We start from the raw sequence: 72,089 nt of genomic DNA, 5'->3' as shown, positions 1-72,089 counted from the left end.
ACTCAAGGATCAAGCAAAGCACGCCAAACAAAGGTCGTGGGAAAGCTCATTGTATCCCTAATATCAATCATCCATTTTGGTGGATTTAGGTTTTCACCTTATCGACACCCAAGTTCCATTGATATTAACGGTACGTGAACCGGTTCAAACATTCCTAATATCAACCAGCCGCTTTGGTGGATTTAGGTTTTACACCTGATCCGGGATCCATTGATATTAACAATGTTTGAACGACTCAACCACGAATCACGGGTTTGTTGAGAGTCACGAGCATGGAGTCTCGGTTAAGAACCACCCAAAGGGAGTGTACTAGGGTTTAAACCTGCCAGACATGTTCTATCAGAGGTTCCCATAATCATCGTTCCATCTTTCGAATATTTTCGGAGGAACGAATACTCGTATTCCAAGAATATTCTCAAGAGAAATTCTTATGAGTGTAGTATCGCGTAACAATCGTATCAGAACTGACATCTGAACGACCTCCGCACTACGGTCCTAAAAATAGGCCAAGATGGGTTTGGTAAACTAAGGTCCTTGGCTTCTACGGCACATGATTGAAAGAATAATGCCTAACCACAAATAACTTGTGTGACATTATTAGTTCAACATGACCTCCACCAAGTGAATGGTCTCGCAAGTCAACTGGCTAAGGACTACTCCACACCAGTCAACAAGACTATGCCATTCTCCTATCCAGTCAACAAGACTATTCAAAAAATACAAAAATATTTTCCTAACCTATTTGAATGATGATGGATCTATGAAAAATATTCTCATCAATTTTTGAATTGATTTGAGATTTATTTGAGATTTTAGTTCAATTAGGTTGTTTTTATTCATTTTTAATTGATTAAAATTAGTTTCTGACTTTTAAAAATGCTGAAATTTTTTGTCAAACCTTGTTTGACCTTGTTGAACTTAGGATAAATCACTTGGACCTTTCAAGGTTGATTTGAAGTGATTTTGAAGTTTGACCTTTCCATTTATTTTAATTCAAGTTTATTTTTAAATATTAAAAAATGCCAAAAATAGTTTATTCATTTCTTGACCTCCAATCTTCATCTCACTTCTGTTTTTGATAGTTTGACCTTGACTTTCAATGTTATTGGTCAACATATGAGGATTGGTACATGAGGTTTCATTTAATGCACTTTAATTTTGCTATTTCCATTCTCTTATTCATCTCCTTCTTCTTCTTTTTTTTTCTTTTTGATCAATGAGTTGAAGGTTGATAAGTTAGCATTGATTAGAGGGATTTAACCTTCCTTGATTCAAATCTAATTCATCTTGATCAATTGATCAAGTGGATGGCTTTGCATTAAGGATAGGTTGTCTTTTAAATCATGCATAAGGCTTAAACCAATACAAGATCAATTCTCTTCTCCTTTTTGGCATGGCAAGTTGTTGGGACTTGGTTCACTAATCAAGACTCCTAACTTGTGTTTGTTGCCTACATTATTATTGACCGGCCTCAGATAGTTGTGACTTCTACATAAGTCCAATTACGATTGCTTAACATAGCGCTAAATTTGCCTTATGGCACACTAACTACTAACACTAACTATTGACAATTAACATTTACTTTATGCAATTTACTTTAATGCAATTTACTATTCTTGCACATATTATTCATTTGCTTTTCTCTTTGCTCACTTGAGCACATGTTTATGTTAATGCCATTTGCCTTTTGCTCACTTGAGCACATAATTGTGTATATATTATTGTGCTTGTGTTTTGTTTTTGTTTATTGTGGACCCTATGCAAAGAAATGGACCTAGTTTCTAGGACTTTCCCTATGCAAAGAAATGGACCTAGTTTCTAGGATTTTCCCTATGCAAAGAAATGGAGAATTGGACTTAGATCTTAGGACCTTTCCTTATGCAAAATTGGAGTAAATGGACCTTAATGGTGAAGATGGATTAGAAGCACCAAATCTCTAAACTCACTCTTGTCCATTCTTGTTTTACTTCATGGAACTTTTGATGTGTGTTCTTTTGTGCTAGGAGTTCCCATTTGAGCTTGATTGGAGGATCATTACCATGTTCATCTAAGTGGAAGAAACAAGATACATTGAGGATCTCTTGTGAGACTTGATTGATTGCTTATACTTTGTGGTTGCTTATTCCAAAGGATGGGAGCTACTTGGATCATCTATATGATCTCAAGAGAGGAACTCCTAGTGTAGTTTCATTTCTTATCCCTCACCTTTTTATTTTCCTTAGGACTTAGCCCTTCTTCTTTTTCTCTCCACTCTAACCCAAGCCAAAACCTTTTTGTGCAAACATTTAACTATTGTTTTCAAACATTAGAAACCTAAGCCTTATGCTTTTGATTTTCAAACTTTCTTTTCATAACACTTATTTTGAATTGAATCTTTAAGTCAACTTTGACCACTTTCGTATATACTTCCAATTGGTAAATATAACCCATTCAAATTTCTTTTTTCTGTGGTTCCAATGGCCACTTTCTTAATCAAACTTTTCATAACCTTTAGCTATTAGGTTTGAGTTATCCTTGAGGTAGATGTAATACTCACCTATATCCTTAGTGATGGACAATGAGTCTTCCATGCTTATTATAGGGTTAACCCCTCACTAGCATGTTGAAGCTATCCTCACATGGTGGATTTGTGGTTTGGTTGAGTTTTCTCCCTTTGATAACAAAAGACCTTAAGGCTTTTGGACCAATCAATTCACCAACTCTCTTGAGATTTTTACCCCGAACTACGAGGTTTTGATCCTAATCTTTTTATAAGATGGTACGTAGGCAATGGGTTTATCCATCCAAACACAAAATGTAAATAAACTTTTATATTCTCCTCTCATCTCTTCAATCATGTTTGCACAAACAAAATTTTCACAAGACAACAACCTTCACAAGTGTGAAAAGGGCTCCCTAGGAGTACCTAGGATGTTTTGGGTGCCTAACACCTTCCCATTGCATAACCAACCCCCTTATCCAGATCTCTGTTTCTTTTACTAGTTTTTGTTAAAACTATTAGGTTTTTGTTCGCTTTCTAACCATTCATTTGGATAAATAGAAGTGCGGTGGCGACTCGACTTGTATGATTTACCTTGGAGTTAGTCAATATCTCTAATGGTAACGAATACCCCGCTACAACATGACAAAAATTGTAGGAGATAGGGTCTAGGGAACCCTAGATTTGACCAGTTGACTTTTCTGGTCAAACTCCTTGAACCAACTTGCAAACTTGAAGTTATTTTGACCTTTGGGGCTCATGGAGAATAATATATGATTGAGATGATATATAATGAAGTATCCATTGATATATTTTACCAATTGATGAAGAAACTTACTGAGGAAGTCACACAAGATACCCAGATGAATTAGGGCTTCCAAGGCAAATAAGCTTCAAACTCTTGATGAATTCTTGATCAAAATGACAATTAAAGAACATGGGTAATTGGGAAAATAGCAAGTGTACTATTTTGCCTTTTATAGTAATAATGGGGAAATTCCTCGAATGTCGATCTCAAGGACTGCACGGTAATATTGAGTTAAATTATCATTCAATTAAACAAAAAGTATTAATTTGGTTTTTGAGTGTAAAAATATAATAATAAAAGTAAAGGTAAAGAAATATGAAAATAAGGGTTTATAGAGAAAAAGGAACAATGTCAGGGAAGGTGTATGATCTATCCCTGTAAATACTCTGAGTCACTATTGCATCAACAAATATCAATTACTACCAGTTCTCAAGGGTATTTTCGCCCAAATCCTTGGTGAGAAAACCTTTAATCAATCTACCCTAATTCCTATGTCCATAGCCAATTAGGGTGAAGTTAAGCTGTATAATATCAAGAATACTCTGGTTCATACAGGGTACCCCTAGTCCTATGTGATATCTACTGTAGAGTAACCTTATGAAAACCTTATCAATGGCGGTCTAGCCTAATTGATAACCACAAATCAATCTTAATTGGTCCGAAAGAGAAAGCAATAAACACATCAAAAGGTTAACGTAAAAACAATATTATAAAAGCAAATGTAAACTCAAATTCATTACAATTCTAAATCAGGGACACCCCCGTAGCATTGGGGGGTTTAACTACTCATATTGTTTAAAACAAATTCAAGATAAAAATTACACATTACAAGTAATTGGATGACTTTGATCTTCAATCGCTCCCGCTCATGAATATCCTCAGCTCTCCGAATTCCTTGATCTCTGTAATACTTGATTGCTTCACAATATTGTATTTTGCCTTATTCCAAGATGATCTTTTCTCTTGTAGAAACTCTCCTTATATAGTGAAAATCCCTTTGCAAAAGGTGGAAATCTCCAAAACGTCCATGTAGCTCAAGCCCGGTGAAAAAGCCCGAAAACTGGAAAATCAACGTTTTGGGCTGACACGACTGTGTCAGGCTGACACGGGCGGACGTGTCAGCTCTCTTGTTTTTCCTTGATGACACGCCCCAGGTGACCTGACACGGCCGTTTCAGGCTGACACGGGTGGCCGTGTCAGGCCACTGTTTTGGGCATTTCTTATACTTTCTTGACCTTCCTCCTGACACGGCCCGTGTCAGGTGACACGGGTGGCCATGTCAGGCTTCCTGAATTGGGAAATCTTCTTTTTTCGAACGCCAAAACTTTCCACTTTCTTGCATTGAGTCTATTGGATCTTCTCTGTGGACCTGGAGGGCATAAACACGACAACCGAAGCGTAAAATCACGAAAAACACAAAATAACACTGATAATTAATAAAATTGCTTAAATAACTTACGGGAATGAAAATTAACTATAAAGGTACCATAATGCGTACACAGTGTCTCAAAATCCTTGGTTTCTTATCGGATAAGCAACGAAAATATAGTGAAAATGGTGACCGATCACAACCCCAGACTTAGCTCATTGCTTGTCCTCAAGTAATGTCCTATACGACAAAGTGTCACTTCCAAAATTTGTATTCTTACCATGATACTGCTGAGATCTTTCGCCAAAGCCTTCACTCCCCCTTTTAAAGTTCCTGCTTTTCCTAATGAGTTTTCAGCCGCACTTCCTCATCAAGGTACCGCTTCACCTGTCAGCTTACATCACACTCTTACCAAGTCTCTCGGGGTTAAAGTGTTTTCACTCCCAATTCAGAATATGCAATATCAACTCATAAGTTTGAATAGTTTCTCCTTTCATATCAACTACACATAACACACACTTTTTGAGGTCTTTCGGGTTGTAATGGGGCCTGGATTATGGTGTGGATAATCCAAACAAAACGGGAAACAAATGGTTTTTGGTTCAGAGTCAATGTTACTATTATTTTCACTGTGTTTGTTCATTTTATTTCTTTGGCTCTATTATTATTTATTTATTTTACAGCTCGGGTTTTTCTTTGTTATTCTTGTTTTTCAACCGAGTGCCTTTCTTTGGCCAGTGCTTCTTTTGAACCCTCGAGTTTATTTTCTTTTCTCTTTTTTTTTCTCAATGATTCTTTTTTTTTTCGCACTCACCTTGGCTTTTGAAACTTATGGGGTTTTACCCCAAACTTAGAATTTCAACACAGCTTAATAATATCAACTTGACTCCGAACAGGGTAAGTAAGTGTTTTGGCTGTGGGGTACATTTACGGGGTTAAACAAACAATGGATACAGGCTCAAATTGGGTTAACAAAGGATAACATTAACGGGATGGCTAGAGAGGCTCAGGGGTATAATCAAACAACATGCATCGGTGTGTGTATACATGAAGTGAAACTCCCAGAGAACCTACGCAAAGTCAGAGTGATAAAGACATACCTGAATATCACTCATGATGACAAATGTGTTTGGCTTTTTGTGCACTCACCATGTTAGGTAAAGCTTGACAGCATCCACAGTACTTCGAGTATGGTGCGACTTCTTACTCTACTCGGAATGCACAGGGACCCTACGTTAGTTGAGCTTTAGAAATTGCGTCTGATCTTTTCTTCAGCAGTATCGACTTTGTGGGAAGATCCTTCACAACAAGCAATAGTAAGTGGAGTGATCATTTCATCCACTACCGCTATTGATCGTTACCTCATCCAACTATAATACCCAGAACCTGAAATACATGCAGCACATGATACCTGATAGTAAAAATAAACCAAATGTGAAATGGTAAAAATTAAAAATTAGGAAATAATCAACAAAAATAAAAGCAAAAAGCATAGTAAAACCTCCCCCCACTTGAACTAAACATTGACCTCAATGTTTTTGAACAAGATAGAAGGAGGGTGACTCACAATGCCTTACTGAGGGGGCTGGATCGGGAAGTGCGACATGCCCACACAAAATTCAAATTTTTCAAACAAATCTCAAATCTGCAGGCCTGACACGAGTCGTGTCAGCTAACACGGGCGGCCGTGTCAGGCTGCTGTTATGCTCATTTTTTAACTTTTCCATGTGAGTACCTTCGCCCTTTTATGCAAGGCACTGTGCAAACCTAAAATAACACACAAACAATAATTAGAACTAGTAACATGTGGGTTGCCTCCCACAAAGCGCTCCGTTTAACGTCGCATAGCTTGATGGTTCATTCCCCTTGTTATAGGTGGTACTTTAGCCTCCAAACCTTGTTGTCCATCTTGTCCAAAACTAGGAAGCTATATCTTTCATCAGTATGGATTCCTTTGTGCCACAAGTCCTTTTTAACTTTCGTATCCTTACCTTGTTTTTGTTTTCTTTTCTTTCTCTTGGTTTTTGGAATGTGTGACGGTGTATTCGTCGCTATATGATCTATTGGTTAAATCATATGCTAAGAGATACAATGAAATTTCGAGTCGCCACCGCACTTTTATTTATCCAAAGGATTGGCTAAAAAGCGAACAAAAGCCTAAGAAGTTTTACACGTAGAAAACTAATAAAAAGATCAGAGATTCTGGGTAAGGGGTAAATTACGCAATGGGAAGGTGTTAGGAACCCACTACGTCCTAGGTACTCCTAGGGAGCCCTTTTCACACTTGTTGTAAAAGATTATTATTTGTTATGACATAAAGATTGTGCAAACATGATTGGGATGATGAGAAAAGAATATACAATTTTTATTATTATTGGGTTATTGGGTTCGAACGGATGAACCCGTTGCCTACGTACCTTCCATCAAAGGTAAGGATCAGAACGCCGTAGTTCGGCTAAAAGATTTCCAAAAGTGGGTTAGGTTCAATTTTAAACACAAACCCTAGGTCTTACGTTATCCACGGGAGAAAACTCAACCTTATACAAACAACAACGTCCACCATGTGAGAACAGCTTCAACTTGCCAGAGAGGGGTTAACCCTATAATAGGCAAGGAAGACTTACAATTCAATCACTAAAGACAGAAGGTGAGATTAACATCAACCACTAAGATAAATCAAACCTATAGCTCATGTATGAAAACATTAATGGACAAAGCCAAAACAAGTGAATGAGTGGAGTTATTGATTATGATTATGAAAATGGAGTCAAAGTATGATTAAGATCAATTCAAATAAGTATTATGAAATGGAGTTTTGAAGAAAAAGGTCCAGGACTTGAGTCCAGGTTTTTAGTTAGAAAACATGAAGATGTTTGCACAACACTTATGTCAAGTTTGAAAGATAAAGTGTGAAAAAGTCTTAGGACATAATGAATGATGAGTGGATGAAGATGGATAGTAAAACTTCTTAGAAGGTTCACTTCTTGAAATCATATAGCAGATGATTCAAGTGTGTCCTTTGGAATGCAATTAATAATAACAAACAAGCAAAGCGGAAAGCGGATATCGGATGCCAATCACTGGTCTTATACCAATCTCCTAAAACAAAATGGGATATCAGAGGCCACTCAATGGTCTTACACTAATCTCCACAGGCAAAGAAATAGAAAAGCGGATACCGGATACCAATAGATGGATTTACACCAGTCTCCTAAAACAGAACAGGATATCAGAAGCCACTCAATGGACTTACACTAATCTCCACAGAAGAAAACAAGAATGAAACATGGAAGTCAACTGCCAATCTATCTGGACTTAGGTTAACTCCACAGTATGGTCCTAGGAAATCCAATGCCACATCACAGGGACTTACAATGGATCCTCACATACAAGAACAAAAGCATCAACAGGATCACAGGAATGCAAATGCCAACTTACAGGGACTTATAATTGCAACCTCTCACACAAACAGATGAACAAGCTATGATCACAGGAAAGCAGATGCCAACTTACAGGGACTTATAACTGCAACCTCACATACAAATCAAACAGATCACATTATGATCACAGGATAACAGATGCCAACTTACAGGGGCTTATAACTGTATCCTCACATACACACAGATAAACAGAAGATAAGATGAGTGGCCAAGATGATGGTCTTACAACTCACTTCCACATCATAGGAGCAAATGCCAAAGCAATGGACTTACAATTGTCCTCAATGGACAAACAACAATGATAGCATCACAAGAAGCAAATGAGATGATCATGCATTAATGGCGATTGATGATGATGATGAATGCATAGCATACAGGCAAGCAAGTGCACATGAAACAATCAATCAAGCAATGAATATCAAACAGCACACTCTATAGCCAAACAATGGGGGCTCACACAAGAGGGTTTGACTTTAAAAGTCCACTGTAATGGGTAAGGGTCGCTCTTAACCTGGCCATTGAGGGGCTCAGGTGAAGCAGATGAAAAGGAGATGAGGGGTGTGCCTCATTGCTTCTATCTCATATCAGAGAGAGCATCAAAGAAAGTGTGGGAGTTCAGAAAGTAGGAACTCTCTCCACATTATTGACTCGATTAGATCTTGGGTATTTATCTCATTGCTTCAACCATGTAATGGGAGCAAGAGAGGACACACTGAATAGTGGGGGATAGATTGCTTATCCCTACCTTCCACCAATTGCCTTACTTGAAGGACTTTTCCTGCTTAGGACAAATATAAACAAACACAGGCATTGCCTCTTAAGGAGGACTTCAGACAGTTTGCCCGGTCAAATAACAGACCGGGTCTCCAGACTACATGAAGAAGAAGTAATTATACCTCAAAGCAAATGCTAAAAAGCAAAGCAAGCAAGTTCAATGAACTTAGGCAACTAAAGTACCTGCAAAAGTCAAACTCATTAGCAAACAAGTCAATAGTCAAAACCAAAAGGAAATGAACCAATAGTCACACAGTGGGACCAATTGTGCAAGGCACAAAGACTCAAGCATATGAGTCACCTACAAAACAAAGGTTAGCACATTAAACAATCAAACTCAAGCACATTAGAATGATCCTCAAGGCATTGGTGCTTAACCTGAAACAGATGAACTCAACATAAGCTTAGAAGACCACTAGGGCTAGCCTAGGGTCAAAGATGAAAGAAAAAGTCAAGGCAGCAAGGAAAAGTCAACCCAAACCAAGTTTAAACATTCAAGAAGCATTCTCAATTGGATTCATAATTATATCATGCATCATGGTCATTTCATATGCAAAAGGATGCAAAGCATGGCAAGAGAAGCGTACAAAAGTCAACAGCAAAGACTTCATTCAAAAGTCAACTCAAACATTTTCAAAAATTATGAAATAAATCACACTCAATCCTAACATCTAACATGGTATACATGTAAAATTTCATGGCATTTGGATGAGAGGAAGGCAGTCAAGTAAAATCATGAAGTCAAACCAAATTCAAGTAAGCATGGTGAAAGTCAACAATCATGGGTCAACTTCAAAAAATCATATCAATTTGAAAACAGAAGAGAAATGAATGAGATTAACACCAATGCAAAGCTCAAGGAGTCTAGTTATCACATATGGAATTTCATGATCATACAATAAGATTTGAGAATTTCACAAAAGATTTGGCAAGGCATAGCACAAAAAGTCAACAAATGACCACATATGGAAGAAAATTCTCAATCAAATGGAAAACAGCAAGATTAAATCCAAGAAAATTCATACATCAATTAGACATACAAGGGATCATTCATGCAAAATTTCAAGTGATTTGGATAAGAGGAAGCATGTGAACAAAAATTGGGAAAATACATGATCATGGTATAGCACCAAATGCAACACATGACTTCAAAAAATCATAACTCCCAATCCACAAATGATAAATGCACAAAGTCTATATGGAAACAAAGGTCCAAGTGTCTATTTTTACCACAAAAAATTTCAAGCTCACTGGATGTAACATGACAATTTCACAAAAGATTTGGCACAATGTATCATTTGTGGCATACATGTCAAGAAAATATTTATCATTTAAAATCCAGAACATGGAAAATTAATTAAAATTCACCATAAAATAAAGGACATTCTTGTGAACATGTGGAAAAAATTTCAGGATTTTTGGATGAAATTTGAATTAAAAATGAATTGCTTAAGTTGAGTGAAATAATGAAGCAAGATGAACAAAATGGCATGGCAAAGTGGTCAAAGCAAAGTCAACCAATGGCAATTGTGTAATTCCTGGGCTCATTTAACTAAACTGCAGCGTTTTGGCAAACAGAATAAAATGTTGTGATTGGTTGGCTGGCAATAAAACAGTACACACGCAGGAAAATCCATCAAAACAACCAATTGTGTTTCAAGGTCAAAACCCCTAGGGTTTATGTAGCATGGCTCATGGTATTTTCAAACATCCAAACAAAACTTCGACCAACATACACAGCAGGATAGTCATCCTCCTTATCACAACAGCAAGGCATAGCATCATGTTCATCGATCATCATATTAAATAGAACAAACAAAAGCAACAACATGTTTCAAAATTGCAGCATGGTTTTAGCATGGCAGCATGTTCATAAACAAAACAACAGCACATGACAGTATATAAACAGCATGGATTTCTGGGCCAAGTTCAAAACAGCAATAGCAGCATCAATTTCATGTTTATGGTTCATCAACATCAAAACAAAAAAATCGACCATCACCCAACAGCATATCATTTAGCAGGACATTGGTACAGGAGCATCAATCAATACTAACCAAAACACAACGTTCAAATTTCTGGAAATTAAAACAGGTGAAGCTCATGAACAGCAGGGGTTTATGGTTTTAGAAACAACAGCACATAGCAGCAAGCATTTGGCAATGTGTAGCAGCAGGCAATCAACAGCATACAGCACAATCAAATGGATTCTTAGGGCAATGTTCATAAGGCTCAAAACTGCAGCAAGGTTTTATCATGGCAAAGGCATTTTCATTCAAACATCTACACAGAACTCGACCAGCATACAACAGCATTGCATTACCAACCAACACAGCATAAGCATACTTCATGAGATTTTCTTGACAAAGTAATTGGTTCAGCAGCACTCATCATATTCAGCCACATCAAACAAAAATGATTCAACCAAAACACACAACATAAGCATGAAAACCTAGGCATATTAAGATAGCAAAATAGCAGCAGGGTTTTATTAGCATGGTATCATGTGACTTCATGCAATCAATTCAAACTGAAACCCAACAAGAACTCACAAACAGCAGCATTCGTCATGGATCATGTAAATTTTCTAAGCATGCTCATAATGTTCTACACTGCAGCAAGGTATTGAAATATTTCAAGCAGCATGAGCAACAACAATAGACAATCTTCATAAAACACGATTTTTGGAAAAAAACAAGGTTTCAACAACAGCCGCACACATGTTCAACTTCATCATCATCGAAACAAACAAAAACAAACAACAGCATGGCTTGGCAACTTCAAGCTCATGTTCATGAACAACAATCAACAAACAGCATCAAAATCATGGGAAATTTTGGGCATCTGATAAGTTTGAGCAGCAGCATTATGTGGTCATTTTTAAACAAAATTTGAGCAAAAATACACACAATGATATAGCATCAGTACTTATGTAGCATCACAACACCAGCACTCAGAACACATTTCATGAGGATTTCTTGGCAGGGTTTAGGGTTTTGAACAGCAGTAAGCAACATCATCATGTAAAATCATCAAGAACCAAACAGGCCCAAAGAATGAAACTATACCCACCAACATGTCAAACAAACATCATTCATGCATATTCTAGCAGCTATCATCACTAAATCGAGCTAAAACAACAAAAACATACCAAGGCAACTTTGGACATATTACTTTGAAATCAGATTTTTCATGTATAACTCTACTATTTTACACGCCACAAATTGCAATGGGCTCAGCACATCATGAACAATACAAGGCATAGCGTGGATTTAGAAAATGAAGGATTCGAAAGTTTACCAATGTGAAGAGCAGAAGCAGAGGCAGTGCTGTTTTGGTTGATTTGAGTGCAAACAGGTGCAGGTCCACGTTTATGATGATGCTGCTTGAAGCCTCTTAGCTCAACAAAGCTTGATTAGGTCCAAATCTCAATCTGTCATTGGAGTGCTCTTAGAGAAAACAGAATTCGAGCTGCAAAACAGGTGGTGAATCATGCTTGCAAAAGGTTCTAAATGATGGTTATGTCGTGGAGGAATCAAGGGTATTTGAGGTTTGTTGATGGTTTATGCAGAAAAAAGCCAATTGCCAAAAATGCAAGAAGAGAGAATGAGGGTTTTTGGTCTGTGGAGGCTGTGAACACTAGGGTTGTGAATCAGAAAATGAAGGCTTAAATATCAGCTGTTTAAGGTCTACTAATGATGTGTTAAGCTGGTTTTTGTTTTATCACATGATTTGCAACTTTGCTAATTTGTACCAAAGTGAAATGGAGGGTGCAAGTCTGCCATGATTTGGGCTTTGACAGGCTGCTAAAGACCAAATACTCTGCTGCCTTTTACTTGTTCATGGATTGCTAACTTGTCTCTCACTTATGAAAACCATTTGCATATTTGGCCAAACCTGTACAAATGGAGTGGAGGTGTGAATTGGCACAAATTTGGGCCTGCTACAGGCTGCAGACAGACTGTATGTTTGCTGTTTGGGATTTGCTGCAGCATGCTGTACTGGTTTTACTCTTTTTGTACCTCTATTTGCAATATTGCCAAATGTGCATTTTGATTCAAAATGATGATGGAATGATGGTATGGACATGGTTTTGGAATTGGAATACTTCACAAATATGACATGGAACATTTCCCAATTGACCAAATCAAGAAAAAATCAAAAACTCAAAAAGTCAAAGTTTGGTCAAACTTTGAATTTAAATGCAAAAGGTCCAAAAATGCCATTTTGATTGGTAAGGTTTTAGGTCATGAAATTTATATTTTTGGAAAGAGGATGAAAAATGTGGTTTGTAGGAAAAAACCCCACCAAATTTGGCCTTATGGTTTGAGAGATATGGCTTGTTGAAGTTCAAAAATTGGTGAAAATGATTTGATCATATCTTGACAACCACACATGGGATTTGGGTGTTCTTGGACTTTTTGAAAATGGGAAGACAAGATCTTCAACTTTCATGTTGGGCAAAAATTCATTTGGAGCTTGTATCATGATGTAAGTTTAAGATCAAGAAGTTTCCATTTTTGGCAGTTGAAATTACAGGTCCACTTGCTATTTCTGGAAAATTTTCTGATTTGACTTGATTTTCTTCCATGATGAGGTTGAACATGATATATGAGGCTTATACAAGCATGAATGAACTCCTTCAAATCAATTCTATCCATCAAATCACTGATTAAATCAACTGTTGACCAAGTTTGACTTTTCTAGGGTTTTGAGTGACTGAACCACTTCTGATGAATTCCAAACCCTGAATCCTTGAGAACTTGACTTCAAATGATATCACAAGTCATATGAACCTTTGATTAATAATCATGATGCCCAAATTCTGCAAGAATGGCCATCATCCATTGCTTTGACTGACTGTTGACCATCTTTGACCTAATTGCTGATGATTACTTCAACTGCAAGCAACAAGGTTAGACTGACAATATTTTTGTACTTTTTGGATAATAAACATATGAAAGCAAAGATATACAAATGCAAAGTATGCTTGGTGATCAAGAAACAAACCTACAAGGCAATCTACCCACTAGGAGGGGACAAAGGCATGCAATGATCCTTGAGGTTATGATATGAATGATATGGGCCATGAGGGATCTTAGGGCCCAAAATTGGGGTCTTACAGAATGGAGATGGGAGTCTTTCCAGTCAGGGTGGCTAATGGAAGTGGTGAGATTCTAATAGCATTCAATGTCCTGATTAAGCCTACTTGATTGTGAGATTTTGTATCTTCTTCTAGCTCCTGGTCTTCAATAGCATTCAATGTTATTTCCTTGTCGAGAACTTTCAAGGTTAACGTGCACTGATCCATGTCGAGATTGCATCGACTTGTCTGCATGAAAGGTCGACCCAAAATGATGGGTGCCTCATCATCTTCAGGTATGTCTAGGATTACAAAATCAACTAGAAAAATCAAGTCCTCTATTGTTACCAGCACGTCTTCAGCTATACCATATGCATCTTTTCTTGAGTGATCCGCAAACTTCAGATTGGTCTTTATATCGCTGATATTTTTAATACCCAATCTGTGATAGATCGATAATGGCATCAGATTCACACTAGCTCCAGAATCTATTAGTACCTTTCTGAAGGTTCTTTCTTTAATTGTGCATGGTACTATTACTTTTCCCGGATCCTTTTGTTTGTTAGGAATTTTCTGCCCCAGTGAGTTTGCACTATACTGTTCCTTCCAGGATACCTGTTCTTCGGTGGTTGGTTTCTTTTTGGCCAGTACCTCTTCCATGAATTTCTTGTACATGGGCATTCTTTCGAGTGCTTCGAACAAAGACATACGACCCTCAACCCTTTTAAACATTGTCATGAATTTCTCCAAGTCTGACTCGCTAGGTTCCTTCTTTGTCACTCTCTGAGGGTAGGGCAACTTAATCATTGGTTTAGTTTCTTTTGTAATTTCATCTTTAGTCGGCTCGCTCGGTGATATAATTTTTTCTTTTTAGCAGCCTTTTCTCTTTAGTCGTGATAGTATTAATATTCTCCTGACCTCTCGGATTTTGAACTGTTTCACTTGGTAAGGAACCTGGTGTTCAAGAACTTGCTAGTTGTTGTGTTATCTGCCCCAGCTGAACTTCAAGATTCTTTAGGGAGGCGATGGTGTTTTTCTGATTGTTTCTAGTCTCTTCTTCAAATTACCTATTTTGAGTTGCCATGTTTTCAATGGCAATTTCCCAGTCTGCTTTCCTTGGAGCTTGCTGTTTGTAAGACCCTAATTTTGACCCTAAGATCCCTCATGGCATCATAACATTGCATTTACATTGCCTCAAGGATCATAAGCATCTTGGCTCCTTTACCTTTGGATGGGATCCCTTGAGATTTGGTTTGAGATCACCAAGTATACTTGAATTGTATATTATTGCTTCTCTCATTTTATTCACTAACCAAAAGCACAAAAATATGTCACTAACATCTCTTGTTTGCAGCTTGAGCAGTCACAAGGTCTAAAGCTTCTAGGAGATCCTATGTGCATTGATATGGCCTAGAGAAGATGAAAGCAAGCATGGAAATGGTTCCCAAAGCTCTCATCCATCAAATATGCCTCCCAAGTGTCCCAATTCATCATTTTGATCAAAGCAAATCAAAGGGTTTGAGGCTTGTTTCCCAAGGAAAAACCTAATTCATTTGTTCATCAACTATGCCTTGCTCATGAAGCAACCTCAATCCATGATCAAATACAATCAAGGGAAGTTCCTTAATTCATCATTTCATGCATATTTGAACTTATTTGAGTGTCCTCAATCATCAATTCATCAAGATATGAGGAGTGGACTTGAGAAGTTGATCAGTCAATTCATCTGATTATTTTGAAATACACTGAGACCTAACATTTTATGTGTTTGTCAAATGGAGATGACTCCAAGAGAAAAATGTTCTTAAGGACTATATGAACAACTTTCATGTTCATAAAAAATTAATTTGAAGCTTGGAAGGTCATCATCCATTCCAAAACATTATAGGTCATTTTGACTGAAACCCTAATTTTAGGTCAACTTCCCAAGGACATAACTCCTCCATTTTTCATGATTTTAAGGTGAGATCAAATGCATTGGAAAGCTTAAGATGTATAATTAAAATGTTATGTTGAGAAAAATTTCAAAATCTCAAAATAAATACATGTGATAATGCAAAACATTATAGGTCACTTTGGACCAAATGCATTGAAATGTGAAAAAGTCCAACTTCAAGTGCCTATAACTTCTTCATCAAAAACCCAAATGATACAAAATTTAAGTCCAAATTGCTTGCCTTTAAACTATCCACAACTTTGTTGTTGAGGATTTTGTCATTTGGAGCTTGCATCATTAAGACAGAAGGGCTTGAACTTTGGCCAATTTTGAAAATCTCACATATGCATGTTTTGCACCCTACACTTCATGTCCAATTTTCACCAATTTCCAAGGCCCAAATGGAGTTTTGATCAACATAAAAAATGATCCTTATGCGATAAGCTTTCCAACCATTACTCATAAGGTGGTGTTTCCATTTTTTGCATAGCATTTTCGAAGGCTTGAACCTAATAGTGCATTTTTTGAAAATCATTTAAATTGCCTTGCATGAGCTGCTACTACTAAATCTGCACGTCCATTTTTCTTCCATCATGCATCAGCTTTCAATTCCAGTTGGAATTGGGCCTCCCATGCACCTGTACAGGCCCATGCATGGAGGCCCTTTCCATTCATGCAAGCATTTTGATCATGCATTTCAGCTTGTTTCTCCTATAAATACAAGGCCAATGCTCTTCATTTCTTCAACCTTAAGGCGCCCCAATTGCTGCTAAACTGAAAACTCATACCTCACTAAAGGAACTAACTCTCTTTTCTTCAAATTTTTCAGATCTGAACTTTGATTTCATTGATCAATTTTCAGATCTCAAAGTTCCTAAACCTTTTCTCCTTGATCTATAGTGTCAACTGTAAGCAATAGCATCCAAGGATTGTGAATCAAAGCCTTGCAAATCAAAGGTTCATACCAACTATTATTTTCTTCGAATCTACTTGTATAGTGCTCAATTCTCATTGTTGTTGTGTGATCTGAAGTCCTCTGCATAGAGGCAACATTGTTGTGCTTTTAATTTTTGAAAATCATGAAGTTCATATGAACACCACAGATCTTCCACTTCTGATTTCTCTCAATATAGAGATCTAGAATGGATTTGGGTGGTACATGGGTGATGTACATCACCCCAGCTCTCGATTGATGCCTGGATCGTGCATTTTGGTTACCATTTTAATTTCTGCAATTTTTGACTTGGCCAGAGTTTGGCCGGAGAAGACGGTGGCGTTGGCCACCGCCTGGACTCCAGATTTCATCAGAACCGTCCATTCATGTTTCCAGATTCAATCTCACGCGTCCAACCTTATGACTTATTTAATGGCTTGGTGTGTTGCGTTTGACTAGCGTGTATGGTGAACACGCGCTTCTTAGCCGTGTGATAATCCACGTCAATTAATGAATCATCATCAGACGGCTCACGCTTTTTCCAATTTCTATTTTCTTATTTTTATTTTCATTTTATTATTTTAATTCCATTTCATTTTAAAAATTCATATCTCTCTCATTATTGGTCCAAAAATTATGGGACCAATTTCATTCTTCTTCTTTTAATTTCTACTTTCTAAAAATGGTTTTTAATATTTTTTATTTTGTCATTTGATATTTTTTTAGTAATTTTCTCTTTTCTGGTTATTTTTAATTCATTTAAAATAGTTTTTGATATTCAAAAAATAAAAAAATATTTTTCCAACCTCTTTGAATGATGATAGATCTATGAAAAATATTCTCATCAATTTATTAATTGATTTGAGATTTATTTGAGATTTTAGTTCAATTAGGTTATTTTTATGCATTTTTAATTGATTTAAAATAGTTTCTGACTTTTAAAAATGCTGAAATTTTTTGTCAAACTTTGTTTGATCTTGTTAAACTTGTGATAATTCACTTGGACTTTTAAAAGTTGATTTGAAGTGAGTTAGAAGTTTGACCTTTCTTTATTATTTTATTTCAAGTTTTATTTTAATATTAAAAATGCCAAAAATATTTTATTTGTTTCTTGACTTCTAATCTTCATTTTGCTTCTGTTTTCTATTGTTTGACCTTGATCTTCTCTATCTTTGGTCAATACTTGTTGATTATCTCATTTCATTTCCATTAATGCACTTTAATTCTTCATCTTCTTTTTCTTCTTCTCTCTTTTTCTTTTTTTTTTATCAATAAGTTAAGGATTGGTGGTTAGCATTGATACATGGAGGTTTAATCTTCCTTGATTCAAATCTAATTCATCTTGATCATGGATCAAGTGAATGGCTTTGCATTAAGGATAGGTTGCTTCCTAAATCATGCAAAGAACCTAAATCAATACAAGATCATTTCTCATTTACTTTTTGGCATGGCAAGTTGTTGGAGTTCGATTCACTAATCAAGACCTCTAACTTGTGTTGTTGCCTACATTATTATTGACCGGCCTCAGATAGTTGTGACTTCTACATAAGTCCAATTACGATTGCTTAACATAGCGCTAAATTTGCCTTATGGCACACTAACTCTAACACTAACCATTAACCATTAACATTTACTTCTTGCTCTTTACATTTATGCAATTTATAATTCGTGTACATATTATTCATTTGCTTTTTCCTTTTCTCATTTGAGCACATGTTTATGTTAATGCAATTTGCCTTTTGCTCACTTGAGCACATAATTGTGTATATATTATTGTGCTTGTGTTTTGTTTTGATTGTTGTGGACCAAATGCAAAAAGTAGACAAAATGGACTTAGTTTCTAGGACATTCCTTATGCAAGATTGGAGTAAAATGCCTAATGTTGAAGATGGATTAGAAGGACCAAATATCTAAACTCACTCTTGTCCATTCTGGATTTACTTCATAGAACTCTTTGATGTGTGTGCTTTTGTGCTAGGGAATCCTATTTGAGCCAAATTGAAGAACCATTGCCATGTTCATCCAAAGTGAAAGATACAAGAGACATTTGGGGATCTTCTAAGAGCTTGTTTGATTATGTTGATTGCTTGAGCTTACACTTATTTTGCTTGCATATTCCAAAGGATGGGAGCTACTTGGATCATTAATATGATCTCAAGAGAGGAACTCCATTTGTGGTTTTGATTCTTATCCTTCATCTCTTGTATGATTAGGACCTTAGCTATTCTACTTCTTCCCTCCACTCTAACCCAAGCCAAAACTTTTTGTGCAAACATTTAACACTTGTTTTCAAACATTAGAAACCTAAGCCTTATGCTTTTGATTTTCAAACTTTCTTTTCATAACACTTATTTTGAATTGAATCTTTAAGTCAACTTTGACCACTTTCGTATATACTTCCAATTGGTAAATATAACCCATTCAAATTTCTTTTTTCTGTGGTTCCAATGGCTACTTTCTTAATCAAACTTTTCATAACCTTTAGCTATTAGGTTTGAGTTATCCTTGAGGTAGATGTAATACTCACCTATATCTTTAGTGATGGACAATGAGTCTTCCATGCTTATTATAGGGTTAACCCCTCACTAGCATGTTGAAGCTATCCTCACATGGTGGATTTGTGGTTTTAGGTTGAGTTTTCTCCCTTGGATAACAAAATACCTTAAGGCTTTTGGACCAATAAATTCACCAACTCATTTTGAGATTTTTACCCCGAACTACGAAGTTTTGATCCTAATCTTTTTTAAGATGGTATGTAGGCAATGGGTTTATCCATCCAAACACAAATTGTAAATAACTTGTATATTCTCTTCTCATCTCTTCAATCATGTTTGCACAAATAAATTTTCACAAAATACCAACCTTATAACAAGTATGAAAAGGGCTCCCTAGGAGTACCTAGGATGTTTTGGGTGCTTAAAACCTTCCCATTGCATAACCAACCCCCTTACCCCGATCTCTGACATTTTTACTAGTTTTTGATTCGATAAAACTTTTAGGTTTTTGTTCGCTTTCTAACCATTCCTTTGGATAAATAGAAGTGCGGTGGCGACTCGACTTGTATGGATTACCTTGGATTTAGTCAATATCTCTAATGGTAACGAATACCCCGCTACAGAAAAGTGGCGACTCCGCTGGGGAAAGGTTTGCCTAGTGGGTTTTGCCTACTTTTCATATTTGTTGTATTGTATTGTATATTATTTTTGTGACATATTTTTGTGCAATTTGGGATTCTTGTATTGTATGTAATGATTGAATTACTTGAATATTAATTCCTTGTATGCTTGGTGATCTTTGTGAGATGAGTTTTATACCCGAACTCGAGTGCATTTAGGATAGGAGAATGGAATAGTCTTGTTGACTTATGTGGAGTTATTCCTTAGCAAGTTGACATGCAAGCCCATTCACTTGGTGGAGGTCATGTTGGGATCAATAATGTCACACAAGTAGTTGTGGTTAGACATTACTCTTTCCAATATAGACCTTAGAAGCCAAGGACCTTAGTTTACCAAGCCCATCTTGGCATATTCTTAGGATGTAGTGCGAAAGTCGTTCAAGTGTAAGATTTGATACGATTGTTACGCGATACTACACTCATAAGAGTCTCTCTTGAGAATATTTTTGGAATACGAGTAGTCGTTTATCCGATAATATCCGAAAGATGGGATGATGACTATGGGAACCTCTTGTAGAACATGTTTGGAAAGTTTAAACCCTAGTACATTCCCTTTGGGTGGTTCTTAACCGAGACTCCATGCTCGTGACTTGCGACAAACCCTTGATTCATGGTTGATCCGTTCTTGTGTCCTTAATATCAATGGACCTTGGGTGTTGATAAGGTGTAAACCATAATCCACCAAAATGGATGATTGATATTAAGGATGACATGATCCATCCCATGACCTTTGTTTGGTGTGCTTTGCTTGATCCTTGAGTGTGATTGTTGCATCCATGCATTAATGCACCCATTTGCATCCATATCATCAACAATGAGAAAACTTTCAAGGAACTTAAGAGGTCTATTTGCAAATTTTCAGACATGGAAAGACAAAGAAGGAATACGAAGAAGTACAGTTTCAGAGAACCCGACTTGAAAGAGCTAAGGAATTTGACATCCTATGTTTTAGATCCCTTGGGTTTCAAGGCTCGTTATGGGAAGCTTCTATCTATTCTGACTACTTAAGTAGACAAAGGATTGATGAGTGTATTGGTGCAGTTTTATGATCCCTTGTACCGTTGCTTCACATTTCCGGATTTTCAGCTTTTGCCCACGCTTGAGGAGTATGCCTACCTTGTGGGTATACCTATTCTAGACTAGTTGTCATTCAGTGGCTTAGAGAGTGTTCCTACTTCTCAAGAGATAGCTGATATGTTGCATATAGATGAATCTCTGGTTGGTGCTCATATGACTACCAAAGGTGGAATTCAAGGTCTCCCTTCTGAGTTCCTCATTGCTCAAGCTGCTATGTATGGAAAGGCCATGAGTGAGGACGCCTTTGAGGCCATATTTGTACTTCTTATCTATGGGCTAGTGTTATTCCCCAACATCGACAAGTTTTGTGGATGTGAACGCTATTAGGATTTTCTCTACTCTTAATCCCGTTCCGACTCTGTTGGGTGACACTTACTTTTCTTTGCATATGAGGAATGCAAAGGGTGGTGGTACCATTGTGTGTTGTTTGCCTCTGTTGTACAAGTGGTTTATTTCGCACTTGCCACAGACGGTCGCCTTCATGGAGAACAAAGGATGTCTACGGTGGTCCACGAGACTTATGTCTCTCACTAATGATGATATCTTTTGGTATAACCGTGTATATGATGGTGTGCAGATCATCGACTCTTGTGGTGAATTCTCCAATGTGCCTCTTCTTGGTACATGTGGTGGGATTAACTACAACCCTATTTTGGCACGTCGTCAGCTTGGGTTCCCCTTAAAGGATAAACCTAATAACATTCTGTTAGAGGGTATGTTCTTTCAGGAGGATAAAGACCCCCAAGGCTTGAAGGGCAGGATGGTCTGCGCTTGGCGCAAGATCCATAGGAAGGGAAGGAAGGAGTTGGGTCCGAAGAACTGTATCGCTTTGGAACCCTATACCTCTTGGGTTAGGAGGAGAGCTTCCGAGTACCTCATGCCTTATGAGTATCCAAGACCTACACTTTTGGTTGTGGTTGGGCCTTCAACCCTCCCTGACCAAGGAGTAGAGGAGTTGAGAGATGAAGACCGTTCACGTGCCTGGATCCGTGAACGAGAGGAGTTGCTTCAGCAGATCAGAGAGAAGGATGCTTTGATAGAGTTCCTTGAGCACCAAGTTAATAATGATCCTGATGATGCATGGACTTCTCTGCTTCCTCAGTCTTCCAAGTTTTGGAAGAGGAAGTACGATCGACTCGCCAAGGAGAAGGCAGATATGGAGGCGGCCTATGAGAGGGAGGTGAAGAGGCTTTGTGCAGCTTATCTTCCAGTATCCAGAACTTTAGATGATTGTTTCTAGGGTTCCATAGGATGTTCATTTTCCTTCTCTCTTGTATTTGGTTACCAAAACTGTACTCCTTTGGTGTAAAAATATTTTCCAGATATTATTGATGTAATATTTCCATATGTGATAAATATGTTCAAAATTTGCAAATAGGACTCTAAAGTTCCTCTGATATAAAAATATAAATCATATGCACAAGCATTGCATGCATCATGTGCATAAGTAGGTTTTGCTTCAGGCTTCTTGTTCTATGGTCTAACTCTGTGTTCTTCATTTATTTTGAAGACAAGCTGACTCACCAGTACTACACCCGAGCCAACGCATCAAGACTAATGGATCATTTGGAGCAAGAGAACTGTGAACTCAAGGAGGAAGTAGCCAGATTGACTGCCCTGGTGGAGTCATTCATGGCTGCCTAGAGCCAGTCGTCTCCGACACCTTTAACTCCTCCCTAGAGGACAGTCATCTCTGAGATTGCCTCTTCAATCGTGCCTACGGCCAGCGCTCACTTCGCACCAACAGCTATGCCAGTCGGGTTTCCTTGGGGGATGCCTCCCAACTTCATGCCTGAGGGTCCCACACCCACTTTTGCTTCTCTGCCGGCATCTAGCCCGATCCTAGCTGTCCCTCCTCCTGTCGTGCATACTATGCCTAGAGTAGACGACACCATCTATCATTCTGAGCCATCTGAGGACCCAAATGTCTATGAAAAGATGGACGCCATGAATGATCAGTTTCTTAAGCTCCGCAAGGAATTGAAAACTCTCCGAGGAAAGGATCTTTTTGGAAAGTCTGCTGCTGAACTCTGCTTGGTCCCAAATGTTAAAATCCCTGTAAAGTTCAAGGTACCTGACTTTGAAAAGTACAAGGGAAATACTTGCCCTCTCAGCCACCTGGTTATGTATGCCAGGAAGATGTCGATTCAGACCGACAACGATCAACTTCTCATTCACTACTTCCAAGATAGTTTATCCGGTGCTGCCCTAAGATGGTATATGGGCTTGGACAGCGCGAACATCCGATCCTTCAATGACCTTGGCAAGGCCTTCGTCAAGCAATACAAGTATAACGTGGATATGGCTCCCGATAGGGATCAATTGAGAGCCATGTCCCAGAAGGACAAGGAAACTTTTAAAGAATACGCCCAGAGGTGGCGAGAGTTAGTAGCACAAATTGTGCCCCCGCTGGAGGAGAAAGAAATGACCAAGATCTTTCTGAAGACCTTGAGTTCTTTTTATTACGAGCGGATGATTGCCAGCGCTCCTTCTGACTTCACCGAGATGGTGAACATGGGGATGCGTCTGGAAGAAGGAGTCAGGGAAGGGCGCCTGACCAGAGAAGAAGGCTCTTCTGCCAAACGGTATGGGATGTTTGGAAAGAAGAAAGATGGCGAGGCATATGTTGTGACCTCCCATGCTAAACCTAGAAGACCCTCAGTGAGGAGGAAGACCGTGCGTCCTACTGGTAACCAACATCAGGTGGCTCACATAGCACCTGTTTTCAGAGATAATCAGCAATATCAGCATCACAACAATAATCAGCAACAGCAACATCCGCAATATCAACAATAACAGCACCGTCCTCAACGGCAGGCCTACCAGCCTCAAAACAATAATCAAGCCAGTACAAGCTATGAGAGGAAGAGGGTCACCTTCGATCCTATTCCCATGACCTATGTTGAATTGTATCCCTCTTTGATAGAGAGGAAATTGATTACTCCACGAGACCCACCGGCTATACCTACCAACCCTCAGTGGTGGTATAAGCCCGAGTTACACTGTGTTTATCATTCTGGTGCTCCCGGACATGACGTGGAAAACTGCTACCCACTAAAGACCAAGGTCCAAGACCTTGTGAGATGTGGTATTCTGTGTTTCGAGGACGTAGGTCCTAATGTGAAGAAGAACCCTTTGCCCGAGCATGGGAAATCCTCTGTCAACATGGTCCAGGGCTGCCCTGGTAAATACAAAGTCAAATATGTCAGCCATATTCGACAATCTCTGATCGAGATGCACAGACTGTTGTGTGAGTACAGTCATTACGAGCATGACCACGACAGATGTCGGGTTTTCACTGTCAATCAGAGAGGATGTTGCCAAGTCCGCAAAGACATTCAAGAAATGCTGGATGAAGGAGTCATTGAGATACTTCAGAATCGAAATGTTGATGAGGATGATGATGAAGTCAATGTAATATCTCCGGTATTTCGGATCCCTGAACCTGTTGTCATTCGGTATGATGGTAGCAAGCAGAAGGCTTCTCCCTCTTTGATTATTAAACCAGCTGGCCATGTGCCATACTCTTCCGATAAGGCGGTTCCCTATCGCTACAATGCTGTGGCATTGGAGTATGGGAAGAAGGTGCCCCTACCCTCTACTTTTGTTGTCAATATTGCTGACGTAAGCGGCCTGACCCGTAGCGCTCGTGTTTTCTCGGCTCCGCCGAAACCCCAAGCTGATGTTCAAAGGGCCGATATTACTGATTATGCTGAACGCCCGATTGGGACTACTGTGAATGCTCCGAATCCGACACTTGTTGCCAATAAACCTGTGTCGCATTACGCGAAAAACCGGCGGGAAACAAGAACAACAGAGCCGCCACCGTGCGTTATTTATCCCAAAAGAGGGAAAGGAAACGCTCAGAGTGAACCTGGAAAAAGCATGGTCTCGCGACCAAAGAGAATGGGATCGGGAGTCGGTTATGCGAAGGGAAGGTATTAGCACCCCTACGCATCCGTCGTACTCGACGGGATCCACGCACAAAAGGAAGGAAAATGGTTGCTAAAACACTTCTCATAAACAAACAAACACTGGCTGAAAGAGACACAAGAAAACAAACAAGACTGACTCGGCAGGATATCGCATCCTGGGCCTACTTAGTCTATCAAGCATAGACATCAGAGTCTAAGTAGTTCGGACTGGGGAAACAACACATGCTCGCTAGGATATCGCATCCTATGCATACGTATCTTCTCGGACGAAGAAGAATCAGAGCATTCGTAGCTCGGCTCACGCACACAAACAAAACAGACACAGGCAAACGTGGAATCCGAATGCCAATCGCTGGGCTTACATCGGATTCCGAACCAAAACGCACCCACACTGGAAACCAGATGCCACTTGATGGACTTATACCGGACTCCAAGGACACAACAAGACAAAACAAAAACGGGCGCCCGGAGAGTGTCACATCCGCGAAAAACAACCGACGGGCTGAAACAAAACAACACAGAGCCGCCACCGTGCGTTATTTATCCCAAAAGAGGGAAAGGAAACGCTCTAAGTAAACCTGGGAAAAGCATGGTCTCGCGACCAAAGAGAATGGGATCGGGAGCCGGTTACGCAAGGGGAAGGTATTAGCACCCCTCACGTCCGTCGTACTCGACGGGATCCACGCTCAAACGAAAGAAAAGGTTGCTAAAACAAACATCACACACACAAGAAACACAGGTGAGAGAAGAGGGGAAGAGGGCTCGCTAGGATATCGCATCCTATGCCTACGTATCTCGTCTGGAACGAGAATCAGAGCTGCCGTAGTTCGGCCCACGCACGCCAAACAGGACACACACAAACACAGGCAAACTTGGAACCCGAACGCCAATCGCTGGACTTACATCGGCTTCCGAACCAAACAAACACAATCAGGATACGGACAGCCAATCGCTGGTCTTACATCCATATCCCGACACACAAGAAGAAACAAACAACAACAAGTCACTAAGGAGTCAGGCACTCGAGCCTAGCAACTGTCAAGCAAACACACACAAAAAGAAGAAAAAAAGTGCCCGGAGAGACCTCGCACGGTCTCCTGCCTACGTACCTCATCTGGTATGAGGATCAGGGCGACGTAGTTCCCCTGAACGGGAAAGAAATTCTAACCAGGTACAAAGGGAGACACACTACTAGGGAGCTGGACTCGAGCCTAGGTGTTATCATGCATCATTGCCCTATGTTATGGTTTCTATCTACTTGCACGACAGTAAGCTAATCCTAACCAGGAAAAAGCAAAGCATGCAAGCATAAACAAAACAAAGCAAACATTCATAGTTAGCACACACTATATACAGACAGATGTGGCTCAATCAAGGGTTAAGTTGCAAAAGCAACACAACTGTGTCAGGGTGGTGTTAGCTCTTAACCCTGACATTGAGAGTCATCTGTCTGTATATAGTGTGTGCTAACTGTGAATGTTTGCTTTGTTTTGTTTATGCTTGCATGCTTTGCTTTTTCCTGGTTAGGATTAGCTTGCTGTTGTGCAAGTAGATAGAAACCATAACATAGGGCAATGATGCATGATAACACCTAGGCTCGAGTCCAGCTCCCTAGTAGTGTGTCTCCCTTTGTATCTGGTTAGAATTTCTTTCCCGTTCAGGGGAACTACGTCGCCCTGATCCTCATACCAGATGAGGTACGTAGGCAGGAGACCGTGCGAGGTCTCTCCGGGCACTTTTTTTCTTCTTTTTGTGTGTGTTTGCTTGACAGTTGCTAGGCTCGAGTGCCTGACTCCTTAGTGACTTGTTGTTGTTTGTTTCTTCTTGTGTGTCGGGATATGGATGTAAGACCAGCGATTGGCTGTCCGTATCCTGATTGTGTTTGTTTGGTTCGGAAGCCGATGTAAGTCCAGCGATTGGCGTTCGGGTTCCAAGTTTGCTTGTGTTTGTGTGTGTCCTGTTTGGCGTGCGTGGGCCGAACTACGGCAGCTCTGATTCTCGTTCCAGACGAGATACGTAGGCATAGGATGCGATATCCTAGCGAGCCCTCTTCCCCTCTTCTCTCACCTGTGTTTCTTGTGTGTGTGATGTTTGTTTTAGCAACCTTTTCTTTCGTTTGAGCGTGGATCCCGTCGAGTACGACGGACGTGAGGGGTGCTAATACCTTCCCTATGCGTAACCGACTCCCGATCCCATTCTCTTTGGTCGCGAGACCATGCTTTTCCCAGGTTTACTTCGAGCGTTTCCTTTCCCTCTTTTGGGATAAATAACGCACGGTGGCGGCTCTGTGTTGTTTTGTTTCAGCCCGTCGGTTGTTTTTCGCGGATGCGACACTCTCCGGGCGCCCGTTTTTGTTTTGTCTTGTTGTGTCCTTGGAGTCCGGTATAAGTCCATCAAGTGGCATCTGGTTTCCAGTGTGGGTGCGTTTTGGTTCGGAATCTGATGTAAGCCCAGCGATTGGCATTCGGATTCCACGTTTGCCTGTGTCTGTTTTGTTTGTGTGCGTGAGCCGAGCTACGAATGCTCTGATTCTTCTTCGTCCGAGAAGATACGTATGCATAGGATGCGATATCCTAGCGAGCATGTGTTGTTTCCCCAGTCCGAACTACTTAGACTCTGATGTCTATGCTTGATAGACTAAGTAGGCCCAGGATGCGATATCCTGCCGAGTCAGTCTTGTTTGTTTTCTTGTGTCTCTTTCAGCCAGTGTTTGTTTGTTTATGAGCAGTGTTTTAGCAACCATTTTCCTTCCTTTTGTGCATGGATCCCGTCGAGTACGACGGATGCGTAGGGGTGCTAATACCTTCCCTTCGCATAACCGACTCCCGATCCCATTCTCTTTGGTCGCGAGACCATGCTTTTTCCAGGTTCACTCTGAGCGTTTCCTTTCCCTCTTTTGGGATAAATAACGCACGGTGGCGGCTCTGTTGTTCTTGTTTCCCGCCGGTTTTTCGCGTAATGCGACAGCTGGCGACTCTGCTGGGGACTATAAGATGTTGACCTGTGCTGGTCCATCTTCCCTAAGCGAGTCTCTCCTAGCGTTCTAGGATAGTTTAGGTTGCTTGTGCCGCTTTATTTATTGCATTTATTATTCTGACTATGTATATATTTGCATAAATATTTGCATGCATCATACTATCATGTTGCCGTCCTCTGTGCAGGTGGTTCCTCTGTTTTGGGGGTGGGTGTTCTGAGTGGGGCTAAAACCCAGGCCCGAGTATACACCTAGGATTAGTGTGGTCTCACGTTCCTCACATGCCGGTTGGGCATGCTGTTGCGACGTGACATACCACAAGCCGGACGAGGTTCATCTGAGAGTGCTCTTCCTCAGTGGGGTTTTCCACTTTGGTTGGGTTACTTCTTTTAAGCTATTGACTTCGGTGACCGATCATTTCCCGGATCTTTGGTTTAGACGATCTTAAGAGAGCTACAATGGCACACCCGAAAGGGCAAACCCATTGAGTATCTCTGCCCGATTGTCGAGACTATTGTCCGCCTTAGGATAACCTGATTAGAATTTACCTGTGAGGGGAGGGTGATTCTTTCAGATGCATGTTCAGATGGTGACTCAGATGGTGACTATTGGTTCCATTGATCAGAGTCATATTTATAAGTCAGATTTATGGCCATTTATTTCTGAGATGCCGGAGTGCTGTCCACGTTATTTATCAGTGGGGATCCGTTTATTTCAGGATTCCCCGGGCCGATTCAGAGATGGTTATGGGTATCTGCTCAGAGATTGTCTGGTGATGATGCTGGTGTATCTTTCAGTTCCGTTTATTTCGGAACCCTTGAGTCGGATTTGTGATTATATATTCCCTCAGATGGTTGTGATTGGTTCAGAGATCAGGCTTCAGAGCAACAGATGATCAGATGACTTGGAGGATGGCAATGCATTGCATTCATACATCTGCATCATTCCCGTTTTGCATTCATCTGCACCTAAACTACGTCTAGCCATATGGGGAGTATCATTGATTGAGAATATGGTTGAGAGACATCCTGATGTCAGAGTGTTATTATCGAAATATTATCTGTCTCGATGAAACCAGGATCAAAAGACGGAAGCTTCCTCGTATGGATAGACGTTGCATTCATGCATATTAACCTGTTTGCTGTTTTGTAGGTGTCGGGTTCTGACGTGCTTGATTGTTTCAGGAATCATTGCTCGCGCTCGCAGAGTTGTACCTTTGCACTCAACCCGTCCTCACAGATACTTCACGCGACGCAATACTCCCAGACTGATGGATCTTCCGAACACTGATATCCTCGAGTTGAAAGACAAGATGAACGAGCTGATCAACATCATGCAAGGTTTTGCAGTTGGTCAGAAAGCTCTAGCTGATAAAGTAGAGAAGCTCGAGCAGGCTTCTGCTGCTAATAGCGGTGTCAACCTGGATGGTGTCTCCAACCAGGGGCTGGGTGGTTCTCGAGACGGTGGTAAAAGAACAACAGTGGGTACAGTGAATAATAATGCTGCCGGTTTTGGCACTGCTACAGGGGGTCAACCTGGTCCGATGGGTCCTAATCTGAAGGATAGCCTGTTTCCTCCATTCTTTGGGGTTGACGATGACAGAGAGGAAGACAGAGAGGCTGATCAGTTCTCCATGCACAACGAACCATTCGGTCAACATGGTGCCCAACCACAGAACAAGGAGATCCAACTGCTGGCAGAAAAGATCAGAGCTCTTGAAAGCTATGCCACTCCTGGGGTTGTCAACATGTCAAATATGGGGCTAGTCGAGGGGGTTGTGATCCCACAGAAGTTTAAAGCGCCCTCATTTGACAAATATAATGGAAGTTCCTGCCCAGAAACTCATCTTCAGGCTTTCATCCGTAAAATCTCATCTTACACCATGGACCAAAAGCTGTGGATGTACTTCTTCCAGGACAGTCTGTCCGGAGGCTCCTTGGAGTGGTACACCAAGCTTAAGTCGTCTGATATTAAAAGCTGGCAGGATCTTGGTGATGCGTTCTTTAAATAGTATCAGTTCAACGCTGATATGGCTCCGAGTCGTACCCAGCTGCAGGGTATGTCTCAGAAGAATAACGAGGGGTTTAAAGAATATGCTCAGAGGTGGAGGGAGTTGGCTGCCAGAGTGCAACCTCCACTGGTGGACAGAGAGATGTCTAATCTCTTCATGGGTACCCTGCAGGGGGTTTTTGCTGAAAGAATGGTGGGCTGTCCCGTCACCAACTTTGCTGACATTGTGGTGGCTGGGGAGAGAATTGAAAGTTGGCTGAGAATGGGGAAGATCCAGGGTGGTAATGCTTCGTCATCAGGATCGAAGAAGCCCTTCGGAAATGGCCAAAAGAAAAATGAGAGTGAATCGAGTGTTGTGTATGCCCAAAGGGGATACGGTAGGGATCGTTACTACCAGCACACTGCTGCGGTAACCACCCCTGCTGGTAATCAGTCAGTACGACAGCAGCGTCAGCCACCTCAACAGAGAGCCGGGTACCAAGTGAGGGGAAAAGGGATTGATCGTCAGTTCGACAAGCCGCCCGTGACATATGCTGTGCTGTTCAAAAAGTTGATGGATCTTGGGTTGGTTCAGCCAAGGACGATGGTTCCGTTAAGATCAGATCAGAGGCCTCCTAACTATGATGAGAACGCCCAGTGTGAATTCCATTCTGGTACACCAGGTCATAACATTGAGGGCTGTAGGGCATTTAAGCATGTTGTCCAGGATTTGGTAGACTCCAAGGCCATCAATTTTGCACCATCTCCGAATGTTAATGCCAATCCCATGCCGGCGCATGGTCAGGCGATGGTGAGTGCAATTGCTGAAGATTCGGATCACGCCGTCGCAGTAGGTGAAAAGACTGACAGTGACTGCGAATTTGAGGGTTGGATAAAGCCGTGCATACCAGGGATGGAAGTCCAGAACTGGAAGGCCTAAAAAAGATCATCACTGTCATTCTACTGGAAGAGTAATTTTTCTGTTTTTGATTTTATCTGCATGAAAGCCTTGCGTGTTGCCCGACACGTAATGGTTCATTGTAAGGGTCACCTCATGTTTAAATTTGCAAATTTGCATCATTAATAAAAGGATGTTTATCAGTTAAAAGCGGTGTTCCCTGTTTTTCATTTATTTTTGCAGTTTAAAAACAAATAAAAAGGGCAATGTTTGTTTTCATTTTTCCTTGTGTTTTGTCTCGTTCCGACTTCGAAACAATATTCCTCCGGATCTCGTTGATAACGATTTGGTTACACCTCATATGACTTCGACAATCCGATCTACCATGCCGAAGAAGAAGGCGAAGAAGATTGTGATCTGCTGGAATTAGCCAGGTTGTTGAAATAAGAGGAGGAGGTGATTCGGCTGCACGAGAAGCGATTCAAGATTGTTACTCCAAGTACCGTCGAGGTCAGAAAGGAAAGGAAAATTGGGGCCGTTTCAGAGGCAAGTCAAAAGCAGAATGGTAGCCCTGTTGAAAGAGCCTGTGGATACCTTCACCTGGTCATGTCAGGATATGCCAGGAGCGGATAGCGATGCCGTTGTGCACAAGCTACCATGGAAAGAAGATTGTCCTCTAGAGAAGCAGAACGCCGGTGCTACTTATCAGAGAGCTATGGTGACTTTGTTTCATGATATGATTCATCATGAAATCGAATGTTATGTTGATGACATGATAGCAAAGTCCCCAAACAGAAGAGGGGCATCTGGTAGATCTGGCCAAGCTGAGTGGACCAGTTAAGACGATTCAAATTGAGGTTGAATCCGAACAAGTGCACTATCAGAGTGCGGTCCGGTAAGATGTTGGGGTTCATTGGAAGAGAGGAATCGAGGTTGGTCCTGTTAAAAAAAATAATAAAAAAAATATAATATAAAAAAAAATAAAAAAAATGCCTGAACCGAGAATGGATAAAGAGGTTCGTGGTTTCTTAGGTAGATTGAACTACATGTCTTGGTTTATGTCTCACCTAACAGCCACGTGCGAACCTATATTCAAGCCATTGAAAAAAAATCAAACGGTCAGGTGAAATAATGATTGCCAAGGGGCATTGAAAAAATAAAAAGAATGAGTAGCAGGAACCTCCGATTCTGTTGCCTCCCTATGGAAAGAGACTGTTAGTCTGTACTTGACGGTCCTCGAGGGGTCTATGAGGTGTATTGGATCAGCATGACGAGTCTGGTCGAAAAGAGCATGCAATTTACCTTAGCAAAAAGTTTACCGACTGTGAAACAATACATTCACTATCCGAGAAAACTTGATGTACTTTGGCATAGGCTGCTCGCCGACCGAGACAGTATATGCTGGTTCATACCACTTTGTGGATTTCGAGATGGATCTGATCAGGTAGATTTTTGAAGAAGCCAGCATTGGCTGGACGGGTTGTGAGAGTGCAAGAGAAGGTTGACTAATTTGGGATATTCCCAGAAAGCAATCAAGGGGTGTATTGTCTGATTACATCGCCCCACAGCCCGTAGAGGATTATCAACCGGTGAAGTTTGAGTTCCCTGATGAGGACATCTCGAGGTACTCTAATCGAAAGATTGAGAGTAACCGATCCCGGAGGAGGGGCCTGACCCCAAATCCGAACGGATTCTGATGTCTGACGGGGTTAATGTGAAGGAGTTAGCGCTGCTTTGGTTACGCCAAAGGGATCCCATGTTCCCTTCGTTTCCAGGGTAGCATTTGAATGCACCAGCAAGGGTGGCTGAGTACGAAGCTGGTATCCTGGGGATCGAACTTTGGTGCATACATCCACTGGGGCAACGCTTTTCACTTGTGTCTGGAATGGAAGCGGTGCTACCGGTTGAGGTGCAGATTCCCTCTTTGAGAGTCCTGATGGACGTGCAATTGCAAGAGGCGGAATGGGTAAAAACCCGGTACGAAGAGTTGAGCCTGATTGAAGAGAAGAGGTTGGCAGCCATCTGTCATGGGCAGTTGTACCAGCAGCGGATGAAACGTGCTTTTGACTGAAAGGTACGACCTCGGGTATATCATGTAGGTGATATGGTGCTGAAAAGGATCCTTCCTCCTCAAAACGATCGAAGGGGCAAATGGACACCCAATTATGAAGGTCCATTCATGGTCAAGAAGGTCTTCTCTGGCGGAGCCTTGTTGTTAACGACCATGGATGGCGAAGATTTTCCATCCCTTGTGAATGCAGACGCAGTTAAAAAATACTTCGTATGAAGAGACCCGCTGGACGGAAAGAATAAAAGAGTCCAGGCAAAAATGGGCATCCCGGCGAACCAAAAACAGAAAGAAAAGGTTCGGGCAAAAATTAGGGATAAGAAAGAAAAATGTACACCCGGCAAGTCGAAAACCTGAAAAGGGCGACTTGGGCAAAAAAGGGTATCCCGGTGGACTGAAAACCCGAAAGGGCGGTCCAGGCAAAAGAGGGATTGAAACGAACAACTGCGTCTAGCATGATCGTTTGCGCTTTGGTTAAAGCATCATGGATAGTCCCCGGTGGGGATCAATCAGAATCGTCTTGTTCAGAAGGCAGAAAGCACGGAGAGTCTGAGGACATATGGGGTGTAACCGAGTTGGAACTCGATGAGATCACGGGTTTCACATTGCCATTAGGATAGATTTTTCCTTTTGTGCGCAATTACCTCTTTTCAGGAATTGCTTCCTTTGTATTGCTCATTTGAGCCGCACTTGTTCAAATCAATAAAATGCATATTCAGTCAAATAATTTTTGTTTTTGTTTTTCATTACCGTTTTTGATTGCAAAAACATCCAATTATTATGATAAAGAATCTGGCATTTTAAGACATACAGGTCCCTTCCAATGCATGTTTATAAGATTGAAACTTGAAATCTTATTCGGAAGGTTGAGTGACCCAAGTGTTGAAATCTTGACACGCCTGGGGCACGGTTTTATCTAACGATCTGTTTTGCAGGTACTGTTAGGTATTTTCGCTCACTTGCAGGTTGTGATGTGGAAGCTTTTGACAAAACAAATCCCCATGGAGTCCAATCAGGGATGGATGAATGGAAGAACGGTGAAATGACGGCAAAAGACGTACGACGATCCTTGAGATTAATCAAGAAGACTCTTCCAAGTCGGAAGATTGAAAAGTTTGTATAAATCCCAGGAGTTTGCTCTCCGTCGAGTATGGAGCGGTCGGGAATACAAGATGATGGAGCAGAAAAGTCCAGACGAGTCTGGGAGTTCTCAAAATTGGAAAGCTGACATGGGAGTTGGATATGAATACCATGGTTCGGTGAGTCGTCGGGTGTTCAGTACCAGACCGTCCTCCTCCCCAAGCAGAGTCATGAGGACTAATTCCCCAGCAGATTCAAGGTCTGTAGATTCCCTAGCAGGGTTAGGATGGTTATCCCCAGCAGGTTCCAGATCGATGCTTCCCCAGCAGCTAGGCCTGAAGGTTGTTGTTTCCCAGCGGAGGTATCTGTGGGTGGTGTCTCTCCAAGCAGAGTCAGGAGTGTTGCATCCCCAGCAAGTCAAAGACTGTTGTTTCCCCACAGAGCGTTGGTGATTTCTTATCCCCAGCAGTCCCCCAAGCGGATCGGGTGCAAAGGAGATATTATCCCCAGTAAGGGTTGCCTTTTCCCAGCGGCAGTGCTGTTCCCCAACAGGGTGGAAATCGGAGTGTTGACAAGTTCCTCAGCAGAGTGCCTCGAGCTCCCCAGAAGAGTCCCTTGAGGGGGATGCTTTTTTAGGCATGCATCATTTAGGAGATCATAGCATATTGCATAATAAACTGCGTAGCATTTCCATAATTATGGAGCATTGTGCTAAAAATCATCATGCATTGCAAGCATCAGCTAGTCTCAAGCCGAGGTTACCGTTTGAGATTTGGTTTCGCCAGTGGGTGAAGGTGCTACTCAAGCCGTGGTTACCATCCAAGAATGGGTTTTGCCAGATGGTGAAGATGTTACTCTGAGGAGTTTAGCATCATGACGTCAGGTCAGCAGTGTTCCCCAGTAGTGCGATACTGGAGGAAACTTTTCCGTCGAACAGAGATGGAAATGAAGATCGCGATCAGCGCTACTCGAGCCGTGGTTACCGCTTGAGAGTTGGTTTTGTCGGAAGTTGGAATGTGTTACTCTGAGGAGTTCAGCATCGTGATTTTGGGGCAACAGTATTTCCCAGTTATTCCCCGGCAAGCGTCTGCCTGGTTTTGACATGTGGACGTCATCCTTGCAGTCATCAGTTAATGTCTGGTCGAGCTTTCTTCGATGTCCAGTAAACATCATTGTTCGATGTCCAGTAAACATCATTGTTCGATGTCCTGTAAACATCATTGTTCGATGTCCAGTAAACATCATTGTTTGGTGTCCAGTAAACATCATTGTTTGATGTCCAGTAAACATCATTGTTCGATGTCAAGTAAACATCATTGTTCGATGTCCTGTAAACATCATTGTTCGATGTCCAGTAAACATCATTGTTTGGTGTCCAGTAAACATCATTGTTCGATGTCCAGTAAACATCATTGTTCGATGTCCAGTAAACATCATTGTTCGATGTCCAGTAAACATCATTGTTCGATGTCCTGTAAACATCATTGTTCGATGTCAGGTAAACATCATTCTTTGGTGTCAAGTAAACATCATTGTTCGATGTCCAGTAAACGTCGAGTTTCCTCCTAGTCATCAGTAAGTGTCTGGTCGAGTTTTCTTTGGTGTCAAGTAAACATCATTGTTCGATGTCCAGTAAACGTCGAGTTTCCTCCCAGTCATCAGTAAGTGTCTGGTCAAGTTTTCTTTGGTGTCAAGTAAACATCATTGTTCGATGTCCAGTAAACGTCGAGATTCTTCCCAGTCATTAGTCAGTGTCTGGTTGAAGGTGTTACTCTGAGGAGTTTAGCATAATGACGTCAGATCAGCAATGTTCTCCAGTAGTGCGATACTGGAGGAAATCTTTTCCGTCGGGCGGAGATGGAAATAAAATCAAAGGACGTTACGCGATCAGCGCGACTATCGGGGTTCAATCGGAGAAAAGGGAATGTTGAGGCATTTTCTGGGGTTCGAATGGAGATTGGAGTTGAAGATTATATCCGGGATGAGGTCCTCAGGATTATCTTCTGTTCATGTGTCACCTTAGACTTTGGCTGAGGCCAATGGAAGTCGTTATGGGTGTCTTCTGAGGAAGAGATGCACATGTTACCTTCCTTTTGTGAAGGTGTACCCTCTGATATGTCGCCCTCAGAGTGGTGTTTGGTGTTATTTCCGACGTTGCCAGCGGAATTATCACAAGAAAGCGGAGAACGGGGTTCAAATGGAGAAAGGGAAATGTTGAGGCATTTTCTGGAGAGCGGGGTTCAAATGGAGAAAAGGAGACACGAGGTGTTTTCTGGAGAACGGGGTTCACAATGGCGATCACAAGTTATCGTCAGGCGACTGGGGTTCAAATGGAGAATGGGGTTCATTATTTTGGCAAACAAAATTTCGGGGTTCAAGAAAATAAAAAAGATGAAAACGAAAAAAGAGAAAATTTCGGGGTTCAAGAAAAGTAAAAGAAAAAAGAGAAGTAATAATAATCCCCAGTGGATGTGTGGTGTTCAGGCCATGGTTATCCATGCGTTACCATTTATTTTGGTATCCAGGTCGACGTTTCTATTTCGGTGATCAGGCCGACTTTCTCTGTACCAGACGGATTTTTCTTCAGAGATTGTGTTCTTTGCCGATTCTGACAGGCATTGTTAATTATTTCCCATTAGAGTGCAAATTGTTCATCTGTTCTTGGTATTCAATCACTCTTCATCCTGGTCATCTGAAAGCCGAGGCTATTCATATCGACAGGTTCACAGTGGATTGAATAGGGGCAGCTGTAACACCTCAAAATTTGCCCTCCTCTCTTGGGACTAGCTTAACATATTGCATTGCATTTCTTAGGTCATTAGGCATTGCATAATTGCATATCATGTGGCTGCATTGAGCAAGTCATCCTCCTAAGTCTTGGTCAGAGGATGAAGAGGTTAAGTTGCAAGCCTAGGGTTCCATTGGATTGATCATTAACCATCTGAGGATGTGTGATTCAAATTAGGGTTTTTGATTTCTCAAGGAGATTGAGCTTGATCTTGGGTGAAATGGTACATCATCATCGTCATGGTCTTGATATCATCCAAGAGATTGATCAGATACCCTGGGATTAGGGTTTTGACCACTGGTCAACCCTAATTAGTTGAATCAGTTGTTTTGGGCCAATCAGGGCTTGGCAAGGAGATGGGGTCTATAATGGATATGGGGATCATCATGTGATTATATTGAGCTTATGGAAGCTAGGGTTTCATCATTGAGCCATTTCATCAGGAGTTTGAGGCTCAACTTGATCAGTGCATAGCCAAATTCATCTATCAATCAGAAAAGTCAATTGTGGTCAACTGTGCCTAAATGGTGGATTTGGAGGTGGAAGAGAGTTAGAGACACTTCTTTCATGTGTGAACAAGTTTCATTTGACATTTCAAATATCAAGAATGAAGAAAATAAAGTCAGATGGAAAGTTTCCAAAAATAGCAGGTGACCTGTAATTGGAAACTGCCAAAAATGGAAAGTTTTTCACCTCAAAATTACGTGTCCAAAAATGTTTCAAATGAAATTTTGTCCAACATGAAAGTTGTAGATATTGCTCTCACCTTTCCAAAAAGTCCAAGAACATGAATTTCTCATGTGTGGTTGGTAAGTTATGGATTGATCATTTTCAGAAAATGTTGATTTTCAAAGTGGCATAACTTTCACATGGAATGGCCAAATTGGGTGATCTTTCTTTGAGCAAACCACATTTTACATGTACTTTCATGATGCATCATCATATTTCATCAAAAATCATCATGGCAAAATGTCATTTTTCAAGTGAACTATTTGAAAATTGGTGGGAAAAAAGGTGATTTTGTGAAATACATGGATTTTGCATACCAAACCAATTTCAATGCATTTCAAATGATCAATGTGACTTGTTTGAACTGGTTTTTACTGTTGCATTGGCTGATTTTTGCAAAAGGACATATTGGTCATTTCACATGAAAACTACATTTCACTAATCATTTCCATTTTGCTAATTGTGATTAACAAATGGATTAGGGCATGGTATAAAATGATAATTGTAACAGAAATGCATAATCACACTTCACATTTTCAGATCTAACAAACTTTCCCTCCAAAAACCTCTCAATTCTCTCAAAACTTTTTTCACATTTTTCATCATTTCTCATCGAATTCTTCATCAATTTTGCTCATTCTTGTTGGATCCATCACCTACCAAGGCTTGTGCACGACTGTTTCACAAAATCAAGGCAAAAACATTGAGGAATTTGGACTGTTGAAAGCAAGCTCATCCATGGCGTTTTGGTGATTCTTCAAACTGGAGCATAGTTGAGCTAAGGCATCCATTCCATTCAACTTCCATATCATTAAGCTGCTTCTGTTTTGGTATTTTGGACCTTGAAGCTTACAAATTCATCACTGCCATCATCACAAGGTAAATTTTCGAATTCCTTAATTGCTCAAATCATGACATGGCTTTGATAGATCTTTCAACGTAGAGTAGCATGAACTTTGAATCGTTGAATTTGGTTGAGTATTAAGGAAGAAATCTTGAATTTAAGTTTGATGCTCAATTGTTCTTTTGCTCGATCCGGTTGATATGTTTAGAGTTAGGTCAAATGCTCGCCATATCCATGATCTAGGTTGAAAGACGAACACATTGATGTATGGCATGATTATTTTGGTTGAAATATGTTCTTGACAATTTTCTGGAAATTTGTTGTTGTTCTTGATGAAGAACACGATCCAGAAGCTGTTTGATCTTCGTTGCCTTGGCTTTGTTTTGAAAATGTGTTTACCGCCACCAGTAACCAATAGCGTAGCGACACTGCATTAATGAAAACGGCTGCGTTTTGGACTTCGTTGCTCATATTACAAAATTGCCATTGTGACATATTAATTTGTATTATTTCATTTTCTTTTTCATTTTTCATTTCATTTTGATCATGCAACTTCAAAAATCCATAAATCATTCATTTCTTGTCCAAATTTGATGAGGTTTTTTGCACCATTCTCCTTGTGGTGTGTAGTTTTTTATGATGATTTTTAATATTTTTGTGCACGTATGGAAAAATAAAATTGCCTAGGGTTTGATTGAATGTGTCCAATTTGTGTATACCATGCCATTTTGCTTGTGAAATCTTGATGCTTCCATAGAAATGCTTGAAATTGTTTGTGCATGTTCTAGACTCTTTGCTGGTGATTTTGATATGTGGTTTGCAATTTTTGGATCCCTGGTTGATGAGATATGATTTTTTGATTAGAGGTGTGACAATTTGTGTCACACCGTGCTTAGTGCAATTTCATGATTTTATTTGATGTGCTTAGGGACATTGGATTGAGTTGAATTTTTGCATGATTGAACATATGGATGTTGAGATTACATGTGAATTTTTCAGGATTTATTGATGACATTTCCTATTTGATTGGAATTTTCTCCCCTGTTTGGTCATTTGTTGATTTTTTGTGACACATGTTTGTATTTGGTTTGTGAAATTCTGGTCATTAATTGGATGGATGTGAAATTTGACATGTGACTTCTAGACACATTATAGGTCATTGTGGTTTTGATCCCATTCATTTATCATGTTTTGTCACTATTTTATGATTGATGGAAGTTGATGCTTGTTTTGATGCCTTGTGTTGGCTTGTTTGAATTTGTGTTGACTTTCTGATTTTCATTGACCTATTTCTTTTGATCCAAATGAGCTGAAATTTGGTATGCTTGACATGATATGTGTTATGTTTAGACTTGAATTTTTGTGGAATTTATTGAAATGTTTTGATGTTGATTTGATTGAGATCATTCTGTTTGGTCCTTTGAGGTTGCAAATTGCATGTTTTGTGCCTTTTCTTTTATGAAATGATGATAATGAATGATATGAGCATGGGACCAATTGGATTTGTTTCTAAATTGTTTGATTGTGGTTTTGGATAATTTTCACTTGCTGTTTTGGATTTTTCATCTCCTTTTGACCCTAGGCTTGTCCTAGTGGTCTTGTTTCTCATATTTGAGTTTGGCTTTTCAGGTTGAGATGCGAATGCCTTAAGGAGATTGCTTCAAGTTAATTGAGTTTGATTTGGTTAATTGTTGTGAACTAACTTGTTTTATTTTGTAGGATGCTTGGCTCACTTGAGTTGATTGTGCATTGCACATTGCATTGTTTGATTGAACATTGACTGTTGGCTCTTATGCTGTTTGTTTTGACTTTGTGATTGGTATACTGACTGTATTTGATTGATTTCAGGTACATTAGTTGCTAATAGTTCTTTGAGAATTTGCTTGTGCTGCTGCTTGGTTGTATAAACCAATTGAGGTAGACTCTCTTGTCTCCATGTAGTCTGGAAGACCTGGCCTGTTACTTGGCCAGGCAACTGTCTGAAGTCCTCCTTAAGAGGCGATGTTTGTGCTTGTTTAACTTTGTCCCCAAGCAGGTAAAGACCTTGATTAAGGCAATTGGCGGACAAAAGAGATACGCAATCTATCTCCCGCTATTCTGTTGAGTCGTCCCTCTGCTCACACTCCTTTGTCTGAAGCTCTCTCTGGCCAGGGATAAGAGCTGTGAAGTCTAATCTTCACTCACCTTTCATCTGGCTTCACCCTGACTCTCAATGTCAGGGTTAAGAGCTAACACCACCCTGACACAGTTGTGTTGCTTTTGCAACTTAACCCTTGATTGAGCCACATCTGTCTGTATATAGTGTGTGCTAACTATGAATGTTTGCTTTGTTTTGTTTATGCTTGCATGCTTTGCTTTTTCCTGGTTAGGATTAGCTTACTGTTGTGCAAGTAGATAGAAACCATAACATAGGGCAATGATGCATGATAACACCTAGGCTCGAGTCCAGCTCCCTAGTAGTGTGTCTCCCTTTGTATCTGGTTAGAATTTCTTTCCCGTTCAGGGGAACTACGTCGCCCTGATCCTCATACCAGATGAGGTACGTAGGCAGGAGACCGTGCGAGGTCTCTCCGGGCACTTTTTTTCTTCTTTTTGTGTGTGTTTGCTTGATAGTTGCTAGGCTCGAGTGCCTGACTCCTTAGTGACTTGTTGTTGTTTGTTTCTTCTTGTGTGTCGGGATATGGATGTAAGACCAGCGATTGGCTGTCCGTATCCTGATTGTGTTTGTTTGGTTCGGAAGCCGATGTAAGTCCAGCGATTGGCGTTCGGGTTCCAAGTTTGCCTGTGTTTGTGTGTGTCCTGTTTGGCGTGCGTGGGCCGAACTACGACAGCTCTGATTCTCGTTCCAGACGAGATACGTAGGCATAGGATGCGATATCCTAGCGAGCCCTCTTCCCCTCTTCTCTCACCTGTGTTTCTTGTGTGTGTGATGTTTGTTTTAGCAACCTTTTCTTTCGTTTGAGCGTGGATCCCGTCGAGTACGACGGACGTGAGGGGTGCTAATACCTTCCCCTTGCATAACCGACTCCCGATCCCATTCTCTTTGGTCGCGAGACCATGCTTTTCCCAGGTTTACTTCGAGCGTTTCCTTTCCCTCTTTTGGGATAAATAACGCACGGTGGCGGCTCTGTGTTGTTTTGTTTCAGCCCGCCGGTTGTTTTTCGCGGATGCGACAACCTGCCTCTGTTGTAAAAACTCATGTCTCTGTTGGCCAGAATGGCAATGCGAAGGAAGACTGTGATGAGATGCTGAGGCTCATCAAAAGGAGTGAGTACAAAGTTGTAGATCAGCTTCTACAGACTCCATCGAAGATCTCTGTGTTATCATTGCTTATGAATTCAGAACCACACCGTGAAGCTCTGCAGAAGGTGTTGAATGTGGCGTATATGGATCATGACGTCACAATAGAACAATTTGACAGTATTGTTGCAAACATCACCGCTTGTAACAACTTGAGTTTTTGTGATGGTGATCTCCCTGAGGAGGGAAAAGAGCACAATTTGGCACTACACATCTCCATGAGCTGTAAGGATGATGCCATGTCCAACGTGCTGGTGGAGACTGGATCATCGTTGAATATGTTGCCAAAGTCCACTCTTGCTAAGTTGTCATATCAGGGGCCTCCCATAAGGCAGAGTGGAGTAGTGGTTAAAGCTTTCGATGGGTCTCGTAAAACTGTGATTGGAGAGGTTGAACTCCCAGTCAAGATCGGACCAAGTGATTTCCAGATCACCTTCCAGGTCATGGATATTTACCCATCGTATAGCTGTCTGTTGGGCAGACTATGGATTCACGAGGCAGGCGCCGTGACATCCACCCTACACCAGAAATTAAAGTTTTTCAAAAACAAGAAGCTGGTGGTGGTAGGGGGAGAAAAGGCTCTCCTGGTTAGTCATTTGTATTCCTTTTCTTACATAGATGCTGAGGACGAAGTTGGAACTCCGTTCCAAGCTTTATCTATTGCTGAGCCTACTAAGAAAGGAACTTCTTCATTTGCGTCCTATAAAGATGCTAGGTTGGCCATTGAGCATGGTACAACTACTGGATTGGGGAAAATGATCAAGCTGGAAGACAACAAATCCCAGGCTAGCATAGGGTTTTCTTCTGGAATTTTCAATAAGCAAGGGTTGTTCAAGAGTGGTGGATTCACCCACACTGTTCAAAACGAGGAAGCTACTGCCATCGTAGAAGAGGATGCAGAGGAAGATTCTGGCAACTTTGTCATCCCTGGAGGGGTCTGCAATAATTGGGTCGCTGTTGATGTTCCAACAGTTATCCATAAGTCAAAGTAATGTTCATTGTGTTTAAAAACCCTCCTCCCATGCCAAAAGGAGGAGTGATGACATTGTTGGCTCATAAATACAATGATATTTTCATTCAATAAACTCGTGTTAAATGTTTGTTCTTCCAATTATTTTCATTTTTCGCTTTTTTGCATGAAATTGGTGATCACATAAAACCCTAAAAATATAATAAAATCAATCTTTTCATTTGCATAATGATTTGCCTTGTTTGAGTTCTAAAATCTCTTTATATCCAAAATCATTATGCAGGTTGATCAAACCCATTGAACATAATGATCCAACACCATCTCCCAACTTTGAGTTCCCTGTATTTGAGGCAGAAGAAGATGATGTTGAAGAGATTCCTGACAAGATTACCCGTCTACTTGAGCATGAAGAGAAGATCATTCAGCCGCATCTCGAGAATCTGGAAACAGTCAACTTGGGGTCTGAAGATTGTGTGCGAGAAGTGAAGATTGAGGCACTCCTGGAAGAATCTGTTAAGAAGGGGTTAATAGAATTGCTGCGAGAATATGTCGACGTCTTTGCCTGGTCATATAAAGACATGCCTGGTCTGGATACTGATATTGTACAACACTTCTTGCCTTTGAAGCCTGAGTGTGCGCCTGTGAATCAGAAGCTCAGAAGAACTCATCCTGATATGGCAGTGAAGATCAAAGAGGAAGTTCAGAAGCAAATTGATGCGGGGTTTCTGGTGACTTCTACATATCCTCAATGGGTGGCCAATATTGTGCTCGTGCCTAAGAAAGATGGAAAAGTCCGAATGTGTGTGGATTATAGAGACTTGAATAAAGCTAGTCCGAAAGATGATTTCCCTCTACCACATATTAATATGTTGGTAGATAATACAGCTAAATTCAATGTCTTCTCGTTTCTGGATGGATTTTCCGGATATAATCAGATTAAAATGGCACCCGAGGATATGGAGAAGACAACATTCATCACACCTTGGGGAACATTCTATTATCGAGTGATGCCTTTCGGTTTGAAGAACGCCGGAGCCACGTATTAACGAGCTATGACTACCTTGTTTCATGATATGATGCACAAAGAGATCGAGGTATATGTTGATGATATGATTGCAAAGTCAGGAACGGAAGTTGAACATGTAGAGCACTTGTTGAAGCTTTTTCAGCATTTGAGGAAGTATAAGCTTTGTCTGAATCCTAACTTGTGTACATTTGGAGTCCGTTCTGGCAAGTTATTGGGCTTTATTGTCAGCGAGAGAGGTATTGAGGTTGATACTGCCAAGGTCAAAGCAATACAAGAGATACCGGCGCCCAAAACTGAGAAGCAAGTCCAAGGTTTTCTTGGCCGCTTGAATTATATTACCAGATTTATATCCCACATGACTGCCACATGTGCGCCGATATTCAAGCTCCTCCAGAAAGATCAGTCTCATGATTGGACCAAGGATGCCAAAAGGCCTTTGACAGTATCAAAGAGTATCTGTCCGAGCCTCTGATTCTGTCTCTGCCTGTGGAAGGGAGACCATTGATTATGTATCTGACAGTTCTTGAAGACTCGATGGGTTGTGTCCTCGATCAGCAAGACAAAATAGGGAAGAAAGAATATGCTATCTACTACCTAAGTAAGAAGTTCACTGATTGTGAGTCTCAATACTCAATGCTTGAGAAAACATGTTGTGCTTTGGCTTGGGCTGCTAAGCGCTTACGCCAATATATGTTGAATCATACAACTTGGTTGATATCCAAAATGGATCCAATCAAGTATATCTTTGAGAAACCTACTTTAACTGGGAGGATTTCCCGTTGGCAGATGTTGTTATCTGAGTATGATATTGAGTATCGAGCTCAGAAAGCTATTAAAGGTAGTATCTTGGCTGACCACCTGGCAATTCAACCAATTGAGGATTACCAGTCAGTTCAGTATGACTTCCCGGATGAGGAGATTCTGTATTTGAAAATGAAAGATTGCGATGAGCCTACGCTCGATGAAGGGCCAGAGTCTGGTTCCCGATGGAGCATGGTGTTTGATGGCGCTGTAAATCAGTACAGAAATGGTATTGGGGCAGTGATTATTACTCCTCAGGGCACACATTTTCCTTTTACAGCAAGGCTAACTTTCAAATGCACGAATAATATGGCTGAGTATGAGGCCTGCATCATGGGATTGGAAGAGTGTATTGATCTTAGGATCAAACATCTTGATGTTTATGGTGATTCGGCCCTTGTTGTTAATCAGATTAAGGGTGAATGGGAGATGAATCAGCCTGGCCTCATCCCATATAGAGATTATGCGAGGAGGATTTCAATGTTCTTTACTGAAGTTGACTTCCATCATATTCCTCGAGATGAGAATCAGATGGCAGATGCACTTGCTACACTTGCTTCTATGATTATGGTTAGACTCTAGAATGAAGCTCCCAATATCACTGTGATGCGCTTGGACAGACCAGCTCATGTATTTGCAGTAGAGGAAGTGTAAGATGACAAGCCATGGTATTATGATATCAAGTGCTTTCTTCAGAGCCAGATTTACCTGCCTGGGGCATCTGTGAAAGATAGAAAGACTTTGAGAAGATTATCGGGCAGTTTCTACCTCAATGGAGATGTGCTTTACAAGAGGAATTTTGACATGGTTCTGCTCAGATGCGTGGATAGACACGAAGCAGACCTGTTGATGACTGAGGTCCATGAGGGTTCATTTGGTACTCATTCCAATGGACATGCCATGGCTAGAAAGATGTTGAGAGCAGGCTACTATTGGCTGACAATGGAGTCTGACTGCTGCAAATATGTGAAGAAATGCCATAAGTGTCAGATTTATGCGGATAAAATTCATATTCTCCTGACACTTCTGAATGTGATTTCATCACCATGGCCTTTCTCCATGTGGGGAATTGACATGATTGGCATGATAGAGCCGAAAGCATCCAACGGTCACAGATTTATTCTCGTAGCAATTGATTACTTCACCAAGTGGGTCGAAGCGGCGTCATATGCCAATGTGACCAGGCAGGTGGTTGTGAAGTTTATCAAGAATCAACGCATATGCCGTTATGGTGTGCCAGATAAGATCATTACTGATATTGGATCTAACTTGAACAACAAGATGATGAAAGAGCTGTGTAGCGAGTTCAAGATTGCACATCATAATTCTTCTCCTTATAGACCCAAGATGAATGGGGTTGTTGAAGCTGCTAATAAGAATATCAAGAAGATTGTCCAGAAGATGGTTGTTACGTACAAAGATTGGCATGAGATGATGCCCTTTGCTTTACATGGATATCGTACATCTGTTCGCACTTCAACAGGGGCAACCCCTTTCTCTCTTGTTTACGGCATGGAGGTTGTGCTCCCAGTAGAGGTGGAGATCCCATCAATGAGAGTCTTGATGGAAGCCAAGTTGACTGATGTTGAATGGGTTCAGAGTCGTTATGATCAACTGAATTTGATAGAAGAGAAGAGATTGACTGCCATGTGCCATGGTCAGTTATATCAGTAAAGGATGAAGAAAGCCTTTGATAAGAAGGTCAAGCCTCGTGTGTTCCGAGAAGGTGACCTCGTGCTCAAGAAAGTTTTGTCTTTCGCGCCCGATTCCAGGGGCAAGTGGACTCCAAACTATGAAGGTCCATATGTTGTTAAGAGAGCCTTTTCAGGCGGTGCTTTGATACTTACAACTATGGATGGAGAGGATTTCACTCGTCCTGTGAATTCAGATGCAGTCAAGAAATACTTCGCCTGAAAATAAAAACAGAATAGCTCGCTAAGTTGAAAACCCGAAAGGGCGGCTTAGGCAAAAATTAACATCTCGGTGGATTGAAAACCTGAAAGGGCGATCCAGGCAAAAGTTAGAGACATGAAAAAAAAAATAATATGTATCCCGCTAGATTGAGTACCTCACCCTGGGGAAATCTAGGCAAAAATTAGGGATTTGGCAAGTAACTGCGTCCTGGCAAGACTTTGTTCTACAAGCTGTCATCTGTCAAAGATTCTCGCTCAGTCATCGTCAACTGAAGCTTCAAGTACATCGGATTCAGAGTTGGTGGAGAAATGGTCATTATGTTCAATTTAGCCCTTTTCCAATATATATCACCAATTTCAAATTTTGTAAAGATCCATGGAGTCTTGCCATTTGCGGACTACCATTCCATCAAATAAATTTGAGCATTTATCCAAATCTTTGCACTCTTATTTGTTTCTATTCAACAAATGTTTTGCATGTTTTAATTGAAAAATATAATTGTTTTAAATAAAATTTTCATAAATTGTTTTTAAACAAAGTGAACATTCACAATGACGAAAGGATACTTGGGACATCTTTGGTGCTCTCCCAAAGATGGTATGATTCCCAACAGGGTAAGACATTTGTTCATATTCCCAACATGCTTGTATCCTCTTCATTATCTTTCAGGTTGTTTCCTCAGTTGGCACAGAAGAAAGTTGTACCCCCCACCCAAATCCCAGGAGGTTTGGGGATTCTGGGTGTGATCTTAAACTTCTAGATCCCCACTGAGTCTGGATTTAGCATTTGTGTTATCAATTATATGGTTGTCATCCCTTATGTGGATTGACCTAAAATCCCTTATAGATTGATAAATTGAACATGCTAATCTTTCTGAAGGAGCCAGTTTCCCCTCACTTCAAGTGAGAAATTCCCCTCAGGGTGAGCAGGAAATCCCTGACGCAGGTGGAGTAATCATCAAATTTGGTTTGTAGCTTCTCCTCTGTGGACCTGTCTACTTTTGATCTCCAGCAATTTTGCTCCTTGACCATCCTTGACAGGGTTAATCCCATTCTTACTCACCAGTATGTTCACCATCAGGGTATCTCCGGCAGTTGCTTACGGGTAATCCTTGATTCAGTCATCAACAGTGTTTCCCTAGTGGGATTGTCTGACCAGAACCCATTTGTGGTTTCCTCCTGAGCCGAGTGATTGATGAAGATGTTTATCCTTCCGTTCCCCGCGGAGTAGTGTCCCTTCCTCCTCGGCAGATGTGATTTCTTCAGTAATGCAATATATATGGTGATATTGGAACCTTCAGATTGGTGGTTGTTTCCCACAGGGTTCCATCTTTCCCTTCGATAATTTCCCCAGTAGAGTTGATTCTACGACGGATTTTATCTGTGTGTTGATCATGTCCCCAGGTGGAGTGACTGATTCTCCTTACATACAGAGATCTTTGTTTCCTGGTATCTCTTGCCCCATCAGATTGGCTTTCCCTCTCGAGATGTAGTACCGGATGTTTGTCCATTGATTTTTGGACCTGTTTGTGTTGGATATGTCTGTTTTGTCAGCATTCATCATACATAAACCACGCATATATGCATACTTTTTAACATTCAAATATTCATGTCGCACTATTTGCCATAAATACCTTTGCTTGTTGTCTCCTGCTATTCGGTGATACATATTTCACCAAGTAGATGTTGGTGTCTCATCTCCCCAAATGTAAAGTCAGCCCTATAAGCAGAAAGTGTTTATCCTTTTCTCCATATTCCCCACTGAGTTATGTCCTCGTGGACGATTGTTGTTTCTGTTTCCTCCCAACACATATATTGGGATGGAGTTCCCCTTGAGTTATATCCTCATAGGAATGAGTCTTGTTTCATCGGGTCTCTCTAGTTTGTTCCTAGATTGGCTTCTTGTGATTTTCCCCGCATTTCCCCATAGTTTAGATGAATGATTGCTCAGTAATCAGCAATTGTCCATCTTTTCCCCGGCGGAGTCTGTGATTTTCTACCCTCATATCGGTAGTTGTAAACCCTATTTTATCCCCTTGAAAGAGTTAACCTTATTTTGTTCATCCTAACCGATGACGGTTACTCTTCCGTGGTTTTCTACCCAGTATTGATAGATGTAATCCTCTCTTTGACGATTATCTTTATCCAATATTCGGTATTGATATTCCTTCACCTTTTGAGTATATCTCCCAATAACCGGTGATATATCTTCCAGATCATTGCCTTTGTCAATGTATCCCCAACGAGTTATCTTTCATCTACCCTTGGCTGGTAATGTTTATTTATCCCTTTGATCGGTCATCATTTTATGCCTAGTATTCGGTATCCCGATGTCCTTTCCCTTCGGTCGATTTATCCTTTATTAACCCAGTAACCGGTTGTGGATATTCTTCCATGCGAGTGTATTATCTATGTTCTGACGGTAATAGATAATGTATCTCATGCGCTCTTTGGTCGAAGTCTTTTTGTCTTCCCCAGTCGAGTAAGATTCGTATCCCCTTTGTGGAATCGAATGCCCATCCTGTAATTTGAGTTTGCTTTTTCAGCCCTCCTTGCGGATGATGAGTGTCTTGGAAATATTCCCCAATTCACGCCTGGTTGGTCACCTATTATATGCCTAGCAACCTGTATCCCTGGTGTTCCTTCCTTTATGCTCCCTATTATGACTTTTTTGTCCCCTGTGGAGTCAGATTTCCTGAGGTGGGATATACACCTTTTCAAGTCTTCCTCAAATGTTTTGGATGTTTGATATCTCTCACCCTCATATTGGTCTTAGATATTCATTCTCCCGGAGCGTGTTGCTCTTTCACCCTTATACCGGTGTTTCGATCACATGTCCCCTTGAGCTTATTACCCAGTAATTGGTAATACCTCATCCTGTTGTTTCCTCAGATAAGTCCTGGTTGGATATTCCCCAGTGAGTCCCTTAGTGGATATCCCCCATCTGAGTCCGGATTTTCATCCGAAGTATCCTTCTTGGATAGTTTTGCTGTATTGGCATATTCCCCGATACATGCACCTTTGAGTCAGCTCGAGTCCTTCCATTGATTTATTTTCATGGAATTCCTCTCGTGTCTCAGCAAGTCTTAAGTCGTGACCTGCTCACGCATTTTATTCCCCTCTTCTTATCCCCATAAAAATCCCCAGAGTCTCTGTCCCATTTTTGAGGGTATTACTCATATGAATGATCAGTTTCTCCTGATTTCTTTTCTCTTTGTGGCCACATATCTCCAAAGAGTATTACCTTTAGCATACATACATTTGCATCATGAGGTCTCTTAGGGACCAAAATTCGTATCTTTGTTATTATTTAAGCCCATTCTACCTCGTCGAGACGAAGATTGTTACCTTCATATCTCCGGCTAGAATGACCTTAAATAGGGGCATCTGTAAGACCCTAATTTTGACCCTAAGATCCCTCATGGCATCATAACATTGCATTTACATTGCCTCAAGGATCATAAGCATCTTGGCTCTTTTACCTTTGGATGGGATCCCTTGAGATTTGGTTTGAGATCACCAAGCATACTTGAATTGTATATTATTGCTTCTCTCATTTTATTCACTAACCAAAAGCACAAAAATATGTCACTAACATCTCTTGTTTGCAGCTTGAGCAGTCACAAGGTCTAAAGCTTCTAGGAGATCCTATGTGCATTGATATGGCCTAGAGAAGATGAAAGAAAGCATGGCAATGGTCCCCAGAGCTCTCATCCATCAAATATTCCTCCCAAGTGTCCCAATTCATCATTTTGATCAAAGCAAATCAAAGGGTTTGAGGCTTGTTTCCCAAGGAAAAACCTAATTCATTTGTTCATCAACTGTGCCTTGCTCATGAAGCAACCTCAATCCATGGTCAAATAAAATCAAGGGAAGTTCCTTAATTCATCATTTCATGCATATTTGAACTTATTTGAGTGTCCTCAATCATCAATTCATCAAGATATGAGGTGTGGACTTGAGAAGTTGATCAGTCAATTCATCTGATTATTGAAATACACTGAGACCTAACTTTTTATGTGTTTGTCAAATGGAGATGACCCCAAGAGTAAAACTGTTCTTAAGGACTATATTAACAACTTTCATGTTCATCAAAAATTGATTTGAATCTTGGAAGATCATCATCCATTCCAAAACATTATAGGTTATTTTGACTGAAACCCTAATTTTATGTCAACTTCCCAAGGACATAACTCCTCCATTTTTCCTGATTTTGAGGTGAGATCAAATGAATTGGAAAGCTTAAGATGTATACTTAAAATGTTATGTTGAGCAAAATCTCAAAATCTCAAAATAAATACATGTGATAATGCAAAACATTATAGGTCACTTTGGACCAAATGCATTGAAATGTGAAAAACTCCAACCTCAAGTGCCCATAACTTCTTCTTCAAAAATCCAAATGATGAAAAATATAAGTCCAAATTTCTTGCCTTTAAACGATCCCCAACTTTGTTGTTGAAGATTTTGTCATTTGGAGCTTGCATCATTAAGACAGAAGGGCTTGAACTTTGGCCAATTTTGAAAATCTCACATATGCATGTTTTGCACCCTACACTTCATGTCCAATTTTCACCAATTTCCAAGGCCCAAATGGAGTTTTGATCAACATGACAAATGATCCTTATGTAGTAAGCTTTCCAACCATTACTCATAAGGTGGTGTTTCCATTTTTTGCATAGCATTTTCGAAGGCTTGAACCTAATAGTGCATTTTATGAAAATCATTTAAATTGCCTTGCATGAGCTGCTACTACTAAATCTGCACATCCATTTTGCTTCCATCATGCATCAGCTTTCAATTCCAGTTGGAATTGGGCCCTCCATGTGCCTGTACAGGCCCATGCATGGAGGCCCTTTCCATTCATGCAAGCATTTTGATCATGCATTTCAGCTTGCTTCTCCTATAAATACAAGGCCAATGCTCTTCATTTCTTCAACCTTAAGGCGCCCCAATTGCTGCTAAACTGAAAACTCAGCCCTCACTAAAGGAACTAACTCTCTTTTCTTCAAATTTTTCAGATCTGAACTTTGATTTCATTGATCAATTTTCAGATCTCAAAGTTCCTAAACCTTTTCTCCTTGATCTATAGTGTCAACTGTGAGCAATAGCATCCAAGGATTGTGACTCAAAGCCTTGTAAATCAAAGGTTCATACCAACTGTTATTTTCTTCGAATCTACTTGTATAGTGCTCAATTCTCATTGTTGTTGTGTGATCTGAAGTCCTCTGCATAGAGGCAACATTGCTATGCTTTTAATTTTTGAAAATCATGAAGTTTATATGAACACCACAGATCTTCCACTTCTGATTTCTCTCAATATAGAGATCTAGAATGGATTTGGGTGGTACAGGGGTGATGTACATCACCCTAGCTCTCGATTGATGCATGGATCGTGCCTTTTGGTTACCATTTTAATTTCTGCAATTTTTGACTTGGCCAGAGTTTGGCCGGAGAAGACGGTGGCGCTGGCCACCGTCTGGACTCCAGATTTCATCAGAACCGTCCATTCATGTTTCCAGATTCAATCTCACGCGTCCAACCTTATGACTTATTTAATGGCTTGGTGTGTTGCGTTTGACTATCGTGTATGGTGAACACACGCTTCTTAGCCGTGTGATGATCCACGTCAATTAATGAATCATCATCAGACGGCTCACGCTTTTTCCAATTTCTATTTTCTGATTTTTATTTTCATTTTATTATTTTAATTCCATTTATTTAAAAAATGCATATCTCTCTCATTATTGGTCCAAAAATTATGGGACCAATTTCATTCTTCTTCTTTTAATTTCTACTTTCTAAAAATGATTTTTAATATTTTTTATTTTATCATTTGATATTTTTTTAGTAATTTTATCTTTTCTGGTTATTTTTAATTCATTTAAAATAGTTTTTGATATCCAAAAAATACAAAAATATTTTTCCAACCTCTTTGAATGATGATAGATCTATGAAAAATATTCTCATCAATTTATTAATTTATTTGAGATTTATTTGAGATTTTAGTTCAATTAGGTTATTTTTATGCATTTTTAATTGATTTAAAATAGTTTCTGACTTTTAAAAATGCTGAAATTTTTTGTCAAACTTTGTTTGACCTTGTTGAACTTGTGATAATTCACTTGGACTTTTTAAAGTTGATTTGAAGTAAGTTTGAACTTTGACCTTTCTTTATTATTTTAATTCAAGTTTTATTTTAATAGTAAAAATGCCAAAAATATTTTATTTGTTTCTTGACTTCTAATCTTCATTTTGCTTCTGTTTTCTATTGTTTGACCTTGATCTTCTCTATCTTTGGTCAATACTTGTTGATTATCTCATTTCATTTCTATTAATGCACTTTAATTCTTCATCTTCTTTTTTCTTCTTCTCTCTTTTTCTTTTCTTTTTTTATCAATGAGTTAAGGATTGGTGGTTAGCATTGATACATGGAGGTTTAATCTTGCTTGATTCAAATCTAATTCATCTTGATCATGGATCAAGTGAATGGCTTTGCATTAAGGATAGGTTGCTTCCTAAATCATGCAAAGAACCTAAATCAATACAAGATCATTTCTCATTTTCTTTTTGGCATGGCAAGTTGTTGGAGTTTGATTCACTAATCAAGACCTCTAACTTGTGTTGTTGCCTACATTATTATTGACCGGCCTCAGATAGTTGTGACTTCTACATAACTCCAATTACGATTGCTTAACATAGTGCTAAATTTGCTTTATGGCACACTAACTCTAACACTAACCATTAACCATTAACATTTACTTCTTGCTCTTTACATTTATGCAATTTACAATTCTTGTACATATTATTCATTTGCTTTTTCTTTTGCTCATTTGAGCACATGTTTATGTTAATGCAATTTGCCTTTTGCTCACTTGAGCACATAATTGTGTATATATTATCGTGCTTGTGTTTTGTTTTGATTGTTGTGGACCAAATGCAAAAAGTGGACAAAATGGACTTAGTTTCTAGGACATTCCTTATGCAAAATTGGAGTAAAATGCCTAAAGTTGAAGATGGATTAGAAGGACCAAGTCTCTAAACTCACTCTTGTCCATTCTTGATTTACTTCATAGAACTCCTTGATGTGTGTGCTTTTGTGCTAGGGAATCCTATTTGAGCCAAATTGAAGAACCATTGCCATGTTCATCCAAAGTGAAAGATACAAGAGACTTTTGGGGATCTTCTAAGAGCTTGTTTGATTATGTTGATTGCTTGAGCTTACACTTATTTTGCTTGCATATTCCAAAGGATGGGAGCTACTTGGATCATCAATATGATCTCAAGAGAGGAACTCCATTTGTGGTTTTGATTCTTATCCTTCATCTCTTTTATGATTAGGACCTTAGCCATTCTTCTTCTTCCCTCCACTCTAACCCAAGCCAAAACTTTTAGTGCAAACATTTAACACTTGTTTTCAAACATTAGAAACCTAAGCCTTATGCTTTTTCAAACTTTATTTTCATAACACTTATTTTGAATTGAATCTTTAAGTCAACTTTGACCATATTTTGTAAATACTTTTCATTGGTAAATATAACTCATTCAAATACTTTTGTGGTTTCAATGGCCACTTTCTTAATCAAAACTTTTCATAACCTTTAGCAATTAGGTTTGAGTTATCCTTGAGGTAGATGTAATACTCATCTATATCCTTAGTGATGGACAATGAGTCTTCCATGCTTATTATAGGGTTAACCCCTCACTAGCATGTTGAAGTTATCCTCACATGGTGGATTTGTGGTTTTAGGTTGAGTTTTCTCCCTTGGATAACAAAAGACCTTAAGGCTTTTGGACCAATCAATTCACCAACTCATTTTGAGATTTTTACCCCGAACTACGAGGTTTTGATCCTAATCTTTTTTAAGATGGTATGTAGGCAATAGGTTTATCCATCCAAACACAAATTGTAAATAACGTGTATATTCTCTTCTCATCTCTTCAATCATGTTTGCACAAACAAATTTTCACAAAATACCAACCTTACAACAAGTATGAAAAGGGCTCCCTAGGAGTACCTAGGATGTTTTGGGTGCTTAAAACCTTCCCATTGCATAACCAACCCCCTTACCCCGATCTCTGACATTTTTACTAGTTTTTTATTCGATAAAACTTTTAGGTTTTTGTTCGCTTTCTAACCATTCCTTTGGATAAATAGAAGTGCGGTGGCGACTCGACTTGTATGGCTTACCTTGGATTTAGTCAATATCTCTAATGGTAACGAATACCCCGCTACACTGTTGTTGGTATTGAGTCTGATATTGACCTTGACCCTGTTGTGGAACATTCCCTTTTTGATCTTTCCAAGAGAAGTTTGGATGATTCTTCCAACCTGGATTGTAAGTGTTAGAGTATGGATTATTCTGCTTTAAGAATTTGATCTCTTCAATTTATTGGGGAGTAGCAAAGCAATAGACCGTGTGATGAGATCCATTACAGATTTCACAAGTGCTGGTCTGAGCTGGTTGGACTTGAGCTATCTGTTTAGTACCTATATTCATCGCTTTCAATTTCTTTTCCACTTCAGCAGCGATTGTATCTTCCAAACGGATTTTATTTGCTTGTATTTTCAGGTCAATGACTCCTTCAGGTTTGCTTGTACACCTATCATATAATTCCAGATGCTCATTTTCGGCTATTGCTTCAATGATCCTTTTAGTACCAGTGGTTGTTGAGAAATTTGTTGAGCCACCAGCTGCTGTATCGATCAACTGTTTTGTTTTTATTTTTAGCCCGTTAACAAACATCTGCATTTGTTCAGTCTGATCCATATTATGAGTTGGACACGCTACTAAGACCATTTTGAATCTTTTGTAGGCGTCTCCCAATGATTCACCATCCTTCTATTTAAAATTAAGGATTTCATACCTTTTCCTCAAGAATACTGATGCTGGAAAGTATTCATTTAAGAATGCAGTTTTCATCTCTTCCCATGATGTGATGCTGCCGGCTAGAAGAGAGTAGAACCATTCTTCCGCATCTTCAGCTAAAGTGAACGGGAACATTCTTAATTTTTTTGCTTCATCAGTATGAACATCAATTTTCAAAGTAGTACTCATGGTCAGGAATCTCTGCAGGTGCTTGTTGGCATCTTCATTAACCTTTCCGGTGAAAGATTTTCTCTCAAGTTGATTGATTGTGCTAGGATGTAGTTGAAAGTTCGTCACATTCACCGGTTGGTTGACAATGATCAATCTACCACCTGGTGCATTTTCCCCTCCATAGTCACCTAGGAGTCTTTCCTGAGGTGGAGGCGGTGGAACTGGAGGAATTTCAGCCATAGTTTCTTTTTCTGGCTCTGAGTGATCTAAGGGAACTTCTTCTTTGGAATCCAATCTAGCGTTTCTACGTCTCCGATGAAGGGTTCTCTCAATTTCTGCGTCAAAAAGAAATTTTGTTGAGGGCACTCCTCGCATACACAGATTAGTGAGTAAAAATATATACATGACAGAAAAATAATTCTATTGCAGAGCAACAAAATTTTAATTGAACTTAAAATTAAACTCTATATTTTGGCAGTCCCCGACAACGGCACCAAAAACTTGATCGGGAAAATAGCAAGTGTACTATTTTGCCTTTTATAGTAATAATGAGGAAATTCCCTGAATGTCGATCTCAAGGACTGCACGGTAATATTGAGTTAAATTATCATTCAATTAAACAAAAAGTATTAATTTGGATTTTGAGTGTAAAAATATAATAATAAAAGTAAAGGTAAAGAAATATGAAAATAAGGGTTTATAGAGAAAAAGGAACAATGTCAGGGAAGGTGTATGATTTATCCCTGTAACAACTCTGAGTCACTATTGCATCAACAAATATCAATTACTACCAGTTCTCAAGGGTATTTTCTCCCAAGTACTTGGTGAGAAAACCTTTATTATTCTACCCTAATTTCTATGTCCATAGCCAATTAGGGTGAAGTTAAGCTGTATAATATCAAGAATACTCTGGTTCATATAGGGTACCCATAGTCCTAGGTGATATCTACTGTAGAGTAACCTTATGAAAACCTTATCAATAGCGGTCCAACCTAATTGATAACCACAAATCAATCTTAATTGGTCCGAAAGAGAAAGCAATAAACACATCAAAAGGTTACCGTAAAAACAATATTATAAATGCAAATGTAAACTCAAATTCATTACAATTCTAAATCAGGTACACCCCCTCTAGCATTGGGGGGTTTAGCTACTCATATTGTTTAAAACAAATTCAAGATAAAAATTACACATTACAAGTAATTGGATGACTGATCTTCAATCCCTCCCGCTCATGAATATCCTCAGCTCTCCGAATTCCTTGATCTCTGTAATACTTGATTGCTTCACAATACTGTGTTTTGCCTTATTCCAAGATGATCTTTTCTCTTGTAGAAACTCTCCTTATATAGTGAAAATCCCTTGGCAAAAGGTGGAAATCTCCAAAACGTCCATGTAGCTCAAGCCCGGATGAAAAAGCCCGAAAACTGGAAAATCAACGTTTTGGGCTGACACGGCCGTGTCAGACTGACACGGGCAGACGTGTCAGCTCTCTTTCTTGTTTTTTCCTTGATGACACGCCCCAGGTGACATGACACGGGTGGCCGTGTCAAGCCACTATTTTGGGCATTTCTTGTACTTTCTTGACCTTCCTCCTGACACGGCCCGTGTCAGGTGACACGGGTGGCCGTGTCAGGTGACACGGGTGGCCGTGTCAGGCTTCCTGAACTGGGAAATCTTCTTTTTTCGAACACCAAAATTTTCCACTTTCTTGCATTGAGTCCATTGGATCTTATCTGTGGACCTGGAGGGCATAAACACGACAATCGAAGCGTAAAATCACGAAAACACAAAATAACATTGATAATTAATAAAATTGCTTAAATAACTTACGGGAATGAAAAAATTAACTATAAAGGTACCATAATGCGTACACAGTGTCTCAAAATCCTTGGTTTCTTGTCGGATAAGCAACGAAAATATAGTGAAAATGGTGACCGATCAATGGGGATCCATATATGATACTTAGAACACTTTTGAACCTTTTCTTGATTGATGTCTTGCATTGAGGGTCTCAAATATGAACTTGGTGGGGTCACAGATAGACACACACACCTACAAAAGAAGCAGAGCCAGACATAGACATGTTTTTGGTATTTCTGTTAGTAAACAAAAGAAAATAAAGTATGATACAATCAAAAGTATTTGGTGATCTCTCCCAATGTAAACCCAATGAATGAGGGGTAAGGAGGATACCAAGGTGTGATCTCAAAGGTAAAGCAAATGATGAGATATGATGAGGGATCTTAGGGTCAAAATTTGGGTCTTACATATGTGTGTTGAAAGGAAATTAAGAAAGTATTATTTCTTAGATCCATTGAACATTAACTTTTACGATACGAAAGCAAACAATATCAAGACATACACACAAAACAAGTTATTATATATATATATATATATATATATATATATATATATATATATATATATATATATATATATATATATATATATATATATATATATATATATATATATATATATATATATATATATATATATATATATATATATATATATATATATATATATACATATATATATATATATATATATATATATATATATATATATATCAATTCTATACACATTATAAAGTATTCTTAATGTTTATGCAGTTCGCATTGGCAACTAGTTATTATATGTCTGAAGTAAAATATTTTAGTTATGTTATGCTCATTACACTATAAACTTAACGCAAATATGCATAACGTTTTGAAGGGGTAAATTGTATTATTTGTAATACTCAAATTTACCTTTAGGTTTGAATAGTTTTTATTCATGTTTAATTTTTACCGATATCTAGAGCTATGGAGGGATACAATTTTCTGAAACATAATATACAAGGTAGAAAGTCAATGTTCATTTTTTCAAGAGTAAGTATTACTTGTATTTTTTGACATTCTTTTATATTCGCTAATGTATTACTTGTGCTTTGTGTGTTGATAGAAATTAGAGTTTGACCTAACACATCCCTACAAAACCGACTTGTAAGATGAGCAGTGTCACTCTATATAAACTCTTTTTGGGTTCTACTTTTAACAAATGTGGGACTTGGATTTTTCCCAATACACCCCCTCACGCCCAACACTATTGAGTTTGGTGCGTGAATATAAACGATGGGTGGCCCGAATAATTGACATATGAGACTTGGTTTTTCCAATACACCCCCTTGTGCCTAACACTTTTTTGGGCTTGACGCACATGTATAAATGGTGGATGGTCTGAATCGATAGGCTCGTGATACCATGATAGAATTAGAGTTTGACCTAACTCATTCCTATAAAACCGACTTGTAAGGTGAGAGGCGTCACTCTATATAAACCCTTTGTGGGTTATATCTCTAATCGGTGTAGGACTTGGGTTATTTCCAATATATGTATATTAATTAGTAACTTTATGAAAATTATTTGTATTCACGAGAGCAGCCTGACAACTTTTTTTGTGGATACTAAGTTATAAGACATATGTTAAATATTATCTCCGGAGTCATTGTCGGTTCATGGCTTAAGGTATTATCTTTATCCATATGCATGCAATTTATTTATATTTGTTAAGTTAATTTTGTCATTAGCTTATCATAATTTTAATTTTGCTCAAATTATAGCCGTTTATCAATGAAGCACCTTTCCTATAAGAGGATATAGATGACATTCGATCACATTGGCCTGGTGCCTTCATATCTTATTATGAATCTCAACAACACTAGTTTTTCTTGGTTGTTGTAAGCATTATATAGAAGTTTTATCATTATAGATGCAAATATGTATATGTTCAAATCTATAGGTTATCTTTGTATAGGTTTTATGTATTCCAAATTTCATTATAAAGAATTATATAATTCTGTTTTCAAATATGTATAGATTCTCTTGGTGTACCATTTTGGATATGTGTGCATTTGGTTTTGTAAACAAACGACATTTAGTATTATGTGTTTATGTTATGTATAAAATAAAATGATCTGATTCTGTCACAAAACTTGTAGTTTCGTGTAAAAAAATTATACAAGTCAGTCAAAATTAGATTTAAAAATATTTTTCTGTTTTTGCCATGGCTAAATACTGAACCCAAGTCCTGATCCATGGCATTCATGAATATTACCGCTATGCTACTTTGTTAAACATGTATTTTGATTCTGTTCATATATATATGATTTCATATTTATTGATTATTATGCCTTATTATTTAATCTTTGAATTAAATTTGTGCATAAATTAAAATTGATTTATAATGTTATTATTTTGTTAAGCAATTGTATAAGAGATCTTATTTATTTATTTTTGTTCTCTCATATAATTGAGTTACTATGTCTAGTGATCGTTATAATTTTGATTAATTTGGATTAGCCACAACATCCTTAAATTAATTGAGATTATTTTTTAAAAGTTTTAAGATCACATAAATTATTAGATAAAATTGTAATTAATTATACGTGGTATAATGATTTTATCCTACACGAATTTTTATTATATTTGTATGATTAATTAGGATAAAATGTCAAAATATTTTCATAACTTGCCCACAGGAATTATGAATTGGTACATAATTTGATAGTTTTATCATAAAGTATTAATTTTGGATAGAAAAATAAAATCATATCATGCACGTAAAGTGTTAGGTTTGAAAAATCTATCTCAATTTTTTTTAATCTTATTACATTAAAATTTAGTCCACAGGTAATTTTTATGTTGCAAGATTTATTTTATGGTATGTTTATATTGATAATACATACAATTTGGATAATATTTATGCCTCAAATTTTGACATCAATTTTGTTTATCTTTTTAGCTTCTCAACTTGCTAATTTTTCTGATATCCGATGTGATATTTCCGAGCTTAGAGGAGATAGCTATAAGGTGTGGAAGGAAAGAATTCTCCTCCATCTAGGATAGGTGGACATAGATTATGCTATTAGGAAAGACGAACCACCTGCAATTACAGATGAAAGTAGTCCAGCTTTAATCGCATTATATGAGCGGTGGGAGAGATCCAACCAGCTCAGTGTGATGTTCATTAAGACTAAGGTCACAGGTGGAATACGTGGTCCTGTCGATTAGCATGAGAATGTCTGTGATTTGCTGAAAGCCATTGACGATCAGTTCGTCACTTCTGAAAAGGATTTGGCAAGCACATTAATTATGAAATTTTCCTCCTACCGACTCACCAGTGTGAAAGGTGTGCGTGAGCACATAATGAAAATGCGTGACATTTCAGCTCAACTTAAGAAACTTGAGGTTGATATGTCTGACTCCTTCCTGGTGCACTATATTTTGAACTCTCTTTCGTCTGAGTATGGGCCTTTCAAGATCTCCTACAATACACATAAATACAAATGGTCACTCAATGAATTAATGACCATGTGTGTTCAGGAAGAAGAAAGGCTTGTAATGGAACAGAGTGATAGTGCATTGCTGACAAGCACTCGCGGGAAGAACAAAGCTTTCAAAACTAACAAGTCACAAGCCAATTAGAAAAGGAAATTCAAAATACCACCGCAAGGTGATATCAAGAAAGAAGCAAAGTGTTACTTCTGTATAAAGGGAGGACACATGAAGAAGGAATGCCCTGGATTCAAAGAATGGCTTGAGAAGGAAGGTAATTTATTCTCATTTGGTTATTATGAATCTAATATGACCGATGTTAATATTAACACCTGGTGGATTGATTCTGGATCAACAATCCATATAATAAATTCCTTACAGGGTATGCAAAACCTAAGGAAGCCAGTGGGAAGTGAGCGGACTGTCCTATCAGGAAGCAGGATGGGCTCACATGTGTAAACTATTGGAACTTGCAATTTAATTTTGAATAATGGTTTTGTTTTGAAATTATAAAGGACCTTTTATGTACCAAGTTTCTCACGAAACTTGATTTCAGTTTCTAGACTTGTACCTTTTGGATATTCCTTTAATTTTAAAGACACCTTGTTTGAATTATTTTATAATTCGGAATGTGTCGGGAATGGTATATTTTCTAATGGTCTTTATCGTATTAATTTACAAATCAAATTCATTTATAGTTCAATGCATGTTCAAACTGGCACTAAGCGGTGTAATATTAATGAGAATTATTCTATGTTATGGCATCGGAGATTAGGACATATCTCCATAGAGAGAATTAAAAGGTTAGTAAAAGATGGGGTACTTAATACTCTAGATTTTGCTGACTTTGAAACTTGTGTTGACTGCATTAAGGGAAAGCAGACCAACATGTCTAAGAAAGGTGCCAATAGAAGTTCAAGTATATTAGAAATAATTCATACAGACATATGTTGTCTGAATAGGGATGCACATGGTCAGAAATATTTCATCACTTTCATAGATGATTACTCACGATATATGAATATTTATTTGTTTAACAATAAATATGAAGCATTGGATGCCTTCAAAGTCTTTAAGGTTGAAGTTGAGAACTAGTGTGGAAAACAAATAAAGATATTGAGATCAGATCGGGGTGGTGAATACTATGGTAGATACACTGAGAGTGGACAAGCACCTGGTCCATTTGCTAAGTTTCTTCAAGAACATGGGATTGTTGCCCAATACACCATGCCCGGTTCTCCGAACCAAAATGGTGTTGCAGAAAGAAGAAACCGAACATTATTGAACATGGTGTGGAGTATGCTTAGCAACTCTAATCTTCCTAAATCATTGTGGAATGAAGCACTAAAGACAGTTGTGTATATTCTAAACTGGGTTCCATCCAAGGCTGTCCCAAAGACACCATTTGAGTTATTTAAAGGATGGAAGCCGATTTTACGACATATGCACGTTTGAGGATGTCTGTCTGGGGTGAGGTTTATAACCCACAAGAAAAGAAACTAGATCCGAGGACCATTAGTGGGTATTTCATTGGATATGCCGAAAGGTCTAAAGGTTATAGATTTTATTGTCCATCTCATACAACTAGGATTATGGAGTCAAGAAATGCAAAGTTTCTTGAAAATCATTTGACTAGTGGGAGCGATCAAATCAAAAATTCAATTTCCGTGCATGATCATATAGAGTATGAACCTTCCACTTCTAGTAATAGATTGGTTACTATTTACAACATCCTTCAAGTTCAAATGGATGTTGATCAACCAATCATCGAGACTCCACAAGCTACCAATGATCCAGTAAATCAAGTTGGTCATCAAGATGATGAACAATTAGTTGAACAACAAGATCCACAAGAAAATGTTGATCAAACATTAAGAAGATCTACTAGGACAAGAAAATCAGCTATTCCTAATGATTATATTGTGTATCTACAAGAATCTGACTATAATGTTGGAGCTGAGAATGATCCTGAGAGCTTTAGACAAGCCATGAGTTGCAAAGAGTCAAATTTGTGGTATGATGCCATGAATGATGAAATGAATTCCATGAAAAACAACGACGTATGGGATCTTGTAGAGTTACCTAATGGGGAAAAGGCCATTGGTTGTAAATGGGTCTTTAAAACCAAGAAAGATTCATTAGGCAACATTGAGAGATACAAGGCCAGACTCGTTGCTAAGGGATTTACTCAAAAGGAGGGAATCGATTACACTGATACTTTTTCTCATGTATCTAAGAAAGATTCTCTTCATGTCATATTGGCATTAGTTGCACATTTTGACCTTGAGTTGCATCAAATGGATGTGAAAATAGCCTTTCTTAATGGTGATTTAGAGGAGGAGGTTTCTATGAAACAACCTGAAGATTTCTCTTCTAATAGTGGTGAGCATTTGGTTTGCAAGCTTAAGAGATCCATATATGGTTTAAAACAAGCCTCTCGTCAATGGTATCTTAAATTACATGAAACGATATCTTCATTTGGGTTTATTGAAAACCCCATGGATCAATGTATATACCAGAAGGTCAGTGAGAGTAAAATTTGTTTTCTCATTTTGTATGTGGATGACATACTACTTGCAACCAATGATAAAGGTTTTCTACATAAGGTGAAACAATTCCTCTCTAAAAACTTTGATATGAAGGATATGGGTGAGGCATCTTATGTCATTGGCATTAAGATCCACAGAGATACACTTCGAGGAATTTTGGGTTTATCACAAGAAACATACATCAATAAAGTTTTAGAGAGATTTAGAATGAAAGATTATTCACCAAGTGTTGCACCCATTGTCAAGGGCGATAGATTTAATTTGAATCAATGCCCTAAGAATGATTTTGAGTGGGAACAAATGAAGAACATTCCATATGCTTCTGTTGTTGGAAGTCTTATGTATGCTCAAGTATGCACAAGGCCCGACATTGCATTTGCTGTTGGAACCTTAGGAAAATATCAGAGTAATCCAGGTATGGATCACTGGAAAGCTGCAAAGAAGGTGTTGAGATATCTTAAAGGAACAAAAGATTACATGTTAATGTATAGGCAGACGGACAATCTTGATGTGATCGGCTATTCAGACTCCGACTTTGCTGGTTGTGTTGATTCTCGCAAATCAACATCAGGATATATTTTTTGATGGCTGATGGAGCTATTTCATGGAGAAGTACTAAGCAAACCTTGGTTGCTACTTCTACTATGGAAGCCGATTTTGTCTCCTGTTTTGAGGCTACTTCTCATGGTGTATGGCTTAACAGTTTTATTTCTGGGCTTAGAATCATGGATTCTATTTCTAAACCTTTGAAGATTTTTTGCGACAATTCAACAGTTGTCTTTATGGCTAAGAACAATAAAAGTGGAAGTCGAAGCAAGCACATCGACATAAAGTATTTAGCCATTAGAGAAAGAGTTAAAGACAAAATAGTAGTTATTAATCACATTAGTACTGATTTAATGATCGCTGATCTTTTGACTAAGGGCATGCCACCAATAAAATTTAAGGATCATGTAGAGAACATGGGACTTGGGTCCTCCTTATGATTGTATACATACAGTTTATTAATAAAACTCTTATATTGTGATGTTTTTTCATTTTCATGCGCACATCAGTTTGAGAAAATATGTTACATATGGACCAAGAGTAAACATTGGTTTATTCATCAAGTTAGTTACCACATGTCATACCCTGAAATTCGCCTCACCCTTCATATTGATCTTATAGATCACTAACCTTAAACATTTGCATATCATTTTCATCCATACATTTCATTTGAATAAGCATGGTTCAACAAGAGGCGACACGTGACTTGAATTCATGTGTTTATTGGTGCACTGATGCATTTGGTCAGTCATTTCATTCAACCATGATTTAATACGAGTTACAAGCCTTGTGATCGTTTGGGTTCATTGGTTCACTGCATGTCGTTATCCAACTCATATTCTCATAATTGCATCATAGTCTCTTTCCCGATTGATCTTAGTTTCAAGTTTATTTTTGAAATTCAAATTGATGCTAATCGATTTTGGATATTCAATTTGATTTTGAGATTTAGATTAATTTTGAAAGTTATTTCATCTTTTATTTTAGAAATTTCGATCGAATTTGAACCATTCCTTACTAACGGGCCATAAGGAAGTTTGGGCCCATTCATCCTTTTTGTTCACAAAAATTCAGATTAGAACATTGGCCCATTAACCATTTTTCTTTAATAATCAATTTTTTATTTTAACGTGGGAAGCCCATATCCATTAGCCCAATTGCAAATCCATTCATTTTAAATCATTTTCCAATAAACATTTGTTAATCCAATTAACCGATTTTCAGATCCAATTACCCAAAATCATTTTTCAATATTTCCCATTATCCATTTTAATTCATAATTCCAAATCCAAAAATCCAATTCTCCATTCGAACCCATTTTTTACATATCCAATATCCAAATTCCTTTTAGCAAACCATTTAAACCCACTCTTGTTTTTATCCATTCATTATCCATTTTAACTACATATTACATACATCCATATCCACTTCCAATGTTGTTCATCCAAAATTCACAAGAAAACCATTTGTCCAAATCCAATGTTAATTTACAATAAGAAAAAATGAAATAATTGCAGCAGGAAAGTACATGTGAAAACAATCCAAAGTTTCAATGCAAACAAAGCAACAAGCCAACTTGAGTTGCATCCAAAAGTACAAAGCCATCAACAGACAGTGCAGCCAAGTACTACAAGCTGCAAAACACGGCCAAAGTGAGCAGGTCATAAGCGAAGCCATGACTCAACAATCCAAAAGTTGCTAAAGCTACAACAACAAGCACTTGAAATGCACGCTGAGCCAGCAGCTACACACCGAATCCAAACGCAAGCCAATGCAAAAGTACTCCCAGCTGCTATACACCTGCAGAACCATACTTCTAACACCATCAATCCACAACAACAACTCAAAGCCGCTACCAAAGCCTGCACAAACTAACAGCTTCAAACACAAGTTGTTGCTCCCATCATAAGCTAGGAAGATGCAAGGTTTAGACCTGGGTTGGAGCTTATTTTGCATATATGGTTTTAGCCAAGGAAAGCACAAACAGCCAAATGAATGAAGTGTATGATAAGCTGGTTTGCTTTTAAATAATATTTCAAAGGGAGAGATCATATTAATGATTGGTTTAGGCATCCTGTTAATGAGATACACAGCAGTGGTGAAAGCAAATGACCATAGTTGGAAAGGTAAATTAGCATGATGCAAAAGAGCACGACCCGTTTCAACAACATGTCTGTGTCTCCTCTCTGCTGTGCCATTTACCTCAGGTGTGTGGGGTGGTGAAGTTAAATGGGAAATGCCATTATTGGCAAGAAAAGATTTTAATTTGATAAATTCTCCACCGTTATCAGTGAACAGGGAAACAATCGGAAAATTAAAGGATTTTTCAACAATGGACTTGAATTGAACAAAAATGGAGAAGACATCTGACTTATGTTTCATTGGGTACAACCAGACATATTTGGAAAAATGATCAACAATGATTAAATAATATAAAAAACCATCTACTTATGTAACAGGAGTTGGGCCCCAAACATCAGAGTACAAAAGTTCCAAAGGTTTGTTGCTTGTGAGATGATGATTTGAAAAAGGAAGCTTGTGGCTTTTTGCACAGTGACAGGAAGTACACTCATGTGAGGCCGGAAGCTTTATTGGTAGATGATGATTGTCAGTCAGATGCTTTATTATTTTGAAAGAAGGATGTCCTAATTTATGATGCCATGTAGATGTAGAATGAATGCTTGTATGCAATGCTTGCGGTGGACTGGATGAACTAAATGAATTGGATAGATGATAAAGATCTTGTTTAAGTGGTCCTGGAAGCAGTGGTTGACCCGAGGTCAAGTCCTTGACAACAAAATGGTTTGCAAAAAATTCAACATAACAACTATTAGATTGACATAACTTGGAGACAGACAAAAGGTTAGATTGAATTTTAGGAACACATAAGACTTGTTTAAGATGAAGAGGTTTGACAGAAGTATTAATAACAGAGTTACCAGTGTGAGTAATTTCCAAACCTGTTCCATCACCAACAATCACCCGATCTGCTCCAGGATAGGAATTTGTTAAGGTTGTAAGAACAAAAATTGTTCTACAACAGATTCCTTGATTTTGATGATAACAAAGGATGAAACCAAAAATGGCACCCTAACGAAAAGTTTCTAAGTGTGCAGGGTTCTAAAGAAAGAAGGAAGAGATCTGATGATGTCATCAGATACAGAACCAGATCAGATACAAATTATCAGAAGATAAGAAGCATCTGAAGTAGAAACACGTTCAAGGAAGTCCAACTCTGAGCAAAACAGCAAAGTATCAGAAGCATCTGAACAAGAAGTAAGCTCTAGAAGTTCTGACTCTGATCAACGCTATCTCTAAACTCCAGAACTTATCAGCGCTATCTGAAGAATCCATCAGAACTCAAAAGAGATCAACATCAGAAACAAGACTCCAAGATTCTCAGATACACGAAGACTCTGATCATGGAAATACTAATTATGAAAGAGTAACGTTAAAGTCAAGTAAAGGATTGCAAATGGATTTCCTAATACAGAAAGAGACGTTAATCTCCAATTTCAATAAAGAAGATACTATATGTGGTAAGTAGTCATTTCAAGGAGATAAAGTTATCCTGCAGAAGCTATTTATGTTATGGCGTAAATTCATTTTATTACTCATCAGTTTCAACCACTACCTCACTCATCTATATAAAGGACTGCAAATCAACATTCAATATACAATACATACAAGGAAAAATATACTGAAACATCAACGCACAAGAAAACGTTCTTTCTCTCTAAATCTTCACGAAGCTTTTGCTTATAATGTGAATCACTTTGTTCTTACTATTGTAATATTAGCTTATCTTAGAAGCACTCTAGATTACATAAATCTTTCATCTATTGTTTGTTGATTTCCTCAAGTGACTCTGTGTAGTCTGTATACTTGAGAGGACTAAGAGATTTTTCTCTTAGACGTTGTTTGTAATCTTTCAAGATTAGTGGATTAAGTCCTTGTTGAAGGCGAAATCACCTCGGCCGGGTGGACTGGAGTAGCTTTGTGTTATAAGCGAACCAGTATAAAATCCTTGTGTGATTTTCATTTTGAAAAAGCGCTTATTTTTCCAAACAATTCAAACCCCCCCTTTCTTGTTTTTCTCACCTTCAATTGGTATCAGAGCTCCGGCTCTGTTATTGATTTTCTAATCAAACACTTAACAGTGTAGAGAGATCCAGAAAGAGAAAAACTATGGCCCACACAAATGAAAAGGATAGTTACAATGCTAAGCCTCCTGTCTTTGATGGAGAGAAATTTGATTACTGGAAAGATAGAATTGAAAGTTTCTTTCTAGGCTATGATGCTGAACTCTGGGACATTGTCACAGATGGATACAAACCTCCTGTCACAGAGGATGGAGCTGAAGTTCCCAGAAGTAAGATGTCAGATGATCAGAAACGAGTTTTCAAGAATCATCACAAGGCCAGAACCATACTCCTAAATGTTATATCTTACAACGAGTATGAAAAGATCACCAACAGAGAAACAGCCAAAGACATACTTGACTCTCTAAGGATGACTCATGAAGGAAACTCTCAAGTCAAAGAGACAAAGGCTCTGGCGCTTATCCAGAAATATGAAGCCTTCAAAATGGAGGATGATGAAGCCATAGAGGCAATGTTCTCTAGATTCCAAACTCTGATTGCAGGTCTCAAAGTTCTAGACAAAGGATACACAACTGCAGACCATGTCAAAAAGATAGTCAGAAGTCTGCCAAAGAAATGGAGACCTATGGTTACTGCTCTGAAGCTGTCAAAGGATCTGAACAATATTAGCCTTGAAGAACTTGTCAGTTCTCTCAGAAGCCATGAGATAGAACTAGAGGAAGATGAGCCTCAGAAAAGGAACAAGTCTGTAGCATTAAAGTCCAGACCTGAAAGACGCAAACTTGACAGAACCAAAGCTCTCTAGGCAGAAACTGAAGATGCTGACAACTCTGAACCAGAAGACTCTGATGTTGAAGAAGAATTGTCCCTACTAACCAGAAGAGTTAAGCAACTCTGGAAAAAGAGGAACAACAACTTCAGAAGATCAAGACCCAGAGGGGATCGATCAGAATCAACTTCAAAAGGTAAATCTAACAAAGATATTACCTGTTATGAATGTAAAGAAACAGGTCATTACAGGAATGAATGCCCCAAGCTAAAGAAAGACAACCCTAGAAAAGAAAGCTTCAAGAAAAATACCTTCAGGACAAAGAAAGGACTAATGGCTACCTGGGATGATAGTGAATCTGGATCATCAGAATCTGACTCTGATGAACAGGCCAATGTGGCACTTATGGCTACCACATCCAGGAGTAGCTCAGATGAAGAATCTGAAGAGATATCCTATGCAGCAAAGTTCAGACACCAGTCATGGTACCTGGACTCTGGATGCTCGCGACACATGACGGGAAGAAAGTCTATGTTCCAAAGTCTGGAACTTAAAGACGCTGGATTTGTAGGCTTCGGAGGAGATCAGAAAGGAAGGATCAGAGGCTCCGGAACTATTGGTAATGGTACTCTTCCCTCTATATCTGATGTTCTTTATGTAGAAGGATTAATGCATAACTTGTTATCCATAAGTCAATTAAGTGATAACGGTTATGATGTAATCTTTAATCAAAAAACATGTAAAGCCATTAATCAGAACAATGGCTCTGTCCTTTTCACAGGCAAGAGGAAAAACAACATTTATAAAATTAATCTTTCTGATTTAAAAGAACAAAATGTTAAATGTCTGATGTCTGTTCACAAAGAGAAATGGATATGGCATAGACGCTTGGGCCACATTAGCATGAGGAAACTTTCTCAGCTAAATAAACTCGAGTTAGTCAGAGGCCTACCTAAACTGAAGTTTTCTTCAGATGCTTTGTGTGAAGCATGTCAGAAAGGAAAATTTTCAAAAACGTCTTTTAAAAAGAAAAATGTTGTTTCTACCTCTAAACCTCTGGAACTTCTCCACATTGACTTATTTGGTCCTGTGAAAACAGCATCAGTCAATGGAAAGAAGTATGGACTAGTAATTGTTGATGATTACAGCCGCTGGACATGGGTGAAATTCCTAAAGCACAAGAGTGAGTCTCACTCTGTATTCACCAATTTCTGTTCCAAAGTGCAAAAAGAATTTGACTCTAAAATTATTAGAGTCAGAAGTGATCATGGTGGGGAATTTGAAAACAAAGATTTTGAGGAATTATTTGACTCAAATGGAATATCCCATGATTTCTCCTGCCCTAGAACTCCACAACAAAATGGAGTTGTAGAGAGGAAGAATAAGACACTCCAAGAGATGGCCAGAACCATGATCAATGAAACTAATGTAGCAAAGCACTTTTGGGCAGAAGCTGTAAATACAGCATGTTACATTCAGAATAGAATCTCTATAAGACCTATTCTGGAAAAGACTCCCTATGAACTGTGTAAAGGAAGAAAACCAAACATTTCATATTTTCATCCTTTTGGATGTTCTTGCTTTATTTTAAACACTAAAGAACATCTGAACAAGTTTGATTCCAAAGCACAGAAAGGTATTATGTTAGGATACTCAGAACGCTCTAAAGGCTACAGAGTATACAACACAGAAACCAAAATTGTGGAAGAATCAATTCATGTCAGATTTGATGATAAGCTTGACCCTGAAAAGTCAAAGCTAGTTGAAGATTTTGCAGATTTAGAAATCACCCTTGCAGGTTCTGATAAAGCTCCAGAAGCAACTGTCACTCAGAACTCTGAAGAAATTAAAACCCCAGAAATCCCAAAGAAAGTTAAAAGTCGTATCAACGTATCTGAAGATTTGATTCTGGGAAATAAGGACGAACCTGTCAGAACCAGATCTACCTTCAGAACCTCTGAAGATACTCCTTTGGGACTAGTGTCTCTGATTGAGCCTATGTCCTGTGATGGAGCACTTCAAGATAACGACTGGGTTTCAGCCATGCAAGAAGAATTAGATCAATTCACAAAGAATGATGTCTGGGATCTTGTTCCAAAGCCCAGAGGCACTCACGTTATTGGAACCAGATGGGTATTCAGAAACAAGCTGAATGAGAAAGGAGAAGTCGTCAGAAACAAAGCTCGACTGGTAGCTCAAGGTTATAGTCAACAAGAAGGTATTAATTATAATGAAACTTTTGCTCCAGTCGCAAGGTTAGAATCTATTCGTCTTCTTGTATCTTTTGCCATTAACCATTCTATTAAATTATATCAAATGGATGTCAAGAGTGCATTTCTTAATGGTTATATTTCAGAAGAAGTGTATGTCAATCAACCTCCAGGTTTTGAAAATTCAAACTTTCCAGAACATGTTTTTAAACTTAAAAAATCTTTATATGGACTTAAACAAGCTCCCAGAGCTTGGTATGAACGTTTAAGCAATTTTCTTCTGGAACAAAATTTTATCAGAGGGAAAGTTGATTCCACACTCTTCTGTAAGAACCTTAAAAATGATCTCATGATATGCCAGATTTACGTTGATGATATTATTTTTGGTTCTGCTAATATCTCTGTTTGCCAAGAATTTTCTAAGTTAATGCAGGCAGAATTTGAAATGAGTTTAATGCAAGAACTAAAGTTCTTTCTGGGAATTCAAATTAATCAAACTTCAGAAGTCACGTACGTCCATCAAAGTAAATATATTAAAGATGTTCTGAAGAAGTTTGACATGACTGAATGCAACTCTGCAAAAACTCCCATGCACCCAACTTGCATTCTTGAAAAGGAAGAGGTAAGCAACAAGGTTTGTCAGAAGCTCTATCGAGGTATGATAGGCTTTCTTCTCTATCTGACTGCTACTCGTCCTGATATTCTCTTTAGTGTCTGTCCTTGTGCCAGATTCCAATCAGATCCTAGAGAATCTCATTTAACAGCAGTTAAGAGAATTCTTAAGTATCTGAAAGGAACTCCTAACCTGGGCCTGATGTATGAGAAAACATCAGAGTATAGACTCTCGGGTTACTGTGATGCAGATTATGCAGGAGATAGAATAGAACGAAAAAGCACTTCTGGAAATTGCCAGCTTCTGGGAAACAATCTGATATCCTGGGCTAGCAAAAGACAATCAACAATTGCTCTATCAACTGCAGAAGCAGAATACATCTCAGCATCACTGTGCACAACTCAGATGCTCGGGATGAAGCATCAGTTAGAAGATCTGCAAATCTTTGAGAGTAACATTCCTATCTTTTGTGATAATACTGCTGCTATTTGTTTAAGTAAGAATCCCATTCTACATTCCAGAGCCAAACACATTGAAATAAAACAT

The sequence above is a fragment of the Lathyrus oleraceus genome, chromosome 7, assembly GCF_024323335.1.
Source record: "Lathyrus oleraceus cultivar Zhongwan6 chromosome 7, CAAS_Psat_ZW6_1.0, whole genome shotgun sequence".
NCBI lineage: Eukaryota > Viridiplantae > Streptophyta > Magnoliopsida > Fabales > Fabaceae > Lathyrus > Lathyrus oleraceus.
The sequence above is the reverse complement of the archived record's forward strand: the minus strand, read 5'-3'. Positions refer to the sequence as shown.